The 72,089-nt window shown below is 35.2% G+C and overlaps 4 protein-coding genes across 4 annotated transcripts; 2 read left to right on the forward strand and 2 right to left on the reverse strand.

Annotated features, from left to right (window-relative positions):
- Nucleotides 1-2,079: 2,079 nt before the first annotated feature.
- LOC132057707 (endoglucanase 23-like) lies at nucleotides 2,080-3,372 on the reverse strand. Its single transcript, XM_059450320.1, is given in 6 exon segments — nucleotides 2,080-2,497; nucleotides 2,590-2,747; nucleotides 2,856-2,964; nucleotides 3,077-3,244; nucleotides 3,324-3,341; nucleotides 3,343-3,372. Coding segments are annotated over 6 exon segments (807 nt in total). The 3' UTR covers nucleotides 2,080-2,173.
- A 15,601-nt stretch (nucleotides 3,373-18,973) lies between these two features.
- Nucleotides 18,974-22,108, reverse strand: LOC132056674 (endoglucanase 4-like). Its single transcript, XM_059448964.1, has 7 exons — nucleotides 21,857-22,108; nucleotides 21,131-21,538; nucleotides 20,347-20,439; nucleotides 20,088-20,255; nucleotides 19,872-19,980; nucleotides 19,602-19,759; nucleotides 18,974-19,521 (listed from the first exon to the last, which is right to left on the reverse strand). The coding sequence occupies exons 1-7, from the start codon at nucleotides 22,079-22,081 to the stop codon at nucleotides 19,198-19,200; spliced, it is 1,485 nt and encodes a 494-aa protein (XP_059304947.1). The 5' UTR covers nucleotides 22,082-22,108; the 3' UTR covers nucleotides 18,974-19,197.
- A 23,467-nt stretch (nucleotides 22,109-45,575) lies between these two features.
- LOC132056673 (probable pectinesterase/pectinesterase inhibitor 59) lies at nucleotides 45,576-50,925 on the forward strand. Its single transcript, XM_059448963.1, has 2 exons — nucleotides 45,576-47,074; nucleotides 50,097-50,925. The coding sequence occupies exons 1-2, from the start codon at nucleotides 46,159-46,161 to the stop codon at nucleotides 50,789-50,791; spliced, it is 1,611 nt and encodes a 536-aa protein (XP_059304946.1). The 5' UTR covers nucleotides 45,576-46,158; the 3' UTR covers nucleotides 50,792-50,925.
- Nucleotides 50,926-67,326: 16,401 nt separating this feature from the next.
- LOC132057708 (uncharacterized) lies at nucleotides 67,327-68,468 on the forward strand. The gene is made up of 3 exons (XM_059450321.1): nucleotides 67,327-67,399; nucleotides 67,744-67,979; nucleotides 68,046-68,468. Exons 1-3 carry the CDS (start codon nucleotides 67,327-67,329, stop codon nucleotides 68,466-68,468), a joined length of 732 nt encoding a protein of 243 aa, XP_059306304.1.
- Nucleotides 68,469-72,089: the final 3,621 nt, after the last annotated feature.

Genomic DNA, 72,089 nt, shown 5'->3' on the forward strand with positions numbered 1-72,089 from the left:
CCCATTGCCTAGACTCAATTATTTCGCTTAAATCGGGACAAGTAAAATCTTAAGCTCACGATGGAAGAAATAGGGGAACGATGGTGGTTAGTTGGTGTTTCACGATGGAATAGGGAAAATCTAGTGGTTTGTTTGGTGGCTGTCGACGATTATTTTAGGATGGCGGAAACTGTGGTGTTTTGAAAGGATTTGCTGCTGGGTTTTTAGTAGGGGTGGGCGTTGTTTCTTGTTCGGCTTTTATCGAATAGCTTATTTCGATTTCGGTTTTTTGAAGATGGACACCGAATACCGAACCAAACTAGTTCGGCTCGGTTCTTTCGGTTTCGATTTTTTGAAGTTTGGTTCGGTTCGGTTTCGGTTTTTTCAATTCGGTTTTTTTGATATGATATTAGAAGCGATTCCATTTACACTAATTCATATTCTCAAAAGCAACAAAACATAAAATTGACAAATTAAAATCAAAATCAAACAAACAAAGATACACAAGAATGTAAACCATAACAATAATATATGATTCTAGGTGTTATATACATACAGTAAGAATAATTAAGAAAACACATAAAGGACATACATTAATCCTAAAGACACATCTTAGTCACAATTCTTTGTTAAAGATATTTGATTTTCTCAATTGAAGTGAAAAATTAGGGATACAAAAGCAAAAGAGGGCTTGTTACAATTGGGTTTTTTCTCGCTTAAACTTAATGGGCGTGGACTATTTTAATTTTTTTGGGTAATGTATTAAATTTCGGTTCTTCGGTTCGGTTTCGTCAAAGTCCGGTTCAGCTATTTCAGTTTCGATTTTTTGAGGGTGGACACCGAACACCGAACCAAACTAGTTCGGTTCGGTTTCGGTTTCTTGAAATTCGGTTCGGTTCGGTTCGATTTTTCGATTTTCGGTATTTATGCCCAGCCCTAGTTTTTAATGGTGGTTCAATAGTAGTTTTAGGCAAAGAGATGCATGGTGCTATGGTGGCTATTGGCTAAAGAAATAGATCCCAAAAATCTATGTTGCAACCACAAAAAGGAAAAAAATAAATAAACGCCCCCCAAAATGAAAAATAAATAAATTGGGGGTGGGAAAAGACAATTTCTTTCTATTATTTTTGGCCTTGTATTTTGACTCTCAGTCGCCCCTTTTTGTTCTTTTTATTTATTTTGTTGTGACATCAGCTGTTAAGGTGTATTAATTCCACAAAAAATAAAGATAATGGGTGATAGATCGCTCAATTAGTTGGAGCGTGCATTCAACTTATTGGAACAACTTTACGATGCATTTGATGTCTATATGAACAACCCTTAGATAGTGCATCAAAAGTTTAGTTAATTATTTATTTGAGCTTGAGCAAGATGTTTAAACTATTACTTCAATCTCTTTGGTAACTTCTATTTGTTCACATTCTTTCGTCAGAAGGTTATATAATTATGATAATCTAATGTTTAAATTTCCAAAATTTGTCTCCTATATGTGGAAATTAGTAGCGGAGCCACAACTAATAATGTGCTTCATTTGAATCCCTTTTCTTAAAAAATTTAAAAATATTTTTTCATATAAATGTAAACTGTTAAAGTCCCTGGGCATAAGGGAAATAGTTCATAAATTGCCACATAACGTCTCTTTTCGTCCTAATAATAGAATTACACACTTGTATAAATATAAGATAATATTTAAGTCATATCTTATATTAACTCAAAAATATCTGATAATATGGGATATGCTATGGAATAGTAGTTAGTGGGACAATTGACAACCGTAAAAATGGTCAAGTAAGATATTTACGCAATGGGAATTGATTATCTACAATTTCTTCAGGGTTTGCCCTTAAGATCCAGGTCCGAGTGAGAAGTACATGTGGTAACTAAGTCACAACCATCCCATAAATCTTAGGTGATGTTTTGTATATTTCAAAAGAGTAGCAAAACATACAGATAATGCAAATTTCGATCATGAATTAATGTTTGATTCCTTGTATAAAAACACACAAGTAATAATATAAATTTCCGGAGTGAAAGATCTTTATACAAAAAGATAATCAGACACTCTATGCTTCTAAGTTTCTAACCTTTCCTTCAGCCTGAAGTTCCAATAAGGTACACATTTGGCAAAAAGAGAGAAGAAATTTCAATAATCTGTACATATTTGAGTTACTACTATGTCCACAAGTATTCAGGACTAGGGATGTGCTTTAAAATAAGCCAAGAGTCCAACAAGTGGTGCATTGACATATGTAGTTGGCTCTGAATGAGCAGAATCATGTCTAACATCAGCAAAATAATCTTTGATATCAGGTCCTCCCACCACTGCCCCTATATGCAAGTTGGGATTTGGATTTTCGTTGAGGAAATATGGTGTCCCTTCTTTACATCCTATCTTCTCCGGATGCTGATCAATAGATGGCAATGAACCCCCTCTGTGGTGTATTCTTTGAGGAAATTTTGTTCCAAATCCAACCATGTATGACATGTTCATTGGATTTCTCCCAAGAATATAATTCACCTGGACGTATCAATGTACCTTCATCAATTTAATTTCTTCCAAATTTGTCGCATTTTCATTGTAATTCTAATATGCAACACACAGTATAATACCTGGCTTCTTGCAAAACGTATTAGCATCTTTTGAGTTACATCAACATTGCCACAGCGAATTACCCTGGTCTTCATGTAGCGGGCATAGGTAAGAAGTAGAAATGACAGAGCTGTTGGATTTTGCATATTACAAATCCCCGATTTGTAAATGAGTCCACCTGCAAAAAAATTGAGAACCAAACAATTATGTGGACATCCTTCTCATTTTTTTTTTTTTTTTTTTTTTTTTTGCTTTTTAAGTGGGAGATCAGAAGAAATAAATATACCTGGAGTGTATCTAACTGTATTGGTGGGAGATTCAGGCAACACACTGCAGACGAACGTATCAGCGTAAGGAAGGTAGGGGTTTGCATTTGAAGGATTATCCAGAACAAACTGCAATGATATCCACAAAAAGTGAAAGACTATAGATTGAATCGGAGGCAAAGAAAAGTAAATTTATACATATACAGAATAAATAAGAGCCTGGTTTAGCTAGTGAATAAACCTTGGAGATGAGCACATTGATACCAGCATGCTTGGCATCCCATCCAAATTCTGATAAGCCATTTTCGATGTCTGATTTGAAGTTTATAATGTTTTGCTTTACGTAGTCCCAATACATAGGCTTTCTTGTTGCTTTGAGGAGCCATGCTGCAGCCCAAAGCAATTCATCCTGTCCAATCATCCTTGTTAATTAGGACTAAGAACTTGCTGAATATCAAAATTTGAAGATTATTAAGCTTGCTACTTACATTGTATCCGTTGTAATATACAATATAATGGGCACACCCATAGGTCCATATGCTGTCATTGTAAGATATATATATATTATCAGCATATATTCAAGTATATATATATATATCCATATAAATATACAATATATATATTACCTATATCAACTATATTGATAATATATATATGACATATATAAGTATATATATCGAGTTATCATGTATATATAGTACTCCCTCCTGTATATATATTATGGCATAAAGTATATATTTGTATTGTATATATATATAGTATGTATATATAGTATATAAATTGTTACCTATGGGCGGTATATATGATGAGACATATATATGGATATATGCGTATATATAGTAAGCTTAAATACCATGGAGTATATAGCTAGAGTATATAGCGTATATATCAGCAGTATATATATTCAGAACCAGTATATATATGCAGTTAACATATATATATATATATACGAGGAGTGTCATATATATAGTATATATCAGGTATATATAGTATATATCCCAGCATTATATATATATCTGCGTTACCTACTTGTATATATACTACGTTTATAATGTCTGTGGTATATATTTAAGTATATAATAATCCGTATATATGTATATATAGTATATATTAATAGCCTATATATGGTATATATGTATAGTCATATATACCCATATATGTATATATATTTCTTAACTGCACGTATATATCCAAGTATATATGGTATATATAGTATATAGGTATATATAAAGTGGAACTATATACATTGTTATATATATATACCAGCATCATAGTATCATATATATATATATAATCCATATGTATATAAATATATATTGTTTCTATATTTTATATAATTGGGGCAATATGTATATATATTTGATATATCAAGATATATGTATATATAGTATATATATGACCTATATTAAGTATATTGGAATATATAACAATATATATACTAAATATAGGAAGTATATATACTCATATTTATAATATAGTATATAAAAAAATAAAATATATAAAAGTTATATATATAACAGTATATAGAGTTATGTATATATATGTATATATGTATATAAGTATATACCCTATATATAGCTCATATATATAGTATATAAGACATATATATAGTATATATCTCCAAGACATATATATGGTATAGGGGTAATTATATAGACCTATATGTCCTTAAGTTATACATATATAGAAGAGTATTATATATTGTTAAGGCATCAGCATAATTAGGATTAGGAACATTTAAACTTTAATTACCATTGCTGTCAAGCAGACAAATATTACTATAATATATATATATAGCACCTGACAAAAAAAAAGGAATATTTTTCGCTACCAATCATATTGATCTTATTGCACTAGCTAGCTAGGTACGATGTTTGTTGTTTATTTGCCATAGACTATAATTTGACATTATATATGTACTTGTCCAAAAGAACATGCATCTCCATCCCTAGAATGCTTTTCCATAAAGATAGGAAAAGCAAGCCTTGGAAATAAAAAGTTCATTCTACTAGCGCAGACTTATGATCTCTAATTGAAGTCTTCAGGGGATGGCAAAAATTTCTGTGGGTATAGACGTTACAAGTTTACAACCTTTCGAACTCTAATCATATACAAATCACAATCTTTATCATAGCATTGTACACAATTACATCGGTATTATGAAGTTACCTTTATGTGTGTTGAGAGCTGGCGGCTGGCAGGCTAGGACATGGGTGATTATACATTTAATTTCATCAACCTGGTGAGGTTACGGATATCAACTTGCCATAGTATTAGCTAATGAACAAGAATATTATCATAGTACCCTCATTTAACTAATATACTTTTTGACTATACTCTAACCAATTTATTGAGATTCCAAATTTTAGTTTAATATCCACGAATAGGATTTGATGCATTGCTTGTTATGCTGGTATATTGTGTACATGATTCTTGTAAATTTAAACTACTAATGGGATGAAAAAGTTAAAATAAAAAATACACAGGTTTTGACTAGAATACAATATGATCAGAAGGAAATTTTGTCTCCTGGAAATAGTAACCGAAAGCATAAAGAGATTTTCAGGATTAATGATCTGATGCAATATTTTAATCTTGTTGCCAAATACTTTCTTGTAGTGCCATGCCCAAATTAGAGTAAAATTCAAAACAAGTTTCATTAGCGCTGACTTTAGTTAGTGGTTGACTTTCAAGTTTCTTTCTGTCTAAGCAACTTTAATTTCATCTTTCCCCATCATACCATACGTAAGGTTGCCGTACATGTCTTCATTCTTCATATCCGAGTGGCCGACTTAGAGTACAAATTTTTTCAGAGGCTGTTTGGTCATGTAATTTGGACTTCAAATATGAAGTTTTGATTTGAAATTTGTGTTTGTTAATGATATCTGAATAAAACTTTAAGTTCTATATAAAATAAATCTAAATTAACTTAGAATTTCAAAATTTTGATTTCAATTTTTTTAATTTTTTTTTTTTTCCCACCCATTTAGGTAGAATTTCAAGTGTTTCCAAGTTTGTGATTTCAATTTTTTTACCACCGAGCCAATTTCAATTTTTTTTAAATTTATATATATATATATATATATATATATATATTTTTTTTTTTTAAAAAGACCCATAATTTTAAATTTTACAAAAAAAGACTCATGTTTGACACGAAGAGATTCCTCGTACCATGTAAGAGGATTATGTTAAAGAATAGCTTGCTAGTAATACTGTTGATTTCATTGGACCAACGAATCTTTAAAATAATGTGTATTTGAGAATTGGGTCATTCGCAAGAATGCCCCTATTTTGAGATGGTCTTTAATTTTTGCCCCTCGGATCTGTAGTATTAATCTTTGCCCTTTAGCGCTATTCGCGCGGCATAAGTGTATATCTCGCGGGACATAAGTTTATATTTTCGTCTCGTAATATCACACTAGTTATGCCGGACACAGCAAAACTTTCAAAACTCAACATAAAAATGACCAAAAAAAGCATCAAACTCCATAAAAAGAGAGGCAAGTTATTCAACTAAAAAAGGATAAAGAACATATGCCTCAAAAAGCATAACTCTAGTTTCTGAATACTACAATACATTTATGTTGCATAACTTAACTCCTGCAAAACTTATGCCGAGCGAAGTAAAGTTCAATTTTCAAAGATAAACGTTAGAGAACTTTTGCCAAGCGGAGTAGGTCTGGGTATTTTCATTAAATGAAGTGGGGGAAAAATTAAAGACCACAGGTACAAAGGACAAAAATTAAAGACAAGTGCATTTGAAGGACAATCCGTGCAAAACTTCTTAAAAATTTGTAATCACAGACATTTACTTATAAAAGGAACATGGAGATATGCGATTTATTAATGCGACACCTTAGGATACTCTGATACCTTATTTATAAACTATGGATTGCTTGTTTTGTAAAATTGTATAAGAGTTTTACAAATTGCGAGAGTTTTCATGTTTATTAAAAAATTACAACTTTTCAATTTCAAATTGCATGTCCAAACAAAATTTTAACTTCGAAACAACCTCGACCCAAATCAATTGTCACACCCTAGCAATGGTAGGGCATGACGGGCACCCGACTCTCATCAGAGTCGAGCGAACCCTTAGACATTCGCTCTATCAAAACCTGCCATTTCAAAAACTTTTAAAACATAAAGCTTTTCCAAATAGAAATCATTATCTTTGTAACGATTATGAAAACTTTCAATCAAATAAGTACTTTAAACCAATTGAAATCATCTAAAATACATACTCTTTTAAAATCCACAAATGACTCAATCGACATCCGTCGACATCTCGACAAACATACCACAAAATACCGTCTCGTTAAGTCTCTAAGAAGTAAACCGAACATTATGAGTCGATAGGACCCGACATACCCATAATCATACATATCTATACATGACTCAAGAGCCTCTAGAATGAGATGGAACTTGCCAATCTCACCGACGTCCAAGCATCCTAGCTATACACTTAACCCGCCAAACAATGCGTGGTGCCGGGCATGAACGCAAAGCGTCCCGAGCAAAAGGACGTCGCATGGACAATGTGCGAGTATGTAAGGTGGTAACAAGTCATAATCATAATTTGACTTAGGAGAAAAAAAAATCACAATCTAACTCGATACCTGCAGCTTTCGCCGGAAGAAACATAAATGTGTACACGAAGTCTCAAAACAATATTTAAGTAAATAATGCAATCCAACACACATACTGCTTCCGACATGTTAATAGAATAGTCTTTCGGCTAGTATCACAATAGTCCCTTCGGACGGCCGCTTCCGCATAATAATGATGGCCCTTCGTAAGCGACCGCTTCCGCTTAATATCACCTTCATATCAACACAAACTTAATCCACAAATATCAATTTCAATTCATATCATAAGTCAAGAATCAATTCATCACAATCCGGTTATTAGCCTTAGTCTTTCATGAAGTTATCAAATTTTTATCTCACTAGACTTAGGAGGACATATTTCCTGTGTTTGAGGGTAGAATTGTTATGAAATTCTTACTACTTATATTCTACTCAATTTCATCTTATTGCCCTACCCAAAGAATAAATTATCATATCAATACAAAGGGATGATACTATGGAATGTAAACATAAATCGTAAATAAAATGAAGTAGTAAAATCTCGCACCCCCTTCGGAGTGGTTTTGAAAATCAAACTTTATGTTTCCTTTAGTATAAAACTCATTTCCTCGAAATCATTAGTAAAACCATATACACAACTCAACTTGGCACCTTATGGGTGTTCCCTTCGGAACAATAGAGTAAAATATCAATAAGCCATCACAAGAAACATTTAGACCTTACTGCGTCTAAGAATGGAATCATATGGAGTACATATTAAACGAATAACAACAAGAATCATGCCAAAGGAAGAAAGGTTTGCCTTACATATCTTGTCGCTTACGTGATTAGCTTAACTTATGCTTCCAAACACTAGCCAATCTACAATCAAGGTAAATAAAATCGTAGACAACTTGAAAAAGGTTCATATACTTCTCTAAGCTCGTAATTAACTTCCATAAATTCAAGTAAAGATTTTCCCCGTAATCTTCGCTTCTCTCTAATTCCAATTCAATGTAACAACATAATCAAGCAACCAACAACAACAACAACCATCTCATATAAAGCCTCTTTAAACTCAAAGCATCAACTCCCAAAGATATACACCAAAACAACCCAGTATACGCTTTGTATACGATATCTTCATACACTTTATTCTCCCAAATTCAAGAACAACAACTTATCAACAACATCAACAATCATTTTATATCAATATCCAACTAATTATATCCATTTAATCATACCAAAACATCCCCCAAGTTATTTGATATCCAAAAATAATAACCGAACTTTCAACGTCATTTTCTCTATTCTAACCCGTCAAATCTATCAATGATCATGGTAAGAACATCATTAACATCTTAAACATACCTTATATGAGCAGAGACCACCAAACCAATATCCCCCAAGTTCAACTTTTAGCTTAAAACGACGGCAACGACTTGTACTACACTTTACTCTTCACGAGCCTCGAAATTCGGGACCTCGAACTTGATCAAAACTTGGTTTCTCTCTCTAAGGGCTCTCTTCCCTCTCTCTAAAATGTTCAGGTCTTTTTGGGGTTAAATGTGAAGAGATTGCCCGAATTTGGCCCTTATATAGGGGTCTTGGGTCGGTTCCCACCGACCTTGAGTCGGGTTGGGCCGAGCCCACTGCCCAGCTTGACCTTTCTACCTTAAAACGTCTATAAATTTTTATCCCTATGTTGTGTGAAGGAACACAACCTATGGTTGGAAAGGTATTTCAATTATCTACAAATTTCATTTTCAGAGTTTTCCCAAATGCCCAAATAATGGTGGGGTTATGGCCTCCCAAAGTCAGATCACCCGAAAACGTAACTTAAAAACATATATTTGGAGGGCTTACACTTGGATTTGGCTCAAGGGTCCTTCTTGAGTTGTGTTTAACTTCACATATATTGTCCATATAACTTGTCATATATCCTTTATAAAAACCTCATCATGTGGGTCCCACCTCAGCTTACGGTTACGAGGGCTATATATCTTTTAACGTATCATTCCAATCATATTGTATGAATTCCAAATATCATACTCATGCCATCTTCATGCTAATATAGTAGAATTTCATCCTTTTTACTTGTAATATTTGCTCCTCCTTGAGGCCACATTAAGCCGTCTGCAACCTTAGTAACGCGAAATTTTCTAGGGTGAACATCAATAATTGCAATCATAATTTTAATTTCATATCAAAATTCCTATTTAGTTTATTTTAATATTTGACTTTTTCGTGACTGCATCATATTCTGTGTTTTGTCATATAATGTTTAAGTAATGCATTATGGTATAGTAAGACCATTAATGCCAAATGGCTGGATTGAGCTGAATTTGCGGGGGTCAAAATAGGTTGAGTTAATAAAAGTGGGTCATTGACCCACCTAAAAATTATTGGGTATTTCGGAAGAATGCCCTTCAAATACGCTGGTCTTTAAGTTTTGCCCCTCAAAACTGAGGTCTTTAATTATTCCCCTTCGGCGATTCAGAGCCCATGGTTCCAGAGGGTCTCCCACTTGCTGCTGCCCTTTGATTCATATTCTTCCTTCGTGAAATCCAGCAGCATCCTTGTTGAATAATGCTGCTATTTTTGGACCAAAGCCTCCATGTAGACAAAAGGTTGTTACTTAAATGCAGGAATTTAATGGAGAATTCGAGGTTTGGGTACTGATTCAGGAGTTTAGAACTCAAGAATGGTAGTTACTAGAATAGAAAAGAAGACATGATAGAGAAGAGAGTAAAGATTGCAGAAGAATTGTTATGTTGTATATCGATGATCCTTTATCTGTCCAATACAATGATTTATAGCTAATGCATACAAAGGAAATATCTTCAACTAACAAATGGAAGTGACAGCTAATTGACAGTTAATGCTAACCGACTGCATCAAGGCCTCTAACTAACTCTGCTGACCTGGATATTAACTAACTAACTTTTGAATTGCTACTAACTAACTTTTGACTTACAATTCTTGACTATAATTCTAGTAACAATACTCCCATCCCAAAAGAGATCCTTGACCTCGAGGATCAAACTGGGGGAACCTAGTCTTTAAAGCATTGTAAAACTCCCAATTATCTTCATCTGTAGATAATCCCTTCCACTACACCAAAACTTGAGCAACAGCTTTGTTGCCCTTTTTTACCATTCTTCTTTGTAGTATAGCTTCAGGACTAGGGAAATGTGGATGAGTAGTGTCACCTATAGGAGGGTAAGTGAAGTGAGAAGGCACCTCATGACACTTTTTGAGTAATGACATATGTACAGTAGGGTGTATTTTGACAGTCTCAGGGAATAGAAGATTATAGGCTACAGGACCCACGCTCTTAAGAATTTGGAAAGGACCATAGTACTTGGTTGAGAGTTTGTGGAGGGATTGATTAGAAATAGTTTTTTGTCTATATGGTTAGATCCTAAAATACACCCAATCACTAACCTCAAACTGTCTATCACTTCTATGGTTATCAGCCTGTTACCTCATCTTCAACTGAGCTCCGAATAAATGATGTTTGAGCAGTTGCAACTTCGTTTCTTTGGTGATTAAGGTGTGATCAACTTCTGTAGAAGAAGATTCTCCTGGTAGATAAGGCAAATGCAAGGGTGGGGGGTCTACCATAAAGAGCTTCACAAGGTATGGTCTGTATTGCTGAATGGTGAGAAGTGTTGTACCAATACTCAGTGATAGACAAACAAAAGAACCAACCAGTGGCATCATCATTACAAAAACATCTAAGATAAGTTTCCAGGCATCTATTCAGTACCTTGATCTGCCCATTAGACTGGGGGTGATAAGCAGAAGAGGTGTCCAATTGAACTCCTTTAAGTATGAATAACCCTTGCCAAAAAATACTTAGAAACACAGCATCCGTGTCACTAGTTATAGCATCATGCAATCCATGTAATCTAACAATAACATCCATAAATTCCTTAGCTACAGATTGTGCAGTATAAGGGTGTTTCAAGGGAATGAAATGATCATACTTACTCAATCTATCAAAAACCACCAAAATCACCTCATATCCCTTGTACTTTGGCAATCCATTAATGAAATCCATACAAATGTGTGACCATACAACATTAGGAATTGGTAAAGCTTGCAGCAATCCAGAAGAAGCTGCCAAATCTGCCTTATTCTTTGACAGATGTCACATTTTTAAACAAACTCCTTGACATCAGACCTGATGCCCCTCCAATAGAATAGTGTCAATAGTCTCTTCAAGGTAGCTTCAATACTCGAGTGACCAGCATGAGGAGAAGAATGCCGTATGGACTACTTTCCTTTTCAATTGGTGCTGATGCCAAGTATATTGTTTATGGGAACTGGCATCAACTTGAAACTGCTGAATAAGAGACTTTAACTCAGCATCAAATTTCCACCCCTTATTTATACTCAATTGCGTAATCAAATGGCATCAGTTTGGTGAGCCAAGATAGTTGAGAGTTTCTATGCAACTTTTGCTTGATTAAGAACTTCAATGCCTTTTGATCAGTTCTGATGATGAACTTTTGACCAAGAAAATACTGGGGCCACTTAGTGACAGCTTGTACAATAGCTAGTAACTCTTTGTCATAAACAGACAATGCAACATGCCTTGGAGATAAGGCCTTACTAATGAAAGCAATAGGATGCCCCTCTTGCATTAAGACTGCACCAATCCCATTTCTCTTACAATAAACACCTTGTTTGCATAGAGCATCAACCTTCTCAAATGCACTAGTAGCAGCATCTGACCATTGGAACTTATCCTTCTTCAGCAAATTAGTCAAAGGTTTACTTATAATCCCAAATCCTTGGATGAATCTCCTATAGTAACCTGCTAAACCCAAAAATCCCCTTAGCTATTTAATGGTAGCAGGAACTGGCCATTTCCTGACTGCTTCAATCTTTTGAGGATCAGTGGAAACACCTTCTTGAGTAATAAAGTGGCCTAAGTATTCAATTCTTGGAACACAAAGAAACACTTACTTTCTTAGCAAAAAGTTGGTGCTTCTGCATCTCTTGAAACACGCATCTAAGATGGCCCAAATGATCGCTATATATCAATATGTCATCAAAGAAAACTAGTACAAACTTCCTAAAAAATTGATGAAAAAATAGTGTTCATGTCACGACCCAACCAATAACTGTCCTGGTGGGCACCCATACAACTTATCGACTACTACCTCGAATTATATCAAACGCATCAAGAATATCACAAAGCCGACAAGGCGGTGTTTCAAAGTTAGATAATAAAAATGAGTTTCTTTGTTTTTACTATCCAAAATCTATCGTAAAAAACCACCAAAATGGCCAATAACGGGATCGCCCAAACACATCGCATACAAACACATTAAGGTAGGCACAACCCACAACCGTGTCCAAATGTGTGACATAATCATATGACGGGAACTACGAACGAATATATACAAATGCATTAACGAATATATACTAAAAATATAAGCTCGGAATGAGAGGAGCACTCCAAATAACGAGAGGGGTGTCCTAGGCAGGTGGGTCACCAACCGTAACGTCCGTATTCGCGGCATGAAACGCGCCCCCCGAAAATGCCGCACGAAATATGTCCGAGTATGCAAAGCGTAAAATGTAGTATACAAATCGATACAGATCCGAGTTTGAAACGTAAAGTAAACATTTCCAAAATATCAAAATGTTACTTCAAAATATAAATCATGCATAGAGCACGGAAATATGGTCGCCTCGCCGTCGATGGCGCCATAACTAACAAGGAAGATCTCCGTCACATCATACAGCATATCACCATACACAAGATCACACCAAATATAAGTGGAACCCGGCCCTCGAGGAGAGCGCGGTGAACCATAAACACAAGATAACACCGGAATGTATCATAATGCGCACGACAACGAACCGGCTCCGGGAACCGGCGAACGATATCATAGTGGGCACGAGCTTTTATAGTGAGGAATCATATGCATAAAATCGTTATCATAAATCCAAGAGATAAATAAAATAGTCATATTCGAAATTGGAATAATAATTATTACTTTTTGTTTCAAAGTTATTGAATTCACATAAAAGGGTGTCGCGGGACCCACGGACGAGTATAGACCCGAACTGAGCCCGCCTATGAAAACATACCCATTATACATCAAGCAAACTCCTATAAAAATTATTGGAGCAATCCGAGCCTTTATGCAAAAGATATGGCATCCAAAAAAATTATGGAATTCTCTAAACGAACTTTTGTGCAACATTTGGAAAACGATTCTTTTCTTTTCGAAGACATAATGGTTCATATTCTTATCAAGTCATGCATAAGAGTGCCAAGAATTATATAAGGTTCATATCATGCTCGGATTTCGAATTTGGAATTAGAGCTCTAATCTGCCTATGTAAAACTAAAGCATGCCAAAAGGAAGGCTTGCTTTACATACCTCGTACGCACCCCAAGATAGCCAATCTAAAGTCAATCCCAATCTACGCCTCGAGCTCCCAAGGTCTACAAATACGCCAACGAATACCAAACATTAGCTAAGGGCACTTAAGCCATTCATTCCAACTATTCTTTAAATTCTACAGAAAATTCGGCAGCATTTCCGCTGTAAAGGCTATCCCGAGAATTTAACTCGCTCAAAATTAGCAACAACAACCATAATAACCAACCTAGCAACATCGATCATCAATTCGAAAAGGCAAAATAACAATAGTAACTCTCTTTTATATCATGGAGTACAACAACCACAACAACAAAGTGATTTAATACACTAATTCCTTATGTTTATCCAGCCCCTTTTTCAATGTTAGACCAGCCATCATGAACAGCCCATACTCCAGCAAATATACTACATAATCATAACTATAATCCCTGCATTTCGACTCAACAAGAGCAGCCACGAAAATTACAACAAACTTTCAAAATGTCACTACAAACAAATACGAAATTTATAACAAAGCATTAAAACAGCCACAAAATTCATCACAAAACAGCCACGAAATTCATTACAAAACAGCCACGAAATTCATTACAAAACAGCCCCCTAAGTACCCTCTTGTTGTTTTCCTCATTTTTAAGCCATGTTTTGTATCACAATCCACAATATAACGATAAAATTTTCATAGATATACGAATTACATCAAGCGTACAATAAGCCTTAGATCAGCCCACAAATTCCCAACACCAATCTTGAGTTATAAGTGCTCATTTCCAAACTAGAATTCATAACGACGATGATTAAAACATTAAGCGATATTCATTCGTTCATTGTCATATAATATGACCCATTTCGACCAACACTACACATATACATGAATGAATAATTATCAATCGTTCTTCACCTAACAATGATCATAATCAACTAACTAGGCATTAATTCATAAATTCAATCACAACACAACAACACCCATTTACACTATCAAGCTCCACATACACAACTCACTTCCAACATTTCATATTTCATGATTTCCATCCATATTAACATACTACAACATGAATAAAATGTTCACAACACAATAAACAAGATCATACTTACCTTTCTTCTTCAACTCCACAAAGGGTTAGGGTTTGCAATCTCTTGAATAAAGGACTTGAAACCCCAACAATGCTTCCAAGTTACTTAGGGACCTCAATATAGTGGGTTTACACCAAGGAATTATTTTTGGGAAGGCTAAAAATGGGGGTTGGTTTTCTTGGTTTCTAGCCGAGAAAGAGAGAAAGAGAGGTTGAAGAGTTCTTCAACTCTTGATATTTTTTTTCTAAGAGTGGAAGTAGGAAAATGAGAAAAGATGACTTGGTTTTCATCTTTTAAGTGTCCACAAATATCTCTTCTTTGACTTTGCCCACACAATGGCATTTTTGCACAACATTTCTAATTCCAATTTTTATGAATTGTGGTCCCAATTTTCATAAGTTGTTCAATGCCAACAATTTCATGCACAACTTATATCTCAAAATAAAATCAAAGGTCAAGAATCCCGACTTTGTAAAATTAGTTTTGTCCTTAACTTATCATAATTAATCCGAATTGTTCCAATGTTCAAAAATACGGGTTCTAACAGTTCATAAGACCTTGGAAAGTTGCAGGAGCATTTGAAAGGCCAAAAGGCATGACCAGGTATTGAAAATGTCCTTAATGTGTGCTAAAAGCTGTTTTGGGAACATCCTCTGTTGCCATTCTATGTTGATGATATCCTGACCTTAGATCAATCTTAGAAAATATTTTTGAACTACCCAATTCATCCAATAGGTCCTCTACAATGGGAATAGGAAATTTATTCTTCATAGTGAATTCGTTGAGGTCTCTGTAGTCAACACGCATTCTCCATGAACCATCTTTTTTCCCCAGTAACACCACAGGAGAAGCAAATGGGTCACAACTAGGTTGTATAACGCCTTGATCTAACATTTATTGCATTAACTCTTCAATGATATCCTTCTTAACAGAAGGGTACCTATATGGTCTCTTATTTACTGGTTCAGTACCATTTTTCAATACTATTCTATGGTCAAAAACACCTTTGGATGGAGGAAGTTGCTTAGGTTCCTGAAATAATAGTTTAAATTCAGATAATAGATCTAGTAATCTAGTATCAGTAGTTGGATTAGCCTTAGTTTCTATAGCATAACATTGCATACCACTACTCATGGATGGAACAACTTGTATCATGCATAGTTGAACTTGATTACCTGAAGCTTTAGCCAATTTCCGAGCTCCTGGTGAAGTGATTTGAGTGCCAGCTCCTCTGAGGCAATGTTTCCTTCCCTTGTACCAGAATTCCATAGTTAGTTTCTTGAAATTCATCTTGATATCACCCAATGTCAAGAGCCACCGAATCCCTGGAACTACACTATAGGATCCCAAGGGTAACAACACAAAATCAGCTGAAAATTCAACCCTTTGTAGTAACCAGGAAATGATACACATTTGATCCACTCTCATAGGATTTCCATTAGCTACAGATACTACATCTGATATAGTAGGTTTGATAGTGCAACCCAACTTCATGACAACACTAGGATCAATAAAATTGTGACAACCTTCAGTATCTATTAAAATGTGTAATGGTTTCTTGGCATGATAGCCAGTTACTCTCATAGTTCTATATCTAAGTGTCCCATTTAATGCATGTACTGATATATCCATTTGCTGTAAATTGTGTGTTTGCACTTCCAATTCTTGATCCTCCACTTCCATCATTTCATCTTCTATGGGTTCTTCTACTACTGGTATGGTTTCCTCCAACTCTAACAAATATAATTTTTTCAAATCCTTGCATTTATGACCAGGAGTATATTTCTCATTACAGAAATAACACTGTCTTTTGGCCCTCTTCTCATTCATTTCCTCCACACTCAATGTTCTCCTATTTACCCCTTTACATGGCACTGTATTACCAATTGTAGGAGTTGATAATAATGAAGGTTTAGATGGAAATCTGTGATCTGTATACCTCCTATTTGCAGGCTAAACTTGAACTCTTGTGGCACCAATTCTGATAGTTGCAAGATAAGCTTCCTCCATTCTTGCAGTCTTGTAGACTTCAGATAATGTCTTGGGATTAGTTAACTTCACAGCCATATTGAGTTCATGTTTTAACCCTCCAAGAAAATAGCTAATAGCATTTTCTTGAGACAGGTTAACTCTTGTCAAAATTTTCTCAAAAGAAGCTTGATATCCTTCACATTGCCAGTTTGTGTTACCTTCTTAAGTTCCTCCATTGGGTCATCATAATACATACCAAACCTTTCCACCAAAGCCATGGCATATTCAGTCCATGATGGAGGTTGCAAATTTTGCCTGTACTTTATGTAGGATAAATGCCATTGCACTGCCTCTCCTTCAAATTACATTGATGCAATACTATTCTTTCCTCCAAAGGAATATTATCTATTTGAAAAAATTGTTCAATTCTGAATAACCAAGATCTAAGATCTTCAACAGAAAATCTTAGGAATTCCAATTTTGACCATCTTGAAAACTGAGAATTGTGATTTGTGAAATTGTTGGCACTTCTTTCTCTTTGCGACCTTTCATCAATTAGTCTTGTTCCTTCAAATTGTCTAACACCCTCAAATTGCTTACCTTCAAATTGCCTTGAAGTTCCTTCGTATTGTTTCCCACCTTCAAATTGCCTTGCAGGTCCATGAATTGTCTTGTATTAGCTTCTGGAATCTCCTCCCTCACCATGGGAGATTTGTGTCTCGTATTAACTCCAGGATTTGCCAATTGCTTCCTCATTGCTAGTACTACTTCATCCAGTTTCTTTAATGATGAAACTTCTCCAGCTAGAATATTCATTTTAGCATTCATTTCTGTCAGCATTGCTGCATCATTTCACGAAGTTCACCTACTTCACTTGTAGAATTCTCATTTGCACGAGTTCATTTCGTCATTTTTGTCCAAGGATTTGATTGCTCTGATACCAATGTTACTCAAATGCAGGAATTCAATAGAGAATTTGAGGTTTGAGAACTGATTCAGGAGTTTAGAACTCGAAAATGGCAGTTACTAGGATAGAAAAGAAGATAGGATAGAAAAGAGAGTAAAGATTGAAGAAGAATTGTTATGTTGTATATTGATGATCCTTTAACTGTCCAATACAGTGATTTATAGCTAATGAATACAATGGAAATATCTTCAACTAACAAATGGAAATGATAGCTAATTGACAGTTAATGCTAATCGACTGCATCAAGGCCTCTAACTAACTCTGTTGACCTGGACATTAACTAACTAACTTTTGAATTGCTACTAACTAACTTTTGAATTACACTTCTTGACTACAATTCTGGTAACAAAGGTTTTACATTTTTTTTCTTAAGATTCAATGTTAATCTTTTTTTTTTCTCTGGTACACTCTTTTTTTTCTGGTAACTTTTATGACTTCTTATCTTTCAAGTATCTATCACTGTGAAATAAACTAGAAACCGAGTGCGTTGAATTTTTCTACAATGTAAAGCATATAAATTAAATATAAAACAAATAGAAAAATCATTTCAATTGATTGTACTCATTAGAATAAATATGAAAAATGGTACAAATTGTTTCAAGATATGATCTTTTTATTTCAGCTTTTTTTTTCTTTATGTAAGGAGTAAATTTTACATAAGAATATGAACAGTACTAGCAAATTTTACATAAGAATATGAACAGTACTAGCATAGTCCGTCAAAAGAAATTCTTTAATTGAGCTTGTGCAAGATCTTTAGACTATTACTCCAATCTCTTTAGTAAGTACTTTTATTTTTCACATTTTTTGTCCGAAGGTTATATAATTATGATCTAATGTTTTAATTATGATCTAATGTTTAAATTTCCAAAATATGTGTCATATATGTGGCGATTAGTGGCGGAGCCACAACTAACATGTTTTTCAATTGAATCTTGTTTGTTAAAAAATTGTACGACATAAATAAGGTAAAACTTGTTGAAATCCCTTGACATAAAGTAAATAGTTTAGAAATCGCTTCACGTCTCTAGTTCAAATTTTTTGAATCCCTTTTTTTAAATTTCTAGCTCCGTCACGGGTCAAAACGCCTTGTTTCATCGCAATAATAGAATAACATGCTTGTATAAACATATAGTAGATAATATTTGTAAGTCTTATATGATATTCTTTGTATAGAAACACACAATTAATAATACAAATTTCAAGAGTGGATGATCTTTATACAAAAAGATAATCAGACACTCTATGCTTCTAAGTTTCTAACCTTTCCTCTTGCCTGAAGTTCCAATAAGGTACACTTTTGGCAATAACAGAGAAAAGAAATTTCAATAATTTGTACATATTTGAGCTATCATCTCCACCAGCATTGGGACTAGGGATGTTCTTTAAAATAAGCCAAGAGGCCAACAAGTGGTGCATTTACATATGTAGCTGGTTCTGACTTGGCAGAATCACGTCTAGAATCAGCATAATTATCTTTGATATCAGGTCCTCCCACCACTGCACCTATATGCAAGTTGGGATTTGGGTTTTCACTGACGAAATATTGTGTCCCTTCTTTACATCCTATCTTTCCTGGATGTTGATCAATGGATGGCAATGAAGCCCCTCTATGGTGTATTCTTTGAGGAAATTTTGTTCCATATCCAACCATGTATGACATGTTCATTGGATTTCTCCCAAGAATATAGTTCACCTGCAGGCATAATATTTACCTCCATCAGTTTAATTTCTTTCAAATTTATTCATTCTAATATGCAACACACACTATAATACCTGGCTTCTTGCAAAACGTATTAGCATCTTTGAAGTTACATCAACGTTGCCACAACGTATTACCCTGCTCTTCATATAGCGCGCATAGGTAAGAAGTAGAAAAGACATAGCTGTTGGGTTTTGCATATTACAAATCCCTGATTTGTACATGAGTCCACCTGCAAGAAAATTGAGGATGAAAACAATTGAATGTGCATAATCCACAATTACTTTTTTTTTCTTTTTTTCTTTTTTGCTTTTTAAGTGGAAGATATGGATAAATAAATATACCTGGAGTATATCTGACTGTATTGGTGGGAGATCCAGGCAATACACTGCAGACGAACGTATCGGCGTATGGAAGGAAGGGGTTTGCATTTGAAGGATTATCGAGAACAAACTGCAAAAATATCCACCAAGGTGAAAGATGTTAGATTGAACCAAAGACATAGAGAAGTAATCGTGTATAGAGAATAAATAAGAGCCTGGTTTAGCCAGTGAATAAACCTTGGAGATAAGCACATTGATCCCAGCATACTTGGCATCCCATCCAAATTCTGATAAGCCACTTTCCATGTCTGATTTGAAGTTTATTATGTTTTGTTTAACGTAACCCCAATACACAGGCTTTCTTGTAGCTTTGAGGAGCCATGCTGCAGCCCAAAGCAATTCATCCTGTTCAATTTAATCATCCTTGTTAATTAGGCCTGAGAACTTGATGAATGTCAAAACAATTTGAAGATTATGTATAAGCCTTCATACTTACGTTGTATCCATTGTAATTACAATAGAATGGGCACACCCAAGGTCCGATGCTGTCATTGTAAGATCCCCTGTATTTATCCGCAAATTCAAAAGCCTGAATCCGTGCAAAAACAATAGTATTATTTTCACCTCAACTGTTTGATAATACCAAGAAGGAACACTCCAGTTATCCACTTATCCTGTTAATATTACCCTCTTCAGGGGCGGACCTAGGATTTTGTGCAAGCAGGTTCAAAAACTAAAGTCCTCGATCAGAATTTAATACAAGGGGCTTCAAACGAAAACTAAAGTCCTTGGTAGTAACAGACATTAGAAGCAACATTGGGCACAACAAATGGATTTTAGCCTCCTCTCTTTATTTTGATTGATTAAGGAAACCTTAAAAAAGGCATTTGCCGACACTTCTTTTTAAGTTCGCACTTTAAAAAATAAAAATCTAAAATCAAAAGTGAGGGAGTATGGTGATAATAATTAGGTGGCGTTTAAGAGCTAAGATTTGAGCTCCAGACCTTTCGGTCATCATGAAGGCACTTGGACAACTTCGTCTTGCCTCGCCTTCTGTTAAACGGATTCAACCTTTATTATTTTTCCGTATTTGGTGCTACGAAAAAAATAATTTCTACATGTAAATAGTATAACATTTTGAGGAAGCAGATACAACTGAACCTGCTAGAATCATGGTAGGTCCACCCCTGCTCCAATTCCATCCATTAGTCATTCTAGCAAACTGATTTTTTTTTTTTTTTTTTGGGTAGATAATTTGACGATAAGTAGCATATTGTTACCTGAATGGCTCTGTTAACAAGCAATTTGGAATATCCAGGATCAGTAGGCTTAAACACCACAGAAGCAGCAGCTAGAGCAGCAGAAATTTCAGCAGAAACTTCAGAACCAGGAGCTTGTGCAGTAACTGCAAAAGTAGTACGAGGAGTGTCCATATCTTCAGGCCTTTCCCAACAGTTATGATCGTCCTCCGCGTTACCTACTTGTGCATATACTACGTTTGGAATGTTTGTGGCCTTTAAGAAATAATCCGTGGACCACTTAATAGCCTCCATGGCATGTTGCAAGTCTGGTCCCATTGAATTTCTGAACTGCTGGACACTCCAGGCCAACATGGTCGTTGTAAAAGCCATTGGAAAGTGGAACTTCACATTGTCACCAGCATCATAGTACCCACCTACCAAATCCACCTGAAAAAAAAAATTGTTTCTTTTAAAATTGGGGCAATATGTATTTGAACTAACAAGATTAAGAGCATGACCGGGATAGATTATACTCCCTATATTGGAGTTTAAGAAATATTGGAAAGACTCTAAATCGTGTGATCTTAAATTAAAGATATACATAATGTACCAAAATGTCGTTTGAATCACGTGTACATGTCATGTAAATTATTGGAATTAAACAATTACTACTAAATAAAGAAAGTGACATTCTTTTTAAACAGATTAAGAAAAAAGTGAGACATATAAATTGAGAGGTGTGTATCATATGTTTTGTATACTTACACCCTTGTCAGCTCCATCGTGAAGAGCAGAATCTTTTCTCCATGACATGCGCTGGTTAGGGGGTAATTTACCAGATCTTTGTCCTTCAAAGAAGAGTATACTCTTTGTTAAGGCATCAGCATAATTAGGATTAGGAACATTTGCTACCACCATTGCTGTCAACCAGACAAATACTGCTATTATTATTCTTAGCACTTGACAAGGAGATTTTCCCCCACCAATCATCTTTAGTTTTCTCAATGATCTTGCAATAGGTACGATGTTTATTGTTTATTTGGTAGAGTCTATAAAATGACCACATATATATACTTGTCCGAATGAACATTTCCCATCCCTAGAATGCTTTTCCATGAAGATAGGAAAAGCAAGTCTTGGAAATTCATAATTCATTCTTAACTTTAACTATTGATGATGTCTGATTGAAGTCAACTTGGGGATGGCACAAAATGTTCAGTACAAGGAGATTGTAACTTTTTGACCCCCTCAAACAATATACATAGTATTATTCACATATGCATCCTCTTGTACACAAATATCGATACTACTTTTAAAAACTTTTTACTACTACTGCTAGCTTTTTTTTTTGGTTCTCACCCATGTCCGATATCGTCATTAGAGCCTGATTATATTCTAATTCGAGCCTCGTAGGGCCCCATTAGTGGGAAAGCACTCTCTACCAATAATTTTTCCATACCCAAGGCTCGAACACGAGACCGTTGGTTAAGGGAGGAGCAGCCTCATCTGCTGCACCGCATCCTTTGGTGGTTACTATTGCTAGCTAGTACCACACGCAACACATGCATCCTTCCTTCTTTACGTCTATTTTGTTTCACAAACAGAATGGATTTTTTTAACGTTATGGCGTATCTCATCTGATATTACGGAAGTATGAAGTTTTAATACTATATTTTATTGGGAAAATAACACGCTATGGCATTTTGGGTAAAGTATTTACCCGAAATGGCCATAGTTTTTTTTCTTACATTTTTAAGCCTTCATCCCATTTTTTAAAAAAAGTTATTACCCGAGATAGCCACCCCCCTTTCCCCCATATCAAACTCCAAGATGTTATTTTTTCCTTCCAAATCTCTTTCTAATGTTGGTGTTTTTTTAAGGATAAAGTGTATATAAAACACATACACTATGTTACACTTTTAACACCATATTATACCGCATAGCATTTGTAGAAGTGTGTATAAACACCTCTTATACGTTATTATAAATTTTTATACAAGGTTTATACATTATCTACGGTAGTGAGGTGTATAAAGTTGTATATTGTTGTATAAAGTTGTACGTTGTTGTATAATGCTGTATATACAAGCTGCGGCCATAATTTGTTTGGTCATAGATTTGTAATTTAAAAATATTGCTACCCAAATGTAACTTTGTGTGCTAAATTGTACATTACTGAAATTTCCCCTTTTATTTGTATGCATGCATATTGTGGCCTGTGGGCAAGAGGGTCTGGTAGCAATTAACTGCATTTTATTAATTAGCTCATGTACAACAATATCACGATACCCTTAGTTTAATGCTTTTGACTTTTCAATTAAACCGATAATTTATTCAAATTCTAAATTTTAGTTTCCCCTAATAAGATTTAATGCATCGCAAGTTCTGCTGGTATTTTGTACATCAGTCTTATAAAGTTAAACTAATAATGGGATGAAGGACTGCATTATTAGATAATAAAAATTAAAAAATATGCAAATGTTGCGGAAGGTTTGATTAAAGTGTAATATGATTCAGAAGGAGAAATTGTTTCTTGGAAATTGTATCTTAATATCTGAAAGCATAAAAGTTGTACTCAAATAACGGACTGCATCCTTTTCAAGGGATTGATGCAAGATATGCGCGATCCATGCCCAAACTAAAGTAAAATTCAGAACAAGTTACATTAGCGCTGACTCTAGCTATTGGTTGACTTTCAATTTCCATTCCATCTAAGCAGCTTTAGTTTCATCTTATCCCCAATCATACATTTGGACCCAGTGGCAGAGATATGCAGAGATGAGGAGTTCAATTGAATTATCTTAGCCGAAAAATTATGGTATTATGTATACATATTGAAACCTAGTATATAATTTATTGATTCTTCTTTATACATATAGATAATTTTTTTGATGTAATGTTTTTGTTGACTCCCTCTTAAGAAAAAACAAGTGTACACACAAACTCCCTCTGGCGTTCACTTTTCTCACACGAACTTTCATTGATTAGGGGTTTTGTAGGGTTGCTGTACATGTCCTTTCATACTCCATATTACCAGACTCTCATTTAGAGCGCAGAAAATATTACATTTTGATATTTGACTTTTCCGGGAATGCGTCATCTTAATTTATCATATAGTGTTTAATACTCCCTCCATTCCATAATAAATGTCATCTTAGTCAAAAACACGCATATTAAAAAATCAATAATGCAATATGAAGTTTACCAAATTACCCCTATATAATAAAAATAAATTACTTTTTCCTCTTGATTAGAGCATGCACAAGTAGTAAACCTTTTGACATTGAGAATCCAATAATACCAAGTTACTATGTGGCTTCTCCAATCATCATTTAGATGTTACTTTAACTTGTCACTTTTTGTATAAGGGTACAATTGGAAAAAACTAGTCAATTTGTTTCTTGGTTTCCTAAGGTGACACTTATTATGGGACAAACTTTTTTAGTTAAGGTGACAACACCTTATGGGACTATTGGGAGTAGTTGGTTAAGTCTGGGTACGTGGCACATTCATCAATAGTTCTTCAGCCATATGAAAAATTTGAAACGGATTTGAGTCAACTTTGGAGGGGTAACTCCATGGTGTTAGGAGTTTTTAAGGTGTTTCAAAATTCTAGAATGAAGTTCCATCCAAGATTATAATGCAACAAACCGCTCCTCTCTTGTCTGCCTTTGACATTCCAATCTCCCATCTATTCAATATTACCTTTTTATAATACTAGTCTTTATGTTCGTGCTCCGCACGAATATATCTTGCTTCAAATGCGTACCTAAAATATAAACTTTCAATTGCAATTTTTTTTTTTCTCGCTGATTTCCAAATATTTAAGAAACTCCCTTCCATCTCTTTTAACCTATTAAAAAAGAAACTTAAATAATTAGTTCTTTTAACGTACCTTAATTTCTCCAAAAGGAATAAAATACTTTCTAAATTTTGTATTCCGACATCCCAAGAGTGTTTGCTGCTTGAGGTGGTTGTAGAGTGTCCATGGACACTTTTTTCATTACTGAAATGGTCAGCAGCAAAAAATCAAATACTCCCTCTGTCTCAATTTAAATAAGAGTTGGTCTATTTGAGTTGGTCTATTTGAGTCAAACAGTTCTTTCTTTTACTATGATATTCTCCAACTCTTTTTAAATATCATGAATTATTAATTATGCAGATTTATAGTACTTTTTATGTAATTTTTAAATATGTAAATTTTATTATAAATTACTCGGATAATCTATGTTTGAAATTTGGTCAAAAAATTGGGACGGCTGGAGTAATAAGTAAATCCTCATATAAATTGGGACGGCTGGAGTAATAAGTAAATCAAAGTACTCGTAGTAGTCAAAGGGAAGGGGAAAAGTGGGAATCATATGTAGGATATAATTGTAATTAAGAACTTAATTTCAAATTCAATTAATTATATTGGGAAAGGTGGGATTAATATAATTCTATTTTGGTCAACCAACATTTATATTCACGCTTTTATAAAATAGTATAGATATAGATGTATGATATTTTATTTCTACGTATATGTTATACCTATTATTTAGATATTCTTATATGTCAATATATTTTAATGAGGATATAATCCTTCTATGAATTTAATTAAAAAATGTACTACTACTTTTTATTATTTTTATTTTAATATTACATCTATTAAGACGTAAGTATGTATTGTTGTGTGTGTATTTAAGTTTCAATTTCATCAATATGGTTGTTGGGATGGTTGAGATCCCTCCACCTTTATATTCGGTTTTATAAAATAGTATAGATATAGATGTATGATATTTTATTTCTACCATATTTGGAAATGGAAATTTTTTTGTTATATTTTAATGAGATATAATCCTCTACTTTTTAAATAATATTACATCTATTAAGACGTAAGTATGTATTGTTGTGTGTGTATTTAAGTTTCAATTTCATCAATATGGTTGTTGGGATGGTTGAGATCCCTCCACCTTTAACTCGAGGTCTCGGAGTTCGGGTTTAAACGTGCGGATAAACAAAAACAAAAAAGTCAATTTCTCTCTTATTCACTATTGTGTATATAGATTTTTTAATTTTCGTACATGCTTACAAAGTTCTCAATCTCTTGTTCTTAAAAGTGTAAATAGATTTTGAGTTTTGTTTGCTATAGATAAAACAACCGACACGAACAACTGCTTATATTCTAAATTTTGTTATTATGCTCATTTATTTCATCATTGAACATTATTAACTTACATGCTTGATTAATATTTCTCATTCTTTTTTTATTTAAAAAATAATGTGTTCTATCGATCAGTCCGTAGCATAGGTTAAACTATGAAAACATATCGATCGTGATATTAATGAAGTAAAAAAAAATAAAAAAATAGCCCTAATCAAGAGTCTTCACCTGGGGAATCTGATTCGGAACTCGGAAGGTGAGGTTCAAAAAAAGAAAAAAGAAAAAGAAAAAGAAAAAAGAAAAGTGAAGTTAAAAAAGAAAAAGAAAAAAGATAAAGGTTGATAATTTAAAAGATAAACGAGACATTTTAATAATTCAATGGAGATGGAAGTGGAAAAATATCAATTGTTCAAAAGTGAGAGGGGGAGTTCGATTCTTAAAAGCAAAGTTGAAGATGTAAATAATTTTCAAATGTGAGAAAAATGAAAATCTAGTTTCATCTTTTCGGTTTAATGTTTATTTTTTTATTTTTAAATCATATCTGGCAATGCGCTGACTTCTCTCTCACTGCTTCTCCCTAAACCTATGCTAACAGTAGAATTGTGTGGGCCAAGGCCCGAGGAACCACCACCTGTGCCATAAGATATTCCCATCTCTACCTCTTCTCATCCTCCAACAGCTACTGGTAGTACTTTGGCCACCACCAACGAATCACCCATCAACTTTCTGGAGCTCTTATCTCCAATCAATGCATCTGATAATGGCCCTAATCAAGAGTCTTCATCTGATTCGGAAGATTGTTATCCCCGTTGACACTACTCCTCTCAGTCCTAATCAATTAGTGATTCAGACAGAGAAGAGAAAACCAACCTATCCCTAATCAAGTCTCTCAATCTAGTACACCCAATGTTCGACCCGACTCCTTTCCCAAAATTTCCTCCACTTTTGACAAATTCCAAAACCCCAAGGCTCAACCGACACCTATTGTTGACAACTCTAATATTGATAAAACAGAGTACATTCTATGTTTTGGTGATTGTCAAACTGCTGGAAAAATAGAGAGAGACATGGTTCGCGATCTGCTCTCTCTGTACGTCGTAGTACTAGTAGCAACAACTGTAAAGCTGCACTGACAACTACATAACTGTACAACAGTGTTGCGGCCCATGCTTTAAGTCAAACATGGGATGAGCGGTCTCTATCTCACCCACATGTTCCCCAATATATATACAACTTATTCCAACATATTGGGTATTACTTGAAAACCTAAACTATCTTGTGCAAATCCTTGCCGCCTCAAGTTCTTAAGTGCTCTCAAGAACTAAGCCATTTACAAGCTGAAGAACCTGTTGTGAGTCTTTGTTCATTTATTCTTTAAATTGTAAACCTACTCTTCTTTCAAGAAGCTATTGTAGGTAGCTTAAATTCTTAGTAGTTGGTAAGCGGTTTACCTATTCAATCTATTGAGTGGTACCCTTGGCTAGAGTTAGTCAAGTGTATTAGTTGATTTAGCTAGAGTTAGTCAAACGTGGTTGTATGCTTGGCTAAGAGTAGTCAAGAGTTGTAGCTTACAATAGGTGTATTGTAAGGGTGAGGGATTTATGAGAGTTAAATTCCTAAATTGCAAGAGTTTCTAATCTAAAATTGCTCAGTATAATGAAGTGAAATCCTACATGGTAGGTCGTGATTTTTAATCCTTTGAGCAAGGAGTTCTCTATGGTAAAATCTTGTTTTTTTTTTTTACTTACTACACTATCTGAGAGAAATGGTAGACAACCAGGTCTTTCCATATACTGTTTTAGTGGATGCACATCCTCCAACAAGTGGTATCAGAGCAGGTGCTTTCTAAAAGGTTAATACCTAGAAAGAATATGTGAAATGGCAGCCCCACCAAACTTGGAAGAAGGTCAATCATCCACCAGACCACCTAGATTCAACGGAAAATATTATGTGTGGTGGAAGGCTAGGATGCATGACTTCATTATGGCTGAAGACTCAGAGCTATGGGACATCATTTGTGATGGTCCTCATGTCCTTGTAAACAAAGATGAAGCTGGCTTGGCAACCACTCCAAAAACAAGGCAAGAATATAATGAGGCAGACAGGAAGGCTGTGGAGAAGAATTATAAAACAAAGAAGATTCTTGTCTGTGGTATAGAAGCAGATGAGTACAATTGAATCTCATCATGCACAAGTGCTAAGGAGATCTAGGAAGCTCTCCAAACTACCCATGAAGGGACAACGCAGGTGAAGAACTCCAAAATCGACATGCTCACCAAAGAGTATGAGCTGTTCAAAATGAAAGAAGGTGAATCTATTTATGATATGCACACTAGATTTACCTCCATAATCAATGAGCTCAACTCTTTAGGAGAAGTCATCACAACTACCAAACTGGTGAGGAAGTTGCTTGGTGTTTTACTTGATTATTTGGACAGCAAGGTAAATGCCATCAATGAAGCCAAGGATCTTAGCAAGCTGATGATTGATGAACTCATTGGAAATCTCAAAACCTATAAGATGAATATGACTCTGAAGAAAGTGGAAAAGAATGAAGTGAAGAGACAAAGGGATCTGGCTCTCAAAGCTACAAGAGGAGATTCGAGCGATGAGGAATCTATGGCTTATCTTACACAAAAGTTTCATAAAATAATCCGGAGAATTGGTGGGATCTCTAAGATAGAAAAGTTCAGCAGAAATTTCAAAGGAAATGACAACTGCTACCACAGGTGTGGAAGATCTGATCACTTCGTCAAAGAATGCCCTCAGAACAAGCAGGATAACTGTGACAAAATTGTGAGGAGGAATCAGGTCCCCGATTGAAAATTCAGAAGAAAAGAGTCCACTGATAAGATAGTAAAGCAGGTGCTTCTAGCATGGCCGGGGGGGGGGGGGGGGGAGGAGGTTCCTCCAGTGGATCTGAAGATGAAGATGACCAAGGAACTACATCAATGGTGGCCATAGAAAATGAAGCAACCAAATATGAGTCAATCTTTGCACTCGTGGCTGAATCAGAGATAGATGATGATTATGAGTCAAGAAAAAATTGAAAGTATTTTCTCGAAACAAACTCATATCGCTATCAAGTATGTTAATTAACGCATTCATGCTCGCATTACTGAAAAAGGTGAGCTGAATGATGAGATTCGTGAAGTGGAACAAGAAAGAGATGACCTGTTAGTATCCGTTATGGATATGAAGAAACAAGTCAATGAGACAAATCAACAAAACATTATGTTGGAAAGTCAAATGAGAAGGGGCATGGAAACTTCCTCTAAAGGAAAGAATGAAGTCATTACAGCTCAAGAGGAGCTTGAAAATAAACTCAAGAAAGTGAAACTAAATCTAACTGCGGAGATTGAGAAAAATAAGCTACTAAAAGAATAACTGAACAGGGTAAAGTTCGACCTCAATAAAACTCTTAAGTGGACCTGGTCCTCTGATGCAATCATTTCCATGCACAAGAATAAGGAAAGTGGTACAGAAGAACTCAGTTTTAAGAAGGAGAAGACGCCCTACAATCCTCAAATTAAATACGTTTCCACAATAGAAAATTGGGTGTTTACTCATTGTGGGCAGGTTGGTCACTAAAAAGATGCCTGCAAAGCAAAAGTTGGTCTTTAATAAGAACTTTGTCAAGCAAAAAGTTAGGATTGAGAGAGCTAGTCCTCAAAAGAAAGAATTTCAAAATAGAAAGGGAAATGTACTGCCCGTTTAATTCATCCCTTCCACGACTACAGGCGACCCAAGATCGGTTGGGTTCTCAAATTAGATCAATGACATCATTTACAGGCTGAGGAGAGAGAAAGTTGTCAAGACGATTGATGAACAGTTCCCAGCACATGATTGAAATAAAGAAGTCTATCCTCAAGGCCTTCATAGCAGAATGTATTTCTTAGTAAACAAAAGAAATAACACATCCTTGATGAAAAATATCATGGGAAGAATTAAAAAAAAAACAATGAAGCAGAGGTTGGAAAATGATCAAAAGGAGAAGGAAGCTGTAACATATGGATGTTTGAAATGATTGAAGAACTAGGAATCAGATATTACCTTGGAAGCACAAATCAAGAGACATTGGAGAAAGGTATACACAGATGGTAGAGACATGGTCTCTCGGTAACTCAGGTTAGTAGACCTCTCAGTACTTACGTATGCTCTGAACTACAAAAAAATGCCATATCAGCCAAGCGTCACTTTATTCTTAGAATGTGTCTCTTTTGAAGAGTGGCCTTATTCGTGAACTGACCCGTTTTCTCTTTTTGCACTCCATCTGAATCGCCACCTCTGTCACTTTAAAAGTATCTCTAGTATTTTTCCTTTTTTCTCTCCTTCAGACCAATAGTCTTCATCTTTCTCTCTCTTACATAACATCATCTTCTCTTCTGTTTCGAACTGCTTCATATCTCCTCCCCGTTACCAACCACTTGGTCAGTATAACCAACTGCTCTCTAACCCCAAAATATGGATCTTGTGTTATCATCCTCAAATAATCCAACTTCCTCAAACCAAAATACCAGCGAATCAACCTCAAAATCCCCTATTTCTGTCTCTCCTGGAACAGGAAATTGCAGAATTTTAGGAAAATCTACATCTCTATCCACCCCGTTTTACTCGAGTAAAAATTACGACTCCATTGATAGCGATGAGTGTGCACATCTATCAACATCAGACTCTTCGTCAACAAGTTCGAGTGAAAGAGATGAAGGGGTGACTTTTGAAAGTAGTAGCACCAACAACTATGCACGTCAACAGATCGGAAATCTTGATAGGGGAGAAAATGCTATGGATAGTACGAGCACTCTGTTGGTCATGAAAATGGGTAAGAGAACCAAGGAAGCTCAAGGTAAAAATGACGATGAGAGGAAAGCAAAAGGAAGACCTGGTGTCATCTCCTCAGAAGGTTGTGCTCAGATAACAGGTGCCTCAAGAAAAATCTCAGGTGAAAATGTTGACTCTGATGAAGATATCCTACTAGGTCCTGTGTGCAAACAGACCTCTGGGAGTGCGCAGATATAGAAAAATAAGGAAAGGAAAACAAAAGAAAATACAGGAGAAAAGGAACGTGTTACTCAATCTGCTTTTCAAAAGCAGAAGAGAATAAGCACTAGCGAGAAACCAGGTTCCTCTAAAAGGACAAGAAATGCACTTAATAAGAAAGAAAAAGAGGAAAATTTATGAAAGCGTAAAAGTTCTTTTTGGAATGATGATTGATGTAAACCTGTGCAGGGAGACAGAAATGAAGGAACTGTTGGAAATGGTGAAATTTCAAATTTGGACTCATCTCCTCACTCCTCGGGCACCTAGTGTGTATGAAGCTGAAGTCATTAAAATATACGCAATCTTATGTCACTTGGATGACAGTACTCTAGTTCTAACTGTGAATGTAACAGAGTTTGTGTTGACTGAGTCTATGCTAGCGAAAATCTTAGAAATACAGATTGAGGGCTTGAAGACTGTAACTGGAAGGGCCTCTACCTATTTCAAAAATGCGATTATTAAGGAAGAAGAGTCATCCTCTAATGAAAATCTCTCCAAAAGAGAGCTTAAGCCTAAGTATCAACTGTTTTTGAATTTGTGGACAAGATACTCATACCAAGAGCTGGAGCAAGCACTGTTGTCACTACGGCACATCTGGTGCTCATGGAAGCCTTGTCAGCTTTTAAACCGATCAATCTACCAGCCATCATGATTGAACATATGATCAATACAGTGAACAATAAGCAAAGTGAACCTGGTCTCCTCTATGGGTTTTTTCTAACAAAATACTTGGGCATTTCAACTTAAGAATCAAAAAGCTACCCCGAGGACAGAGGAAAATATGCTCTCTGTGGCTAACCTAGAAGATTGTGAGTGTGATCGGCAGTAGCTCTGATCCTCTCGACCATGATCGAAGCTCAAAAAGCCGCTGATGTAGAAATCCGACAACTTAAGGCTAAGAACACTCTTCTGACAGATCAACTGGCTGAAGAAACCAACGAAACTGATTCCTGTCGCTAAATGAAGGAAGAAAATGAGAGGCTGCACGTTGAGTGGAATCAATTGAAAGCAGTAATGGACGAATTTAGGGATCATATACTGCAAGATCATCATGTTTACAATGAGAAAGTTGATAAGCTCCTTCGAGCACTGAAACGTCCCAAGTAATCCCGTCTAGTGCCTATCCTTCCTTTTCATCCCTTCTGTTTAAAATCCTGTTGTTGTCTGTCCTTTTGTTGTCTTTTACCTTGCCTGGTGGTACCATGGTAGTCGGTTTATCATATATTTATCATGATTGGACTATTATTTTGTGTTGTGTGTTTGATTACTTTACTTCAGGGAAATCAATTTGATGTGTGCGTGTTTATTGGCTTACTTATTTATGTTCTGCTCATGCTGTACTTCACTTATTTATGTTTTGCTCATGCTGTACCTTACTTACTTTTCGATGATAATAAAAGAGGGAAGATGAAATGGAAGGGATGTTGTTGTTTTTGTGATTCTGTGATTAAGGGGGAAGGAGGTGCTTGATTCCTGTTGCTAGGATGATATTATGCTTTAAAATTGGCCTATGTCACAGGGGGAACATTGTGGATTTCATTCTTAGGGGGAACATTGTATCAAATTTTTTCATCATCAAAAGGAGGAAATCGATAAAACAAAGTACATTCTATGTTTTGATGATTGTCAAACTGCTGGAGAAATAGAGAGAGACCTAGTTCGCGATCTGCTCTCTCTATATGTTGTATAGTCAGGAACAACAGCTGTAAAGCTGCACAACTAACTAAACAACTGTACAGCAGAGCTGCAGCCCATGCTTTAAGTCAAACATGGGATAAGTGGTCTCTATTTCACCCACATGTTCCCCCATGAACTAAGTGCTCTCAAGAACTAAGTCAATTACAAGCTGAAGAACCTGATCCAGGCACTAGATTATATCTATGTTCTTTAGGTTGTTGTGATTCTCTATTCATTTGTTCTTTAAATTGTAAACCTATTCTTTTTTCGAGAAGCTATTGTAATTAGTAGCTTAAATTCTCCGTAGTTGGTAGGCAGTTTACCTATTCAATCTATTGAGTGGTACCCTTGACTAGAGTTTGTCAAACGTATTAGTTGGTTTGACTAGAGTTAGTCAAACGTGGTTGTGTGCTTAGCTAAGTAAGGGTAGTCAAGAGCTATAGCAGCTGTAGCTTACAATAGGTGTATTGTAAGGGTGAGGGATTTATGAGAGTTAAATTCCTAGATTGCAAGAAGTTGTAATTTGAAGTTGATCATTGTAGTGAAGTGAAATCCTATGTGGTAGGTCGTGATTTTTAATCCCTCGAGTAAGGAGTTTTCCATGATAAAATCATGTGTTATTTACCTACTGCACTGTCTGAGAGAACTGGTAGACAACCAGGTCTCTCCATATACTGTTTTGGTGGATGTACAACCTCTAACAAAGGTGGGTGCTAACAAAGCTTCTTCCTCTGGCTCTAAAAAAATCTATGGAATATCATATTTCAAAGCATCGTTTGCTCCCACTGTTCAAGGAAAACTAGCAGATAGAGCCAAGGAAACATTTTTCATGCCATCCATCTAGGTAAACCAGCTGTGTTTTCTAATGCTCAGGATTATTTTGTTAATCTTGCTGAATCTTGCAAGTTTACTATAGTTGGAAAGTTCTTCAAAGATGGTACTAGTATGCTGTAGCCGTATAGGTAACACCGTTATTAGAATTTTCTCTTCCCATTATCTGTTTGTGCTCTCTTCTTTCTGTCTTTTTTTTCCTTTTTCTTCCTCTTAAGCCTTCTCTATGTAATTTTCTAGCTCTTATCAGTAATTACAATTTCATTTATAGTTTGATAGTTATCAATCAATACAATCCCATTTACTCTTATATCTATTACAACAAGCTTATATAAGTTGTATCAATGTTAGAGATAATTTTTTTCCGTTCTAGCTATTTTTCATTTTCCCTCTCAGCATATAAGTTATAGAAAAAATTTACGCAGCGTGACAAACATTTGAAATGTATTTACAATAAATAGATATAGTTTTAAAAAATTACGTGTCACGTCCCTAATTACCGATTATGCGGGCACCTACTTTATTATCACTAGCTAGTAGGCGAACCCTTACCCGTTAACCCATTAATCACTAGCCAATTTTAACTTCTTTAATCATTTATACTCTAACAATCAATAAATAAGAGAATAAATAAATAATATAGCCAATTCATAAATGATAAATAATATAAATGCGGAAGTCTAACTATTAAATTCCCAAAATCTGAAAGTTATCATACAGGGACTCTAACCAATAATGTCTAAAGAATGAAATATTTGTCAAATATAATAATAGATGATGTCTGGAATGAAAGTAGATATCTGGAAAGAAAGATCTTCAGGCGACATCGGATGGATAGAAGCTCACCCTCGGATCTGATCAAGAAAACTAGCTTCAAGCTAGAGATGTGGTCTAGGTGAAATCTCTAGAACACAATCTGTACTCAAAAAGGGTGCAAGCAAGGCAAGAGTGAAAGACAAACACTATGTACCGCAAGCATCATACAGTCGACTAAAATTAGTTCATGCATATAAGCATAAAATCAACAAGATAAACAGAGATAGGCAATACAATACTCATATCCAAGTCACATAATATCCTATAACTAAATCACAACCTAAGATGAAGCTTCTAATCCGCAAGTCTGTTCAGTCTCAATAATCTCACCCGATAATCACAAGTCTAAGTTCTGACCCTAGGTAGAGCCACTAATCCACAATTTCAATGAGTCAATGATCATATCTATACCACAACAGCCGTTTCGACAAACCATACCAAAATCAGAACTAAACAAGCCATATAATAATGCAGAATAATATGTAATGAAGTGCAATGCAAAATATAATGATGTGCAATGCAATGCACTGGCCAAATACTCCAAACCTGTACACACATGCTAAATAGTAATGTTTTACCCAAATAATCATGACCTGCAGGGGACCCTTGGTGTCCATGTACCATTCATTCTGAAACGAACCTCGGACCACGAGCTCACAACTAGGCCACATCGTCACCCCCTGTCAAATATGCCTTAATAGATGTCTGTGTTCCATCTTTAATTATTATTAGTATTATACATCACAATGTATGTCTCAGCGCAATCCAGTTCATTAGTATGTACGGACTATGAACAGTTAGCAATATCAATGTCAAACACAAAGCATCATGCCACAAGTCTTTCATGAATCGTTTCCGAATCATTTCCATCATGTATGAGCGAATGAATGCAAAATGCTTAAATCAATGCAATCAATGCCAATGAATATACTGTGGAAGTGTGACGCTGTAAGCCATATCAAGACTTATATAAATCAACTCAACAGTAAGCATGATCAATAAGTGAAATCAAATGCAATAATAGTGCAAGTCACAATGCTATAAGCCATATCGGGACTTTACATAAGTCAGCACAACCATGGAATGAATTATACAAGCCATCTTAGTCAATAAAAAGGGTCTATGTCTCCCTTTACTTCCACATATAACGAGTACACCTCACAACTAAGTCGTGTTTCACCAAGGTGTTCCATTTTATTGTATATCATCATTAACACCAAGTCATAACATAATATCAATATACATATGCAACGAGAATGTATGCCATGCACAATATCATCATCAACAGTAAGTTATACGTCAAGTTTCCATCTGAGTACTACCATAAGTATATATCACGATTCACGTCTAAACTCATTATCCTTCCTTTCTCCAATGATATTTGTCACAATAAGAGAGAAAAGAGTATAACGCGTATCACGACACAACAATTCAGGTAATAAGTCAAATCACAATAATAGGGCAACAAACCACCATCAACAATAACCATCCTATTAGAACTCCATCCCGAATAACCACAGTATGACTATAACTGCACCTTCACAATGCGTAAATAACGGCGACAAGCCCACATAATCAGAAGTCATACCAAACCTAGATAATATCCAAGCATACATCTTTGTGCGAAGACCTAGTCATGCTTTTTCCCGTCAATTCTACACAATATATACGTTTCGCTACTCAAAGTCTAACTAAAATAGGCCTTAACCTACTTCGAATGCAGAACAGGAGACACGAACTACTCCACACGAGCCATCTATTTTCGAAACACCTCAGAACGGTCAAAGTCTAGCAATACAATGCTAAGTAAGCGATAAACCTTCTAATCAAGCAAGAACAATAATTGGGGATGAAGACCCAATTACTTCAACCCTTTTCGATTGGATGAAACCATCTTGTAATGGTGAATTTATCATAACTTCTATCTCTACAATCATACTATTCCAATTCATGGGTTTTCTATTCAATTTAAACCCTTTCAAACAGATTTTAGGCCAAAGTTCTTGTTTTTTTTAGAACCCTAAGTCTCAATATACAATTCTCATAATTAATAATGAAATTCCCATCCGAGAAAATGATAGCCTGCACTCCTAGATGTTTAAGCAACAACAAAATCAACAATCCATTAATTATTTAAGGGTTTAATAATTCTAGGGTTCTAGGATGGTTTACTAATTCTAGGGTTCTGGGATTTTCCCCCACCATTGACGGACCTTAAACTAATCATGAAACTTGAAGAAGAAAGGTAAAGGTGGGGACTTAGAATGGTATAAAATTCGCCTCTTTCTCTCTTGAAAACTGTGTTTGGGGTTTTGTGGGCAATGACTTTGAAATTTCAATATAAAAATAGGTTTCTACCCCCGACTTTCGCTGCAGCGGTCTCTACCTTCGCTGCAATAGTTGCTACTTTTGTTGCAGCGGTCATGAGCTTCGCTGCAACGGACCTGTTGGTACTTCCCGCACAAAACGATCATAACTCTCTCATCCAAAGGCGAAATGCGTCGTGCTACAGCTTCGTAATTGCGATACGGATCTAATGGTTCAATCGAAACACAAAACAAAGGTCATTTGATCAATATAGAGCCCTTTATAGCCAAAGGGTTACGGCGAAAACATCGAATACGATTGCGACAAAATCCAAATCCATATGAAACTCTTCGGAATCGCACCAAAACTCTTGGACAAGTTCAAAATCATCATATTAACTTGTTGAAACTTCTAAAACATTGACACGGGATCATCCTAACCCGACGTTGACTGTGGTGAACTCTAACTCGTTAACTAAACTCGTTCTTCCACTAATAACTCAAATCACACTCAAACCTTTGAAAGAAGGGAGCTCAAGAAAGCAGTACTAGTTTGCCCAGGTGAGGTGACCTAAGCATATGTGCTTCCGTCAGTAATGCAAAGAAGGGGAAGGGGGCATCCGGGTAATAATTTATAATCGAATGGATATTTGTCAAATTAGTTCATGGAGGGGCATATCTTTGTAAATAATTTGCCTCTGATGGGCATTTTATGTTATTTTCCCAAAAATTAATGACCAACCTGCAGGGCAACAATTAACGACCAGCACATTTGAAGGGAAAATCGTGCAATTTCTTCTTAAAAGTGCACAGGCTTCAATCGAAAGGTAATGGGCTAATTTTGAGCAAAGTGGGTTCAGGAAGACAAACTGTTAGCTCAAAGCCCGCATCAGTTACAGCAAAAGTCCATGATTTGAAAAGTAGGGTGCTCTAGAGTCGATCTTGCATTTAATTAGGAAAACTAAAGATAGAATTCAATGAGATGTAAGAAGTATATTTGGACAATTACTGAATTAATGAGTCGGTTACTTAAAAGGTCACTCAAATTATGAAAATATTACAGTAAAGTCACTTTTGTAAGAGTAAAATTATCCCACTTAATTCAATTTCTCCATAAAGTAATCGCTAGATCAACTTTTCGGTACAAAAAAAATGACGTGGCATGCCAATCTCCTTTCAAATGGTCTTCTGAATTACGAAATAAATACTGAATAGAAATTTTCCTTTACCAATAATTTTTATTTTATCACCGGAAAAATATTTTCCTATATACCCGATAACTTACTTAATAATATTTACTCGATAAAAGAAATTTCCAAGTAAAGGTTCACCAATTTGAGAAACAAAACAAGTGAAAAGTTTGTGCAATTGAAAGAAAATTTTTACTCGATAAGTATTGTCTTAAGGTGCAAGATTAATTTTATGAAGGGTCAAAAGAAAACACATTGGTAAGTGAGTGGAGAAAATGATAAATATAATTAAGGTACTTTTAAGATGCTGACTTCATTAGCCTTTATTTAATTTAGTGAATTTTTTTATTAATCGAGTAAAACATTTCTTTTATTTACACTAATCGTTTTCACGTTTTTGTTCTTCAAATTAGTGTATCTTTAACTTGGTTAATAAATAATTTATAGAGTAAGTATTATTGATTAATTTATCAGGTAAATGGAAGAATAGTTTTTATGGTGAAAAATGAAAAACTTATTGGATAGAAGAAAATATTTATCTAATAAATATATTGACTTAACACAGATTCTATTAAGAAACAAATGAAGACTTTGCGAACATTCATACGATGAATGACTATTTTGAGAAATTCAATAGTTTAGTGGTGCATAACATACAGCGAAGCGAATTTAGAATCTTAAGGTCATGGGTACCACTATTTCATGTATAAAATATATCCCCCACTAGCCACAAATACTAAATATCTATGAAAGATGGGTCGGCTCGATCAATTTCTGGTTAATTCGACTAGGTCTTTCATTTGCAAAAGTAAGTCCAGTTTTTATCACATTAGATTTAAATTCTACTCTAGAAGAAAATTGAAAAAAAATATCATGAAACGGCGCCTCCAATTAAAAAATTTACCTAAAAATATTACTACATATTCTTTGTTTTGTTAGATAATTTACTTTTAACGTTTCAGTTACCATGTGGTGCAACGAATGGGCAGCTCTTCCCTTAACCAGAGGTCTCGGTTTCGAGCCCTGGGTGTGAAAAAATTCTTGGTAGGAAGCGCTTCCCTCGAATGGGCCCTACGCGGCGCGAATTTGGATTAGTCGGGCTCCAATGCTGGTACTAGACATCGGTTGTGAAAAAAACGTTCAGAGTTAATTTGTTCCATATTAATTGTCAAGTTTTAAGGCAATTGTTTTACAAAGCAAAAGTTATTTCGATCTCTGAGAATCTACTCAAAATATCTAGTAGTTGAGCCATTTATTTTTCGCAAAAGCCAATAAAAAATATTATTCAAATGAGACTTCAATATACAGATCAATGTCGAGTCATCAAATAAAGAAAAATTATACGTTAACTAAAAACAGCTTATTACCTACTAAGAAAAGTTGATCATGAAGTTAAGTATATTGATAGAAACAAAATGAGAGTTGATATAAAGAAATTTAGAAAGAAAGAAGAAGAATAAGAAAAAGAGAGAGATTTAGCAAATATTTTTTTTTTAGAAAAAAGAGGAAAAGTGGAACTTGGTATTTTTGTGTCATGTGTGCCTATATTCTCTCGGCAATTGCACGATAAGAAAGTCTAGTGTACCGTCACTATTTCATTGAAACCAAAGTCATCAGGTTGCCCGAAGAATTAAGACAAGTAATTAACACTGCAGCTATATGCTGTTTTGTATTGTAATTGCATATATCCAACAACCCGCTAAATTAAGCTGTTTTTGTTAGAGTATCCCACGTTCTATGGTCGAATATTGGGAGGGGTTTATTAAGGAAATACTTGTATATTAAAGGGTCAATTGCACCTCTAATCGTATAACTTCTGATGTTGGACTTTGGGATATATTACTAAGCACAAAAAACTTTTCAATTAATTGAAATATACAATTTTAATCCTTTCGCTAGTGGATATATTCGTAAATTTACCATAATCATTAACCGTTCCACTAGTTAATTGCATACGTGTTATGATAAGCTTCTAATATTACTTCATATTTGATGGTAATAAATAGTTCTACAGACAGTCCAAATATAACATATTTCCTAAACACACATTTTAATTAATTAAAATTAAATTTGTTTAATCAAATATCACAAGCACTAAAATCAGAATTTACCGATAAGTTCAATGTGTGCACTTCCATAGTTATTCCTAAGTGGTTAGCGTACATCGTGTTTACAAGCCTTTGGTAAATGGCTCCAGCGTTTTTTAATCTGGAAAGCATTAACATATAACAATAGATGCCTCGCTCAGTGATAAAGGCAGTTTTGTTTTGGTCTTCCGGGTGCATCACTATTTAGTTAGACCAAGAGAAGGCATCCATAAAGCTAAGTAATTTGTACCCTCCCGCAGCATCAACCATTTGATCGATGTGGGGCAGGGGAAAAGGGTCTTAGAACAAGCTTTGTTCAAATTAATTAGTAAAATCAATGCATACTCCTCATTTCCCATTCTTATTACGAACTACCACTATGTTAGCTAGCCAGTTAGGGTAACGTACCTCTCGGACAGACCCATTGTTAATGAGCTTTTGAACTTCTTTATTCACGATCTGGTTGCGTGTTGGTGCCATCTATCTCTGCTTCTGTTAGATTGGAAGGTATGTCGGATCGACGTTCAGCTTGAGATCAGTTATGATAGAGGGGTCTATCCCAACCATGTATGCATGGGACCAGGCAAAGCAGTTCGAATGGTCTGCCAAGAACTAGACGAACTTGCTCCTTATTTCTTCGAGAATATCCTTTCTTATGTAGACCTTTTTCTTTGGGTCACTCAAGCTTAGATTACATTGATTGCTTTGAGCTCGTGCTTGCTTGATTTGTCTAGTAGTGGTGTCTTATCATCTGTTGTTATCTTTTGGCTTCACTTCTTGTGAGGCTTGTTTTGAGGATGGGTACGTGACACTTACCAAAGGCATGTCGATCTCCGTTAATTTCTTTGACCCCCTAAGGGGTTTGAAACTTGATCACCTGGTGGTATATTAATGGTACTGCTCGCATGTCGTAGATCTGTGGTCTTGCGATGGCGTCGTTGTATGCTGATGCAGAACCCATTACTCGATATGATGTTGAGATGGTCATGCCTCCTACATAGGTGGGGAGGTTGTTTTCTCCAAGCGAAAAGTTCCTCATGTCCAATCCGACTAAGAACATAAAACTGCGTATTATTTGTTGCACCGCCCCTATCTTTTTCAGGATGCTCTTTTGTATAATGTTGGTTGCGCTGAACTACCTGTATCCACCAAAATACATCTGATTGTATAATTAGCAATATGTAAAGTAATTACCTGGGCTTCGTGTTGTGGATTGGTGGTTCCTGTGATTTCTTTGTCTGAGAAGATGATCCTTTCTACCAGGGTGTCCGTTCTCTCCCTAGCACCTAGTATTTGCAATGTAAGAGCATTGATGATTTACCTGGAGATTGCTCTAGTTGTTACCAGTTCTCCAATAGTACTATGAATGGTCTGAGTCCTTAGGAGGAAGTCACACGTTTGTTGGCTTGCTCCAATTCACATTCCTTGCTTCAAATCCAGGAAGAGGTGATATAGGTGGCTGAGGCTCAAGTGTTCGGAGTATGGCAATGGGTAGGGCCATATAATCAACTGTGTTATGTTCTGATGTCCTATGAAACTTGCAGTACCCTTTAATATTGTGTTGTTGGCCTAATTTCATTGGTTTGTTGCTGGAGTATCTTCGGCCTTTCATTCGAGTTTCTATAGAGGATGACTTACCGATCTTGTCTACGACCATTCTACTTCTACGATCAAAACTAGGTTTGGGTACTAATCGTGCCCAACTTTAGGGTGATGAAGTTCTGACCTTCGCTTGTTTCGTCACGTCAGAGTATTGCTAAAGCCTAGGTCTTTCACGGTTTTTCCCAATTCTGCAGCTTTGGCACACTGGCTTCCCAGTTCTGATGTTTCCAAGAGTTTTGGAATTCCTTCAACATCTCCTATGGTACTTCTGTATTGGTTTTAAAGTATCTGAGGGATGAGAATTGTGGTACTTCACCTATCATTTCGACACTGAAAAATTAAAAATACAGTAGAAAATGATTTAACGAAGCACTATTGAAAATATCGCTAGGCCCCACAATGGTGTCAAACTATAGAGACAGAATTATGTCCTACGGTTTGTTACGGAAGGAGGCCTAGAGCTATGTGCAAAAAGTAAGTACGAATAGTATATGAATGGCAGATAATGTAAAGAGTGGAGAATTTTTGTTGTTATCATTTGAGTCTGCAAGGTACAATATAGTGATAGTGAGCTAAAACTGAACACTATGAGCCCGTTTGGATTGGCTTATAGTCGCTTATGTTCGTTTTTACTTTTTTGAAATTTTGACTCATTAACTTAAAGCTCATTTTCAGGCTTAAAATGTTTCAATTGGGTCCTGCTTTTGACTTAGCTTATCTAAAGTAGCTTATAATTAAGTTGTTTGTAACTTATAAGCTGCTTAAAATAAGCCCATCCAAACAGGCTCTATTTATCGTTTTAGGGGAGAACACCGAGGGTACAAGCTTTCTCCTACAACAGGAGCTACTAACGAACGAAATACAATGCTTTTACAATTGTGGAAGTACTAACTTAAGAAGGAAATAGACTTTAGAAGACTAAGTATGTAGTAGGCTTGGATGAGTTTGAATGCCTTGATGCTAGTTCTTCATCTTTTATTTATACTCGGATGTTTGGGATCCAAGACTGACTTGTAGGTCTTTAGTTAGTTTTCTGAACTAATTTGACTATTTGCGTTGATACCCTCTACCTGATCCTCACGGAGGTTGCTGAGGGAATTTGTTAAATGAGCGGTCTATCCCTTTAGATTCGGTGAAAAGTGGTTGGGGAGGTCCATGGCGTTGTTCATATGGCCAACGCTGGCATGTCAGACACTGGTATACAGGTCATGGTACGCATTTCTGCTGGTCTGGGCTAAGCCCTGGTATGGCTGGAAGGAAATGAACTTGCAATTGAGCCTCAGGTGGTTGGGTCATTTTCTAAATCTGCTCCAGGGGTTGTACGTTTAATGCACGCTTCGGGCATGTGTAAGTTTTTTACCACTACCGACCACAAATAGTGTTTTAGAGCATTTTGTACATATAATTTTACAGTTATCAGTATGTTGAGCTTTTTTGATCTAAATATCAATTCAAGATTTGATGAAGTTTTGATGATTGACAAACAATATATACTTGACAATCAATGTTCAATAATGATGGACAAACATGCACAAGAACCAGGTTCTTAATAGATATCCTAACGGAATTGGTAATGTTGGGCTGCTGGAAACAGGGTTGCACAAACACTAGAAAAACCCGATCCTTTGCAGAAGAACTGGAGACTGTTTAGTCCAAGGTGAAAAGTTGTTCCACACGCAAAAAGGTTTCCTTGAGGAATTGAGATTAAGGCTTAATTCAATTCTACAAGGACTCACAGAGTACAAGTTCAAAACATTACCATAATTGCAGATATGGAAATAGCTTTGAAATGGGAGAAATTAAAAGGAGGCCGACACGCATGATGGAAACCAAGTCAAACTTGGATTAGGTTCTTGGATTCTTGAACCTATTCTTCAAGGATTCGGAGAACAAGAAACGACCATTCCACTCCTATAGAAGGTGTCACACATTTATATTGTTGAAGGCACCACCAAATTAAATAGAGAGACACTACTACATAGATACAAAAATATCTATCAAGTGTCATTGAGAGAGAGAATCAACAGCAACGAAGAAGAACATGTTCATATCAAGATTTATGCTTATAGTTATTTAAGTTGTAATAGTTAGATTCTTTGAATGAATTGTAAACCTATTTACTTAACTAGAATTTAATAATATGTGTTGCATTGAGTTGTAAGGGGATTCTTAGACTAGGTAGAGTCTTTGAAGAAGTTAGCTACACTTAGTGACGAATTGTAGAGGGGGGAAGGTAGTGTAGTGGTCAATTCCTTAGCTTATTGGAGTTGTAACCTTAGAACTACAAGAGAGTTTTAGTGGAGATTTGGGAAACCCTAGTGGAGATAGGTCATGACTTTTGTCTCACTTGAGCAAGGAGTTCTTCACGTAAAAATCCTTGCGTGATTTACTATTCCACAATTTACTTCTTGTTTACTACGGAAGAAGCTAGTTCTCTAGTGAGTTAGATAACAACATAAAATATCAATATGTTACAAAGAATTAGCTTTTTTGGGCAACTCATTTTGAGGGGGAAGGTTATCTTAATCACTAAGTTTATCGTTTGTCTTTTTTAATTAGCTTAATCTCTTTTGTATTTTCATCTAGTTTTATGTGTAGCTAAACTTTAATCTGGAGTGGTGACCCAACCCTAGTATGCGGATTTGATGGGGTTTGGATGATGAGCTTGTTTATGATTGGTAAAATTGTTATTTAGCTAATGACGTGCTTAATCTTAGCCCCCCCCCCCCCCCCCCCCCCCCATATTTGCTTGAGAGAGAGGAATTAGGGTTGGAATAATTGCAAAGGAATTAGACTAATTGAGAAGTTGATTAGTGCTAATTAATGGGTTTGAACTCGAGATAGGGATAATTCTACGTGGGATCTAAGTAATTTTCACCTAATGTAATAGAATTAAACTTGTGTAAGTTAATTAGGGTTAGACCACTCAATATTGAGGAATATTGAATGGACTTACGGTTGATGGCCATAACAAGACCATCACACAACTAGCTTAATAGGAACTAACCCATTAGATTCACATCTAGGGGAAGATCAGAATAACCCTAGGCCTCGTCTTCACTTGATACAACCTTAGCTATTTTACGTATATTAAGTGTTTGCTTTATTGTTTGTTAGTTTAAGCTAATTAGAAGTAATATCGAATCATTTTTTACTCAAGGCTAAACTGAGTTAGCTATTTGCACATACGTTAGCTATAACCACATGCTTAAATTCCTTGTGGATACAATCTCGACTCTCTTGAATCACTATATTTGGAACAACCGTTTTATATGTCATTGTGAGGTATAATTTGGACGGATTAATGATAAATCAAGCTCTTCATCTCTGCTGCCATAATGGATCCTTACATCACTTTTGGTTCAACAAGTAATACCCAAGCCAAAATTCTTTCTTTTTTGTTTTAATTTTTTTTTCCAATTGTGTTCTCATTCTTTTTCAGTTTTTTCCCGCTTCTTTTGAAGGGAGGAAGAAGGAGAGGGCTACAAGTAAAAGTTTTGACGAGTGTCAACATTTATACTACTTTTATTAACAGGGACAAAAGATAAACACCAGTCCTTTAAAAGGACAATTGGTGAAAAAGATTTTCTTCATCTTAGAATTTTCATACCGAATAAAAGAGCATTGCGTACTAAGAACATAAGAGCACATGGTTATCCCCTGATAAGTAGCTGTTTCGGCATCTACTTAAGGGATATATTAAGAAGAGTACTGAGCTTCTTTCATAAATTGCACATTATTTTGTATACAACTTGAGCATCAAGTTAAAGCATCACATGTACGGACCTCGAGACATGTTAGTGGCTTTCTTTGTGCCCACTCTATACTTATGTTAAACATACCCTCCAGCATTAATCATCGTCATGTGGGGAATTTTTTTTTGCGCCAATATATCAAATCTCGTAATTTGAATGTTAATTGAAATTGTAATGGCGCATATATAATCACGTTAAGCATCTCAACAAGGTCAACCTACCTCAGAAGAATTCATACTTTACTTGACAGATTGTGCCCTCTCATAATTGTGACATTAATTAAAATTCATGAATTCAGCGTAAAATCAGAGAGCATTAGTCACACTCTATTTAAATATTGAGTGCATTTTCAGTGATCCATAAAACAAGGATCTCAAAATGAAGTACTTGAGTACTATTTTGAGTATATGAACTATGATTTGAGCTCTCATTTGTGGTTTCATTTACTTATAATTTTGAATTTGCCACCCACAATATTTCAGAAGCCAACTGTCATTTGACATTGCACTTCTCTGCCAGTTTCTTGCCTTATCTATCTTGCTACTAGTATAAGAAGTCATTAACTCTATCGACGTTAAATGTTGTAATTTCCTAGTTCCTCTTGTTACCTTAACAACACAATGTCAACTTATAACTTGAATTCCTTACTCCTACTTCTCTGCTCTCTTTCTCTATTCCTACACCAATCCTTGTCCGATATAGACGATCAAGAAACAAGTCATGACATTAACTGGTGGTGCAGCAAAACTCCTCATCCTGAGCCATGTAATCACTTCATGTCCAAAGATTCCCAGAGTTCCGAACCCAAAGACAAATCCGAGTTTAGAACCATGACGGTCCAAGTAGCTATGGATCATGTCATTGAGGTGAAGAACCATGCAAAGAACGTAAGCCAAACTTGCAGGGGAAAACGCAAGAAGTTAGTATGGATGGATTGTGAAAAGCTCATGGATGACACTATCCTCCAATTGAACCGTAGTCTCGATGGCATCAAATCAAATTCAACAGATTTTTCTGATTTTGATGCACAAACTTGGCTAAGCGCCTCGTTGACAAACATTGAGACGTGCTTATCAGGATCGAACGATCTCAATGTTTCCAACATCCTCCAGCCGAACTTATCCACTAACGTTTCTCAACTGATTAGTAATTGTTTAGCTGTGAACGTTGAGTTCATGGACGCGGAAAATACAACACAAGTTGGTGGATTTCCCAATTGGCTTGGTGCTAGCGAAAGAAAGTTGTTGCTATCCTCATCGATAGATTTGATGGCTACGACTGCAAATTATGTGGTGGCTAAAGATAGATCGGGTCATTTTCAGTCCATTCAGGCTGCGATAAATTATGCAGTGTCGAGGAGAGTTGGAAATCAGAGGATTGTTATATATATCAGAAGGGGTGTTTATAGGGAGAATATATTGGTAGGTCCTACAATGGGGAAGATCATGTTAGTTGGTGATGGATTGAGATACACTATTATCACAGGCAGCCGTAGTGTTGCTGCTGGTTTCACAACTTACAGTACTGCAACTGTTGGTAATTCACTCTCAGCTCTCCTTATTTTGTTTCTTTCGGTTTTGTGTTTTGTTTCCTTTTGTATCTTTAAGGTTTCATCCATGCATTGAAATAGATAATTGCAAAAGTACAAAAGTATGATTGAAAAGGTAGCAACTACTAAGGCCAGAACTCATCTACTTCTACTTCATTAACATTAAGTAAAACTACAAAAAAACAGAGGAATTCCATTTAGAATGGCAAAAGTTTTAGGAAATGTCTAGGGATTTTGCTTCACTTGTTTCTTTTGCTACAAAAGATATGTTGTATGAAGTAGTATATAGCAAATATTCGTAGCACTTTGATTATGAGATTAATCTACTAATATGAAGTAGTATATAGTTAATATTCGTAGCACTTTGATTATGAGATTAATCTACTAGTATGAAGTAGTATATAGCTAATATTCGTAGCACTTTGATTATGAGATTAATCTACTATACTTCGGCCCATTTTTATGTAGTAATACTATTCCCTCCGGATCAAAAAAAGAGTCCACTTAGCCATTTGCACACCACTTAAGAAAATATTAACTCCTAGACAAAAATAGGTAATTTGACTAAACTGCTCCTAATTAAATAGGCATTGGGATTTGATCATATAACACTTGGGGGCAAGTCTAGAAAAACAAGGTTAATTCTTTCTTGATTTGATAAGTGGATATTTTTTTTTTTTATTCAAGAAAAAAAGGCTAAGTGGACACTTTTTTTGATTTGGAGGGAGTAATAAATATTGCCTCATAGCAATATTAAGGGGAAGAATCATATTACATAATTCCATCAAATCATAGTTCTATCAAAAATGTTGAGCTCTATGCTTCAGAAAATGTTGGTTTGTTATCTCTTTCTGTTATCTCTTTCTACTTGGCGTAAGGGTTGACGTCCAAACTAGAATTTAGGAAAGATTAGATACAATGTGAGTTAAGTACTCCAAATTGGCATAGTTTTCCAAATATCGCGAGTGAACTCACTGGCAGGATCACAGCCTACTTTTTTATTAAATTACTTAGTGTCGTTTGGACATGATTTGAAATCATGAGATAAAATCATGTTTGGACATGCAATTTAAATTTCTTAAGTTGTATTTTTTCTTATAGACATAAAAACCTCATAAGTTGTGAAAACCAACAAAACTTTCCCAATTTTTATATAATCTTACCAAATGAATAAGTCATAGTTCATAACAAAATTAATACTCAACTAGAGGGCCTTTCTAAGAAATACAACATCAATTGATCAAAATATAATCCTTCCACATGGTTGATAAGAGTAAAATTTGTTATAAATATACTAGCAACTTGTAGATCTTTTGATATTTGATATAAATGGTTGGTAAACATGATTGGTAAATATATCTACCAACTTATGGATCTATTTTTACAAAATATAAATTTATGGGCCAAGTTTTATATTTAAATTTTTTGAAATCATGATTTGAAATGAAATCGCATGCCTTTTTGGATGATTTGAAATTTCATCTCATGAGATGAAATCGCATGTCCAGACGCCTACTAAATGTGTTAAGATCAAAGGACAAAAAGAAAAGTTAATCCAATTAAAGGTCAAATGCTATTTTAGCGGGTCACTTTGTTGCATTCAATAATTTTCACGTGCAATCATTCTTAGGGCTTGTTCGCGAGGGACCAATTTGATTTCAAACTACTAAAAATAATGTACTCCCTCCGTTTCAATTTATATGAACCCATTTGACTGGACACGACATTTAAGAAATATGAAGACTTTTGAAACTCGTTGCCCAAAATGTGCTCGAAAATTTGCACCACGAATCATTCATAAAGTGAATTTATTTCCAAATTAAAAAAAGGTATTCATTTTAGCGCAGTTATAAATAGTTCAAATAAATTGAAACAGAGGGAATATAACTTTTCATGTCAGATGCTAATTTTTCCAAAAACATCTTTCTGCCGTGAACATGTTCACTGAAATTGAGGAGTGCAATAAATACTTGCTTAATAAGAGTGTTTTGATTGACAACGTATGGATTCCATACGGAACTTTCTCAGAATTTTCCTTTGTGAATTGATGAATTTTAACTTTTAGGAAATGTGTAGATGGTTTTGCTTCGAAGATGTAGGTTTCCATTCTTTTGGTGTAATGGTTGAGGTCCGCTATAGGACTTAGAATAGATTAGATAGAATGCTAGTTAACTCCAAATTTGCATATTTTCCCCAAATATCAAAGGGAAACTACCTCCTTAATATATAACGGCTGGATCATAATCTACTCTACTTGTGCTAAACTAATTATAAATATAACAAGTGGGGAAAGAAGTAAGCTAATGTCAAAGCTATTTTAGCGGATCATTTTGTTGCATTCAATTCCTCTCACATGCACCCATTCTTAGGCTTGTTCTAAAGGGAACAATCTGAATTTCCAAACTACTAAAATATAACTTTTCCTGTCAGATCTTAGTTTTCCAAATGAAAAAGGTATCTGTCTGCCATGAACATGTTGTCTGATCAGCTTGAGAAACGGGGTTGACATACTAACAACTAAAATAATAAGCATACGGTACTTCATAAGGTTTTTATAATAGAAAATGTATGATGGTACTAGTACATTTTGGATCAAAGTGAAAAGGCGTTACCTTTTGTAAGCTAACAAGTACTACTTGTTTTGGGATTACGTTAACCACTAAATGGATTATGAATCTAATTCCGCTATTAACATCGTAACTATTTTTTAACATTAAGAGCTTAGTTTAACTTCTTATATACTAACATCAAGTGAGTTACACTCTTTTACAAGTTAATTATCAACCCACTCTAAGAGTCTCATAGTTGACTTTGGAATAATTTGAAAGTGTCAAAACTCTTTAAAATTGTTATATACTACTAATTAAACTCACTCAGCGTTAAAAGGTAACATACAACAGTAGAATATGTTGATAGTTTAATTCGTTTTTACATTATCCGTATGTACATTAGTCAAATACACTCATTAATTATCCACATTTTTTTCGTTTGCAAATGACAATGTTGTAGGGGTGGATGGGATTGGATTCATTGCTCGAGGCATCACATTCCGAAACACAGCAGGGCCACAAAACGGGCAAGCAGTAGCTCTACGATCAGCATCAGATCTTTCAGTATTCTACACATGTGGTTTCGAAGGCTACCAAGATACCCTCTTTGTCCAATCACAACGACAGTTCTACAAATCATGTTATATCTACGGTACCATAGACTTTATCTTTGGCAACGCCGCAGTTGTTTTCCAAAATTGCATGATTTACGTCCGAAGACCCTTATGGGGTCAAGTCAACGTGATCACAGCTCAAGGGAGAAACGATCCTTTTCAGAACACTGCAATTTCAATACACAACTCTAGGATTATGGCAGCTCCCGATCTTCGCCCAGTAATTGGGTCGTTCCAGACGTTTTTGGGACGTCCGTGGCAGCAATATTCAAGAACAGTTATCATGAAGAGTTATTTAGACAATTTGGTGAATCGAGCAGGTTGGTTAACTTGGTTAGATTCTAATTTTGCATTGAGTACATTGTACTATGCGGAATATGGTAATATTGGACCAGCAGCTTCGACAAGGTATAGGGTGAAGTGGCCTGGTTATCATGTTATAACGAGTGGAAATGTTGCTAACAAGTATACTGTTGCAAGCCTTATAGCTGGTAGGGCATGGCTGCCTTCTACTGGTGTGCCATTCACTGCGGGTCTGTGAACAAGTGTTGTTATACTCTTTTATTTGCATTGTCATTTTTCTTCTTATTTTTTCATTGATTCTTCTTTTTGTACGTGTCATGTCATTATGACACATAAATGGATACTATTGTTGATCTTCCCTCAGCTTTTTTTGGTCTGCGTTCTTCTTTATTTGCAAGTTATCAGCTCTAAGCGTCCCATCCCAGAAACAACATTGCCTGATCATTTTTCGATATGGTCTATTAAATTTAGTCATTATCATAAAGTTTTAAATTGCATAGATGAACCTCCATTACAATGTGATAAAATTTGAAACTCCATAATAACCATTACTATTTATTAATTACAGAGACAAATGTGTCTATTTGTGAGTTTTACCCCGTCCCGGCAAACCAACAAAAAGGCCATCACTCAAACTTTTGTGTTGGGACAAAGACTAAAGATGTATAAAATGTACCTTCCTATGAATCTGAAACTCATCTGTGAATTTGTGGGCTAGAAGCTAGTGTACAATTGAATTGGGGCAAAGATTAAAGGGGGAAATAACTCATATATACAGCCCACCCATCTAGTAATGATATAGCACCGTATCATCGCGTATAGATAATGTATATATTATTATATATATAGCCCACTATATCATCGGTGTATAGATAATGTATATAGTCTATATATATTCCATATATATATATATATATGGAATATATGTAATGCCGTATACATTATATCACCTGGGTCCGTATAATATACGGAACATATACATTATCTATAACCGATGATATATATATATATATATATATATATATATATATATATATACATATATATATATATATATATATATATATATATATATATATATACTAATGTCATTTGGCTCGTGCTAAGCCCGGGCCCAAACTGACGTTAAAATTTAAAATTGTAGATATCTATTAAATTTTTTTGCTTTTGCTGCTTTGTTTTTTGTAACATCAATCTAATACTTCGAAAGACTTCTAAAATATAAAAGTACAAAAACGTACCTGAAAATTAAAGGAAAGTATTTTTCTTAGTTTATATATTAGATTTTTTTAAAAAAAAAAAAATCAAACATTTGAAAGCTCTTCTAATTTCGATTTTACTTAAATTTTTTGAGATTAAAGTCTTTGATGATCCAAATTGAGTTTTCATATGTTAAATTAATTTCCTTTGTTTCTTTGAATTGAATCCATATTGGCTAACTTATTTTTTACCAAAAGATATTACAGTATTCAATGTATGTCTGATAACGTCCAAATCCACTCCGCAAAGAGAAAGTGTACACGTTCGTATGCAATATAATTTACCCAACTATGAGTCGGGGTCGAATCCCACGGAGAACATATAATAGGCGATCAAGCAAGTGAGGAATTTTCACTTTCTAAACTAAGCCAAACACTTGGTATATTTTGCTTTTGAGAAAATTACAACTAACGCAAAAATGTAAACTAACCTAGAAAGCAAGTAAAATGATCAATGGCCACAAGCATGGATACGAGGGAAATTACTCTCAAGTAACGATCCAATGTATTTCACGATTTTATGACTAAGATCGAGTTTATGTTAATAGGTAATGATTTTTAAAATCTCATTGAAAGTCTTCCCACCAAATCAATAAATTTCACTCTAAGCTCTTCCAAGCCTTAGAGTGTGTACGTAGTTAGGCACAATCAATTTAACCTCAAGTTAACTTTCCTATTCCTAGCTCAAGTTATTAGATGGGGTTTAAAATCCCAAATCCTAGTTAATTAATCTTTTCCAACCTCAATTTTTCTCTTCTAAGTTCAAATCGAAGTAAATGGGCGAGTCCTAGGGTTAGCTAATCCCTTAAGAAACTTTAAAGAACAAGATTAATTAAAGAAATAAAGACCCACTTCATTAGAAATAAAAATCACTTGATACATAAGCATAACAAGAATTCAATCCAAAACTTGGACAATGAATGTTTTCGTAAACAAGATTCAAGTAATAGAATGAAATACTACACACTTAGATATTCAATACATAACAAGGAATGAAAGAAATGAGTAAAAGAGTAAGAAATTTTTTCATCTTCTTCAATCCCCAAGTGTGGGTGCAAAAACCCTAGTTCTCCAAGCTTAAGAATGGCCAAAGATGAAAATAATTTCTCCCAAGTCATGCTCTTATAGCTCCCAATATTCCCACATTATAATATGACCAAAACAGCCCCATATTTTCAGATTTGCAGATCTGACCCGTTTTTGCACCGTTAGCCACTTTTTTCATTTGCTTCAATTTGGCCTCTTTTGACTTGTTTTCACTTGGTTTCTTTTCCGATCACTTCTAAATCACATAAACCTGTAAAATAGAAGTAAACGATGTTAAATGCACTACTTTATCAATCAAACATAGCAAAAATCTAAGATTAAAGAAGAGATAAGTTGGTAAAATACCAACTTATCAAACCCCAAACTTAAACCTTTGCTTGTCCTCAAGCAAATCAAAACTTACAATTCCCTTCAAAGGACTCAACTGAATAGTGCACCAATATCATATCAAGTCCAAAAGATCCACTTTAAGCACAAAAACATGACTTTGATTGGTACCAACAATTAATCCAAAACATATGAATCACCAACTTCTCAAAAACTTTTTTTTTTTTCAAGTGTGCAAATACAAAACTAATCAAAGTAGCAATCAAGTCATGACACTAAAGCTTCAAAATTTGCCTCTTTATCACAAAACAACATTCTTTTGTTCATTCCTCCCAATTGAAATATGGAACAAATTTACAACTCAAGTTCTCATGTGCCCTCACAATTAAGAGAGAATCCCAACTCATAAAATGTAATTTAAAACACAAATGGGATATCAAATGGAAAGAATTAGCTCTATCTCTCACAAAGATGTTCAAATGCACACAAATAGTACCATAAACTTGCCCTTCATGTATTTCTCCACTAGTGTAGACACACTTGGTTCAAAATCAATTAGGACTTAAAGGGTTGTAATGTAGTCTTTTGGTTAAGGTAGGACACTACTTGGGTAAGAGTGATTCAAAACCTCCCTAAGCACTACAATTTGCAACAATTAAAGCACACTTCCTTCAACAACTTTTCCACCCTTTCTTCATTTTTCATTTCACCAACTAGTCTTCCCTTTATTCACAACTCCTTATTTTTCCTTCCTTTTTCATCTTTCTTACCCTTTTTTTTTGTTCTTTTTCAAAAGCCAAGGAAGTTTCCACTATTTTTGTTTTTTACCCTTTCACCTTTTAAACAAATTCCACATCACAACTTTTCCAACCGTCACCCCCAAACTTAGGCTTTTAGCCTATGTTTACACTTTCAAAGAACTTAGGGAGGTGGATTCCAAAAGATAGATCAATAAAGAACAAAAGGCTAAAGTTGTAACATGGTTGTCAAAGAAAAGGTTAAAGGCTCAAACGGGGTTGACTAGGGAAAATATGCAAGGGTTGGAAATTTAAGGTACAAAAACGGTCGAAGGAAGGCCGAAAATCATTTTTCATACCAAGTTAGTCTAGGATTTCGCCTTGAAGCACATTCCGCGCAAGTTCTAGACTACATATAATGCAAAAGAATTCACAAAGATCTCACCACACATGGCACATGAAATTTAAGTAGAAGATGTCTCCACAATCCAATTGAAACAAATGAACTCAAAAAGTAATTTTTAATCTAAATAGATTAGTCAGTGAAAGTAAGAGCAAAAAATTGAGTCTAAAGGCCAAAACAAGAATCATTACTTCAATCATTTTTTTTTCCAAAATCCAACAATCTTTTGCCAAGATTTAAATGTGTTGGTACCAAGTAAGCTAAATATTAGCCAAGAGGCAAAAAAAAATCACATCCCAACACCATTTTTACTCCTAAACTACCTAAAACTCCACCTAACATAAACATGTCATAAAAAAAAAAATATTAAAATAAACTCAATCTACCAAATTATCATCCATCATATGACATGCCACACCCCATCAAAAAAAAATATTTTATGGTCACTCTTTTAATATAGTAAATAAAATTTTATTTTAATAGTGTGCGCACATAAAATTTATTAATTAACTACCGTACTTCGGAATTCATTTTTTCAATTGAGACGGAGGGATTGTAATTTACATCTTTGATACATTTTTGAAGTATTTACTAATGATATAAGTTATTTATATTTATTTTCTTAATTAAAAACTTAATCCAAACTTAAGTGAAATCCTTATAAATTACTTATGTTCGCCAGCATGTACGACATAAGATTGTAGGAGAAAATTAAAAAGAAATTACTAAATGGACGAATAAAAAATTAAAATATCAAATGATAAATGGTAAATAACATTAATAAATAATAAATAGTATTATAAGAATAATATTTTAGTTCAATAATTAAGCCTATATTAAGATATAATTGAATGACATGATAACTCTTTATGTGTCTATAATAAATTCTTAAGGAAAAATATAATTTGAAACAAGTTTAATAATATTTCTACATAAAAGATTCAATTATGTATGAATATGCTTTGTGGGCCTCTATAACCTTTTTCATAACCATCACTTTTAAGGGCATGAAAAAAGTCCTTAAAGTTTTCAAAATTTACCAAAATATGTGACGATTCACGAAGCCATTAAATTTTTTAATTACGGGTAAAAAGAGTAAAAAAAAAAAAAATCATGTGAAGACTACAAAAAATGGGTATTCTCCCTTATATATAGTAGTAAAGTAATGAAAAGTAGATAATAAAATTCAAAAATAAATTTGGGACCTAGAAGTAATTAATTAAAAAGTTTGACATTAAATTGAAAACTTTTGTGAGGATTACAAATACCCCTTGGTTGTCCCTTATATATAGTAGTAGTTTGCGTTATAAAAATGTATAAACACATGAAACCAACTCAAAATTGCAGTGTATCTTTTTTACCGTTTACCTTTGTTGTAATTGTGAAAAAGCTAATCTTCTTAAAAAAAAAAAAAAAAAAAAAAAAAAGAAGAAGAAGAAGAAGAAGATGGTGAATCTTTGGTAACGCTTGGTGGTGGAATTTTAATGGATCTTTTTGGCTAATGATTACTAATTGTGAAGCAATTAGAAAACCAAAAGATGGAGAAAGAACGTGTGAAGTATTAGAGAGAGAATACGTTGGAAGATAAAATGAATTTTTTTTTTTTTTTTTTTACAAAACCCGTTGCATATGGGAAATGGCGAGCATCGGGCGTGTGAAGACTTAGACAAAATGGGGCCATCAATGGCTATACGGGTAAGAAATAGGGAAAGTCACACAAATACAAGTTTTTGAAAAGTAATTTAAAAGCATTATAACTACTTTCAAGAACTTATACAAATACAATTTACTTTAATTTATTTACATAGTTTACAACTTTTAGATTTTAAATATCTTTATTTTTAGGAGTTACTATCATTAATGCATATACTTTTTACTTTTTCTTTCTTTCAAATATGGAGAGGAAATGAGAGAGAATTAATGTACCTTTTCAAATAAAACAAAACTAGATGAATACTATTTTTAAATAGACCTTTAAATCCAACATCTATCATTTTGAAAATATTTTTTTCGTTTCCTTTTTTTTCTTTTTCCTTTTACTTTTCAGTTGATATTATTTTTTTATGACTAAAAGAAATTATTTAAATATATTAATATTAATAAAAGTGAATATACAGTAATTATTATCCGCGCTTCAGCATAAAAACAATTCTTATAACTTTTTTTATTGTACATTTGTGTGTGTGTGTGTGTGTGTTGTGTGTGTGTTTACATATGTATTTTATTTCACTAAAATAGTTGATATACCAATGTTAAATGTTGGCTATAATATGCTTAATATTATATAAAGTATACGATAGCACAATAATTAATATTATATCAATGTTATATGTTGTGTATGGTATACTTGATAATATATACCTTATATAATATTACAATATACTTGATATATTATTTTTGATGATATAAAAGTTACAAGAATAATTTTCATGTTGAAGTGCGAATAATAGTTATGAACTAATATGAATTTTCATGCACTTTCTTAATATATTTACATTCAAATAATTTCAACAATTTCTTTTAGTCACAAAAAGATAATTTCATTACAGTGAAAATAAAAGAATAAAAATCAAAAGGAGGGGAAAAAATAAATTTAGAACGAGCTAACAACCCTACGCATATGACCCTAGATATTCATTTGCAAATATTCCCTATATGTCTACAATTTTTAGTTTGAAAAGAATCTATTTATAATAAAGCTTATTTCTAAATTAAAAAAATATATGTTAATAAATACTTGGCTTTTCTTTCCTACACAGTGTGACCCCACGACAGCACAGGGGAGAGAGAGAGAGAGAGAGAGAGAGATTTTGGAAAGGAGTAATTATATTTAATATGTTACCATCAATAAATTCAAGATTTTAGGAATAGTCATAATTGAGGGAGGGTTGATAGTTATACCATATAAGTTACTTTGATGGTACAATATGTAATATTGAGAGTAGTTGTAATTTGTATAATTTACTTCTAGAAAAGTTGTAATTGTAAAAGTTCCCTAAGAAATATAACACTGGGCTATAATTGGTTAACTAGTGGCCGACGGGTCCATCTAGATAACTATGTCAAGATTAAAGATGTATTAACTATACCAATTAAATGAGAATGAATGTGTCCTCCGAAAGAAGAAATAGAAGAGTAAAATTGTTTTTTAAGATTCGCTAACATACAATTTTTGCTTTAAAAGGCGAATCGAATGGATAAGTTTTAGATAAATTTTCAGCCTGCTTCTGATAAAATGACTTTCACAACTCATTTTGCTTTTCTCATTAAATGCAACTTCAGACTCTGATACTTGATTAATGAATACTATGTAGGGAAAATCACACAGATGCAAATTTTTAAAAAGTAATTTAAGAGAATTACAACTACTTTCAAAAAATTACACAAATACAAATTATGTTAATTTATTTATATAGTATACAATTTTTTAAAACCCTGCAATATCTGTATATCACATAAATTTAAGAGTTACTACCATTAATGCATATTCATTTTTTGCTTTCTCTTTCATTTAAAATCACTCTCCCCCAAGATTTATGTCAAGGGCATGAGAGAGAATGTAATTTTTCAAATAAAACAAAATGATCAGCTCTAAATCTCATATTCCATATACCGTATTAAAAAGATTTTTTTTTTCTTTCGTTTCCTCCTCTTTATTTTTTATTTTTATTTTCAGCTGATGGCTGATGCAATTGTTTTTTCTGAGTAAAAGAAATTATTTGAATGTATTAATATTAAGAAAAGTACATGAAAAGATATGATATATGAAAATATAGTATCTAAGAAAAGTACATGAAAATATACCTAAATAAGTATATGGTATATTCAAATTGGTAAATTTAACTGAAAATATGATAATAAATATATATATATATATATATATATATTATATATAGTATATAATATAATAATACATTTTGTGTATATAGTATATAATATTGCAATATATATAATATATGGATATATTACTCTACGTGTCAACCAATTCACTAATGTACTCTACAATAACATATATATATATATATATATATATATATACATTGCGTGCTTACTTGAGGAAATAATGGAGACTTGATGTACTTGTGCTTAGGTGCTTCACCTTAAGCGATGATTCAGTTGTGATGTTCTGTGACTTGAACTAATATTATTATCCATATTGGGACTACAAATTTTAAATTATATCTCATATTTTCCAGCCACAACATAACTCAAGAAGCATTTAAAACAGTCCAATAAACTATAGAACTTCAAAGATGGTTATCGGTTCAAGAACGTAAGGTCCCCCCACCCCACCCCTATATAATATAAGGAGGTCACTTTTTCTACGATGTTCAAGATCTTTCTCTCGCAAAGGGTGAAATGGCAATCTGTTAACCGCCACTCCTTGGACGAAATAAGGTCTTCCCATTCTATCACTGGGAATTCTAATATTCTCGTAGGGAATTAGCAAGTAATGGAATCAATGGATTTCCCGAACAGGGATATAGGAAGAAGACTTATGATTATTTATATTGTTTCGACCTATGATTATATATATATATATATATATATATATATATATATATATATATATATATATATATATATCAAATACAGTAATATACTTGTTCATGAATTAGCTTGCTACTAGATAGTGTTAGAGCTTCTTTAAGTAAGTATTTATTGTGTTTTTATATGCATTTGATTATGTTATCACCAATATAGGGAATCTCTTTATTTTTAACTTTTTATTCATAGCAATAATCTCCTTATTTTTAGCTTTAAGTTGCATGATTTTATAATATCTAAATTAGTTGTAGATTATAAAATTAACTCTTATATATTTTGTAGGAAAAATTATTTTGCATAGCTATCTCTAAGACCTAATTATTGATAATAACTGTTGACACCTAATTTTGGCTTGTCGTGCTTAAAATTAACGTCTCGGGGAGCCCTGATCGTTAAAAAAGCGCGAAATACACTTTTTACATTTTTTGACAATTTATTGATGATTATCCTTATTTTAGGAATTTTATCAATTTATTCTCATTTTCAAGAATCATAGTTTTTGCACATGTACAGCGTAATACTACAATTTTTGTGCCATTAATAATTGTTTCTTAATTTTACAGTTCATTTTCATATCTTATACATTAATATTTATATTTTATACTTACATTATTATTTATATATGTATTAGTTAACTATATTTTAGTACGGTTCGTCAGAGTAGAGAAAAACGGAGCAATTAATCTTGAACGCGAAGAAAGAATTCGATCAAGGCAAGGTCTCGTCACCTTTTAAAAAGGTGACATTTGAGGTGATGGGTTGGGTTCTTCGTCCATTGGTTAATACATATTTACACATTAGTTAAAAGAGATAAAGGGGACAAGGAGGTGCATTCTTTTATTCTTTGGACAAAATAAGGGGCCATTTTGTATTATAAAGAAAAAGGGAGGGGTTAATTTTATTTACAATCTTCTACACACTAAAAAGACAAAGCATTTTTCATATCTCTTTCTTCTTTTTCTAAGCCTAGGAGTCCGTTTGGATTAGCTTATAAGTTGGTCAAACCAGCTTATAAGCCATTTTTAACTTATTTGAGTGTTTGACAAAAATAAAAAACAGCTTAAATTAAGTTAAAAAGTGCTGAAAATAAGCCAAAACCAAAAATTTGCTCAACACCAACTTATTTTTTTTTGGCTTAAAAGCCATTTTGGTTTGACCAACAACTTTTCCCTTTTATCCTTTATATTTTCTGTTAATTTCAATACTACCCTTACTTCTAAAAACCCTTTAAGCACTTTTATCCAAATACGTAACTGCTTATTTATAAAAATAACTTTCAGCACTTAAAAGTATTTTAAACACTTATCCTTAAAAGCCACTTATTTTCAGCCAATCCAAATGGGCTCTAGTTCACGATCAAAGCTCTCCCTCATTTTTCTAAGTGGGCAGTGACCAAGTTCTCCGTCATCTCCGGTGAGCTACGGTAGCTCTGACGAACACCACAAAACCACCACTCGACCGCCACTATTCCCCTCCCTTTCCCCCTCTAACATTTTCGTGTACATTTTGTTTTTCTAGATTTCTCCAACGAAAACCGGCAACTCCGGCGACATAGCAGCAACCGCAACACCCTTTTGCTCCCTCTGTTCTCACCTCCTTCACGCTGGAGTTCCATCAGCAACGCCAACCAGCCTATCACCCGTGATTCATTTCTCCGTTGCCCACTTCTTTGTGTATTTTTGTTTTCAGGTTTGCCTCCGGCGAAACCCGCTGCTCCGGCGTTCCAAAGCCATTGTAGCGGCGACTCCTTTGGTCTTTCACCTATTTTTGACACTAATCCATTTATTGTTTAGCTGTCGCTTTATTTTATTTTCAGATCTGGCCGGAAAACTTCCATGGGCAGCTATCTGCGTGCTCTATTTTGCTAATTATGTTTCGGCTAAATAATTATTGCTTGTGGACTGGTTTTTGCACTATTCTTAGCCTTGTCCGACAACCTTTTTTTTTTTTTTTTTTGTGGCTCACTGTTAGCTCCGTTTTCGCTACTATTTGGATTGACTTTTTAAACTTTTTGCGGTGCATTGTTACTGTCACTAACGTTAATACCATTGTGCTATTTTTTGGATTATTTTTTAACATCTCCTTTTTAAAAATAAAAAAAAAATGTTGCTTTGTGCCCAAAAAATACTACACTCAAATGGCCGATGAAGAAATTTCCGTCTGATTTCCAAGGCCTCCCCTGTACAAAAGACGGGTTTTTATTTTAAGTTTATTTATCATTTCTTTAATTCATTAGATAGTTATTTATTCTCTTACTAACATTTTTACGAAGTGCTTATACAGGTACCGGGAAATACATCTCGAAGACGACGTTCGGTAGGAACCCGAATCACTGTTTGTATTTACTTTCCGCGTTCTTTCTAACTGTAAAAAACATAAACTCGTAGTATAGTGCAAACTTTATTTTTGGAATGACGGGCTGATATATTTATGAAGTGTTAAATAGACAGTGAGTATATTAATGAAGTGTTAAAGCCTTTGGTCCCTCATTTAATACCATTACGAAATAGAACTCTTGGGATCTGTTCTTGGAGATTTTTAGTTTAGATTCTTAGTGGTAAGTTCTCCTAATCATTTTACTATTTCATTAATCCTAATCATCTTAGAATTCCTCTTCACTTATCAATTCCTTAGTTATGGAAGATTAAAAGCGGGTTTTGATGAATGTTCTATCTAGGCTTATTAATGATGAAATTGGTGGGGTTTATGCTAGATTTTGATGAATCTAAGGTTGTTGATCATTTATCTTCCATTATTAAAGTTGAATTCTTAAATCAAAGAGTTAGGGTTTATACCCAAAATTGGGGGTTTTGCTTCAATTTTGAAATTAGGGGAATCCATGAGTTAAATTAGCAATTAGTTGTTGGGTTATGATCACCTAGTGCTTAATTTGATATTTTGCTCCCAAATTTTCCGTTTTGACCTTGTGGGCCCCATTTCCCCAAATTCTAGGGTTAGATTTGACCTAAATTGAATGATAGCAATATTAGTATCGTTCTTCATGATTTCTAATCAAGATTTCGAATACGCCTAGACTTTTTCGATCTTGAGGCTCAGTGGAAGGGGAAGGCGAAAAAGTGATTTGTTGGTGTTTCATTGTTCGGCCATCCAGGTAGGTTTTGGCTTACCCTTGGTGAGACTTCGTATAGCGAATCATATATTTAGATTATATCATCGGAGAAGGTATGTAAACCTTCGGGTATGAAGTTGGGTTGGATATTGTCTTAGGTTGGGTCTTGTTGCGTGATTGGGGCTAGCCACCTCGTTGTGTGGTGATCGATTGTTCTATTCTGTTGGCTTGATGCCTCGTGTTTCTAGTAGATATTGGAATATATTGTGCCTTCTTGATTATGATATTGTTGGCGTAGCCCCTGTTGGTACTTGTGACACTGATTTAGTGTTGGCATACCTCTTTGTTGGTACTTGTGATATTGAGCATGATTATTGATGTTGATACATGCATTGCACGCACTCTCATTCTTCATGATATACTGTTGAGACATTGTTGGTACTTGATGAAACACTTTGATGAGCTGGGCTCGGTTTTAAAATGAGAGTGACGTGAGAGTCCTATATCCGATGTTAATTCTGAAATCCTGGATTGAGTGAGTGTGTGGGCTCTGCGGGTCCCCCAGGGTGGTGCCGGTGAGAACCTAACGTGGGCAAAGATCCGGGACGAGTGACACTTAGACTTCACGAGTCACTTTGGGTTGTGCTATGGAGATGTCGATATATCCGTCCGGAGTACATGTGTACACAACATTTGCATGACATTGCATTGCATCCATACATTATTGCATTGCATTGCATTATGGCTTACATTGAAATGTTTTGGTGTTGTACTTGTGATGTTGGATGACTTGATATATTGAGACTTGGCATATTTGGGATTAGATGCTCTACTTAGGCAATGACGTGTATTTGACTTTGATTATGTTTGACTTATGCTTGTTGGTTTTCTGCCTATCTTGCTTTATTGTCTGAATTATGTTAGCTATGCTTAGTCGGCCAATGATGCCTACCAGTATCGTTGTTTTGTACTGACCTGCACTTGCTGCATTCCTTTATGAATGTAGAGTATTAGGTTGGGTCTGCTTCCATCTCACGTGGTTGATAGTCGTCTTCAGCATTAGTACCGAGTTTCCAGGGTGAGCACGGCCGTTCGCTGCCTTGAAGACTTCTCTATTATTTATGTCCAATTCCTATTCAGAGACATAGACAGTTTATGTATTATTATTCCAGACTTGCATTTATTCCTTTTTAGATGCTCTTGTATGACTTAGACTAGACCCTGGGGGTACTTTTCTTATTCCGTACTATTTCTATTATATAATATTGTGAGAGTTATGTATTTATTCTTTTTTGTTTGCTCGTTATTATTTATGCCTTTATTTACCGTTGGGTTGAGGGTTCGCTTATCGAGGTGAGAAAGGTAAGTGCCCACACGACTTATGTCAAATTGGGTCGTGACATAGTCGGATTTGTTACTATCCCTTATATGTTACATATTATTTATTACACATTCTTTTTTTGTTATACATGTTGTATTTACTACACATTCTTTAGTTGTACATATATACTTTATATGCCATCTTCCGCCTCGTCCACTTTGTCGGACGATCTTGGCTGACTTGTGTTGAGCCTAGAATCGTTACAAACCCTCACACCCATTTTCGGTCTCTACGACCGCCCTTCTCAATCATATCATTATTTTCCACACCTATTTCTGGTCTTATGACCATCCTTTTTGGACTTTACTATCTTTTTCAAGAAATATCAATACAGCCTTGTACATTCTTCCCCTCTTTGGAACACACTTTTTCCAGATTCAAACTCTTGTTCATAGCCTCACTTTTGTTCAATGCAATCACCAATTCATAGAAATCATTCAAATTAGATACAACACTGTATCTTCGAACTATGTCGGACCTGATTCTTGTCCTGGCAAGATGCGTAGGAAGCTCTGCATAAGAGTTCGGTCTCCCCACTGTTTCGAAATAATATCTCCGGTGTTAAAACTAAGGCGATTACTTTGGAGCAGTTCAAAACGCTATACAGAAAAGCTTCTAAGAGCGTCAACCCCTTCAAATTCAAAACCCAACAGCGTCAATATTGGCCTTACCCCAATCATTACCCGGCTTTGGTCCCAAAATTTTGGACATTAGTCCTTCATATTCTCCCGAGCGTCGTAGGCCATGTAACTGTGGCATGTCGACCTCAATTTTTCAAACCCAAGGGTTCAGCACAAGTTAACCTTCCCCCTCTTACCCAAATAACAATCTTGCCAACTGACACAGTAGTGTCAAATCTCCGCCGACGTTAGGCATATCTCTATTACAACCTTGCTGATGGTTGCAGAGTAGTGTCAAAGCTCTAACGACGTCAGTCCTTCTCTCTTAACAATCTTACTGACGGTTGCAGAGTATTTTGGACATTAGTCCTTCATATTCTCCCGAGCGTCGTAGGCCATGTAACTGTGGCATGTCGACCTCAATTTTTCAAACCCAAGGTTCGGTGACAAGTTAACCTTCCCCCTCTTACCCAAATAACAATCTTGCCAACTGACACAGTAGTGTCAAATCTCCACCGACGTTAGGCATATCTCTATTACAACCTTGCTGATGGTTGCAGAGTAGTGTCAAAGCTCTAACGACGTCAGTCCTTCTCTCTTAACAATCTTACTGACGGTTGCAGAGTAGCGTCAAATCTCTGACGGTGATCGGCCTTTCCTCTTAACAATCTTACCGACGATTGCCAAGTTGTGTCGACTTTATCGACGTCAGGCCTTTCTTAATAGTTGTCAACGTACCGGAGTAGTGTTAAAGCTCCGTCTATGTTTGACATCTTTCTTTCGGCCGTCTGGCCAGAGTATTCTCAAATCTCGGAGCCAAGGATCAGCTTTTTCCTGGGTATTTTCAAAGCCTCGTGCCTTTGATCGACACATTCTTCTGCCGACTGGCCAGAGTATTGTCAATGCTCTGAGCCTACGAGCGGTCTCCTTTCTTCTGCCGACTGTCGGATTACTTTCAAAGCTCCTCCTACTATCGACACTTTTTTTTTTCTTCTTCTATCTTATCTGCAAGAACTACGCACACCTGATTCTCTTCTTTGATGAGATACGTAGGCAACCCTTTTGGGTTTGGTATTCATTATTCAAAAATCACACAAAAAAAACAAACAGAAAATCCTTTATTTGGAAAATCTCAAAAATATATTCTTTCTTCCTACCTATCTGAACGAACTACGCACACCTGATTCCCTTCTTTGATGAGATACGTAGGCAGCCCTTTTGGGTTCAGTATTCATTATTCAAAAATCACAAAAACCAAAAAATCCTTTATTTGAAAAATCACAAAAATATTTTCTTTCTTCCTACCTATCTGCAGGAACTACTCACACCAGATTCTTTTCTTTGATGAGATACGTAGGCAACCCTTTTAGGTTCGGTATTCATTATTCAAAAATCACAAAAAAAAAAAAAACAGAAAATCCTTTACTTGAAAAATCACAAAAATATTTTCTTTCTTTCTATCTATCTGAATGAACTACGCGCACCTGATTCTCATCAAGGATGAGATACGTAGGTAACCCTTTTGGGTTCGGTACCCCTTATTCAAAAAAAAAATCCAATTTTTTTTTAAATCATAGTTTGACTTAGTTGTTACCAACACAGTTAAGAGTGTGCATAAGAAAGAACAAGTAACAATCGATATGACAGAGAGGACTGACTTCATGGTAAACCATACATTCTTTTGGTACCTCTCATTCACACCTTAAGTGACACTTAAGAAATTCTCTTGCACGCTTCTAAGATAAGAACAAAACCAACCTCACAGGGTGACCCTATGTCTCCATATCTGTTTGTCCTTGTTATGGAGTATCTCAATAGGTCACTCAAACAAATAAGTAGGGGTGGGCGTTCGGTTCTTGGTTCGGGTTTCACACTTCGGTTCGCTATTTCGGTTTCGGTGTTTTGAAAGTGGACACCAAACACCGAACCAAACTAGTTCGGTTCGGTTCTTTCGGTTTCGGTTTTTTTAAGTTTGGTTCGGTTCGGTTTTGATTTTTTCAATTCGGTGTTTTCAATTCAAGCTTTCAAGACCCAAGACAGCTTTTAGCAGAAGACAGCCGAACGCGGAATCCAGATAGTCACAGCTTCGACCATGATTGATACTTGTGTGAAATTGGCTCGCCTAACCGAGGATCATGTACATTAGAAAGCATCTCGCAAACTCAAAATGCTTCTTTGTATGATACCATACGAAAAGAAAAGAAAAAGGTCTTCTTATTAATGTGTGCGCACTGACATAATTAAGTTGTGGTTTCTATGAATCATTATATGTACACCTTCCTCATAAAACTAAATGAAACATTTGGATTGTTATCGAACACTATTAGTTTGAATAATATTCTCACTTAGCCTTTCATAGGAAATAGGATCTACCGAGGGGCGGGTAATTGGAGAGATATTTTTTTAATACAATAAGGTTAGTCTTTTGCATTTCACATCTCTATTGTTCGATCAATTAATATTAGTTCTCATGTCCCGATTTTCCGTACGGTCCGTATACCGGTGCTTTTGTTTCTTATACAAATCTTTATAAAAACAGATATCTGCTTTGCTAGCCTCGTGCAATGATCCACTTATGTTTCTTGGATATTAACAAATCCAATTTTTTGAGCTGATTTGTCTGCATTGCAGAAAGATGGACCGGGAAACCCCGGAGGACAATCATGGACTGTCCAGTGGTTGAAATTTGACAATTCCTACTTTAAGGTGCCATTATAGGAACAGATTGGAACAGATGAGGACTGAGATTAGGAGAACTGAGAGAGAGAAATACTTACTCTGTTCCCGCCGGAACTTGGAAGAGAAGTCGCCGCCGAGATTGGAAGAGAAGCCGCCGCCGAGATTGGAAGAGTACCGCACGCCGGAGTTGTGAAATCAAAAGTGAAGCTCAAGTTTGAAGCTCGGTCCGAGACAACAAGGAGTGAGTGAACTGAGATCTGAAAATTAAATTAGGAATAGGAATATAGGATACGTTAGGTTAGGTTAGAACTTAGATGCTGAAATGAGAAATCTGATGATTGATATTTGATACAAAATAATGAAAGTGGGCTTGGATTTTATTTATTTTGGGCTTACATTTAATGGGCATGGGTTTGGGCTATTTCAGATTTTTGGGCTAATATATAATATTTCGGTTTAAACCGAAAACCCGAATACTAAACCCCGAACACCGAACCGAATCCCGAAATTTTTAAAAATAGAAACCGAACCCGAACCGAAAACCCGAAAAACCGAACACCGAAAAACCGAATTAATTCGGTTCGGTCCGATTTTCGGTAATTATGCCCACCCCTACAAATAAGGCATGATCCCAACTTCAACTATCATCCCAAATGTGCCAATATACAACTGGTGCATATATGCTTTGCTGATGACTTATTAATGTGGTGCAGAGCTGCTAAAGGTTCTATTCATCTCTTGCTGAAAGCTTTTGACCATTTCTCTGAGGAGTCAGGTATGCAAGCCAATTTAGAGAAAAGCTCTTTCTATGTCAGATTACAACGAACTCGGGGATTAAATCGCAAGAAATGAAGTTTACACTTGGGAAATACCATTCAAATACCTTGGGGGTACCACTGTCCTCAAGGAAACTCAGCATACAACAACGCCTACCACTGGTTGAAAGGATCACTGCTAGAGTTAGATGTTGGTCTTCTAAACTTCTGTCCTATAGTGGTAGATTGCAGCTAATTAAAAGTGTTTTGTTTGACATGCAGAACTACTGGGGGCAGGTGTTCTTATTGCCAAAAAAGACCACATCAATGGCCATTACAATATGCAGAATCTTTCTATGGACAGGTAAGGATGCTAGTTCCAAGAAAGCACTTGTGGCATGGGATACCATGTGTCTTCCAAAAGCTGCAGGAGGATTGAACATCATAGATTTTGTTACTTGGAATAGAGCAGCCATCTGCAAGCTACTATGGGCTATGTCACATAAGAAAGATACTTTGTGGGTTCAATGGCTTCACAGTTTTTATATTAAGAGGCAGGATCTTGCTAGTATGGAGACACCTAGGCAAGCTTGCTGGCTTGTAAGAAAGATCTTTGAAGCTAGAAGTTAGTTTCCATTGATTGATGTTGTCACACACATTGAGCAGTTTGCACATGGTGGTAGATACAGTATCAAAAAGACCTCTATTACATTCGAGCAGCACTATGCAAGACCAGAGTGGAAGAACTTGTTATTGTCATTAGGCACACTCCCCAGACATAACTTTATCCTGTGGCTAGTAGTTCAAAACAAATTGACAACTATAGATAGGCTGGCAAAATGGAACATCCAAGTTCTAACTGATTGTGTATTATTAAAGTCCTCTACCATGGAAACAATGCAGCACCTGTTCTTTGACTGTCACTACTCAAAATTTATTTGGAAAACACTACTATCTTGGGTTGGGATCACAAGGCAGATTGGTAGCTGGGCAGAGAAAGTAAAATGGCTATCACATCAGGTTCATAATAACAGGCCAAGGTCAAGCATATTGGGATTTCTGATAGCTGCATCTGTGTATCACATTTAGGCAGAAAGAAACACCAGGAGATTTCAAGGAAAGGAGACCAGTGCAGTGCTAAAAGTTAGGAAAATTGCCTTGGAGTTACATATTATAGGTCAACAATTTTGTAAATGGCATAGGCTGTTAGAGAAGTTAAATAGAAACCCTGTATAAGTCGCGCTTTACTTTTCAATTGTAACTAGCTTAATATAGGAAGCATAGGATCTGATTCTATAGTCCAACATGAATAAGTGGTTTTGTAATTCTCACTTGGTTAAATGAAAATTCTTCGTTTTGACCAAAAAAAAAAAATCCAACCTCATTGTTTCATGTGCATTGTGTGGTGAGCTTTATACAACGTTCAATTGCATTGCATTGTGATCTAGAACTTGTCCTGAATGTCTGTTGAGGCGAAATTATGAGCAACACTTGGTATAGGAAAGGATCGCAGGCTTTCTTTGATCCCTTTGAGCCTTTCTAGCCTACCAAATGACATTATCCCTAGCATACCCTCTTTGAGCCTAAAAACTTTTCTTTGACAAGCACATATTAAGCCTATATCCTTTCTGAGTGCTTAGACGCACTATCCTCTCTTGGCCCAACCTCCCTGAGCGCATTAGAAATGTGTAACCGCGGATAAAGATCCAAGCTGAAGTTGCCAAAGTCAAAAAGATACAAAAGTCCCACAAAAACAAAGACGAAGAACGACCTCAAAAGCACGAAGGAGCCAAAAAAAAAGCATCAGTCATTCTGGATCCCAGACATACAACCCGTTATTCCTTTTTATTTTTTTACACTCCGACATACCACCCGGAATTAACATCAGGACTTTTGGGCATACAACCTAGGATCATTCTCTTAATCCCCAAAGAGTCTCGACATACAACCTGAACTCCAAAAAATGAAATAAAAGGCTCCAACTTGCAAAAGAAGTCGCACAAGTACAAAAGAAAGGAGAACAAAATGAAGAGATCAGCATCAGAGCATAAAAATACCAAGCACAAACATAGTGTAACGCTCAGGGAAGGATTAGTCACTCCTTACCCAAATGATATCCTACCCTTTTCCTAAGCCTACATTACAAACCTGTAACATGCCCTACGTGATCCTATGCCAAGGGTTCTCACATTAGTGGATACTTACATGACAGTCAAGCCTATGGTACCACAATTGCATGCATTGAATATCTTTCTGAGTGTGAGTGTACTTCTCTAGATGTCCTAAAGTTCAAAAATACTGAAATATGTGTGTAAAAGGAACTTTCTTTCTGGTGAGGGCACTTGAAACATGAGGATAGGTATAATTCAAAATCTTTGCTTGAAGCAAGACAAACAGATCTTGTCGATACTTAGGTATGTCTGAGGTACCACTTGAAGCTATAGAAATTATCCCGAAATCAATCTCGGTCGACAGAAGAAATTGATGGAATTCTTATGCACAAAACTAAATGCTGGTACCAACTGAAGTCAAGACGTGATTCTCTTCACTTCTTCGTTTTCCAGTATTCTTTACAACAAAAATAACAAAAAATGCAAAAAAAAAATTATTTACAGGCGCCCCCTTCTAAATGCGGGTATTTCATTTTAAGTATATTTTACAGGCGCCCACCTTCTAATGCGGGTATTTTAATTTCAGTTCAGGCGCCCACCTTCTAATGCGGTTATATTAATTCTAGTCAGGCGACCCACCTTCTATTACGGGTATTTTAATTTCAGTCTAGGCACTCACCTTCTAATGTGGGTATTTTAATTTCAGTCAGGCACCCACCTTCTAATACGGGTATTTTCGTTCCAGTTCAGGCGCCCACCTTATAATACGGGTATTTTAATTTCAGTCAGGCACCCACCTTCTAATGCGGGTATTTTAATATCAATCAGGCGCCCACCTTCTAATGCGGGTATTTAATTTCAGTCGTGTGCACCCACCTCCTAATGCGGGTATTTTAATTTTCGATCGCGTCACCTAATGAGGTATTTAATTTCGGTCGAAGAGTCCACCCACGCGGGTATTTTAATTTCGGTCGTGCACCCACCTTCTAATGCGGGTATTTTAATTTCAATCAGGCACCCACCTTCTAATGCGGGTATTTAATTTCAGCCAGGCGTTCACCTTCTAATGCGGGTACTTTAATTTCAGTCAAGCACCCACCTTCTAATGCGGGTATTTAATTTCAATCAGGCGCCCACCTTCTAATGCAGGTATTTAATTTCAGTCAGGCGTCCACCTTCTAATACGGGTATTTTAATTTCAGTCAGGCACCCACCTTCTAATACTAGTATTTTAATTTCAGTTTAGGCGCCCACCTCCTAATGGGGGTATTTTATTTTCAGTCAGGCACCCACCTTCAAATACGGGTATTTTAATATTATTTTTTACAGGCCCCACCTTCAAATACAGGTATTCCATTTCAAAGCTCTGTTACACAAACTAGAGTATGCATCAGGATCTCGGCACATAACATGAGATTTGATTTCATTTCAAGGCTCCGGCACACAAACAGGAGTATACATCAAGGTACACACAATTCAGGACCGCTCTTTATTCAAAGCTTTGGCATGCAGCCCAAAGTTTTCATCAGGATCCCGGCACTCAATTCTATAGTCCATTTCAATCCATGACTCTAAGTTCAGTCGCTCCTATAGCAATTAATCATTTTCCTCCCCAACAAGTTTTCCCAAACTACAACCGGTCTGATTCCCATCTCACGGATATGTAGGTAGCTCGAATTTGAGCACGACCATCTTTCGTCCTATATTTGCTAGGACCACTCCAACAACACTGGGGCAAAATTTTGATCGGATGATCAAAATTTTCCACACCATCAATTAGTTATCACCTTTCAAACTATATTGACCTGATTCTCGTGATGGACGAGATATGTAGGAACTTTATGCAAAGTTCGGTCACATCGGGGTGAGAATCATTCTTTCCCCAGCAAGTATACAACCTTACAACCTCCCAGTGTCTCGTAACTCGATACTGGGGCAATATTGGAAGCGATGATGTGGGTACGGGAACATTTTTCGGCCCTCAACAATCCTTCCCTTTTTATCATTTTTCTTTTTATCACAACCCCGCTGATGGACGGAGAGTATCGACAGAGCTATAACAACGTCTAACTTCTGTCTCTGTACATATCATTTTAGCAATCCTTCGCCGAGCCAAAATTGGCTACACGTCAACGTCTTCGTCCGAAAACACTTTCATCGTCTCCGGTCGAAGAGGGACAAGCTGTTGACACCTAATTTTGGTTCATCGTGCTTAAAATTAACGTATCAGGGAGCCCTGATCGCGAAAAAAGCGCAAAATACAGTTTTTACACATTTTTACATTTTTCGACAATTTATTGATGATTATCCTTATTTTAGGAATTTTATCAATTTATTGTCATTTTCAAGAATCATAATTTTTTTTCACACGTACATCGTAATACTATAATTTTTGTGCCATTAATAATTGTTTCTTAATTTTATAGCAGTTCATTTTCATATCTTATACATTAATATTTATATTTATATTTTATACTTACATTATTATTTATATATGTATTAGTTAACTATATTTTAGTACAATTTGTTAGAGTAGAGAAAAACGGAGCAATTAATCTTAAACGCAAAGAAAGAATTCAATCAAGTCAAGGTCTTGTCA

The sequence above is a fragment of the Lycium ferocissimum genome, chromosome 5, assembly GCF_029784015.1.
Source record: "Lycium ferocissimum isolate CSIRO_LF1 chromosome 5, AGI_CSIRO_Lferr_CH_V1, whole genome shotgun sequence".
Lineage (NCBI taxonomy): Eukaryota > Viridiplantae > Streptophyta > Magnoliopsida > Solanales > Solanaceae > Lycium > Lycium ferocissimum.

Coding starts and splice junctions, on each gene's coding strand:
- LOC132056674 (XM_059448964.1), bottom strand. CDS start 22,081: ATGATTGGTGGGGGAAAATCTCCTTGTCAAGTGCTAAGAATAATAATA. Junction 20,440..21,130: donor TTGTTAACAGAGCCATTCAG/GTAACAATATGC, acceptor GCACGGATTCAG/GCTTTTGAATTTGCGGATAA. Junction 19,981..20,087: donor TCAATGTGCTTATCTCCAAG/GTTTATTCACTG, acceptor ATATTTTTGCAG/TTTGTTCTCGATAATCCTTC.
- LOC132056673 (XM_059448963.1), top strand. CDS start 46,159: ATGTCAACTTATAACTTGAATTCCTTACTCCTACTTCTCTGCTCTCTT. Junction 47,075..50,096: donor TTACAGTACTGCAACTGTTG/GTAATTCACTCT, acceptor ACAATGTTGTAG/GGGTGGATGGGATTGGATTC.
- LOC132057708 (XM_059450321.1), top strand. CDS start 67,327: ATGTGGTGCAGAGCTGCTAAAGGTTCTATTCATCTCTTGCTGAAAGCT. Junction 67,400..67,743: donor CCATTTCTCTGAGGAGTCAG/GTATGCAAGCCA, acceptor TTCTATGGACAG/GTAAGGATGCTAGTTCCAAG. Junction 67,980..68,045: donor CTAGGCAAGCTTGCTGGCTT/GTAAGAAAGATC, acceptor CACATTGAGCAG/TTTGCACATGGTGGTAGATA.